The 72089-nt window shown below is 39.8% G+C and overlaps 2 protein-coding genes across 7 annotated transcripts; both read right to left on the bottom strand.

Annotated features, from left to right (window-relative positions):
* Nucleotides 1-27805: 27805 nt before the first annotated feature.
* On the bottom strand, nt 27806-30871 carry gp1bb.S (glycoprotein Ib platelet subunit beta S homeolog). Its single transcript, XM_018244124.2, has 2 exons — nt 30750-30871; nt 27806-28544 (listed from the first exon to the last, which is right to left on the bottom strand). The coding sequence occupies exon 2, from the start codon at nt 28540-28542 to the stop codon at nt 27916-27918; it is 627 nt and encodes a 208-aa protein (XP_018099613.1). The 5' UTR covers nt 28543-28544; nt 30750-30871; the 3' UTR covers nt 27806-27915.
* A 5102-nt stretch (nt 30872-35973) lies between these two features.
* Nucleotides 35974-71290, bottom strand: sept5in.S (septin 5 S homeolog). Of its 6 annotated transcripts, XM_018240123.2 has the most exons (14): nt 71104-71290; nt 70953-70963; nt 59833-59910; nt 53430-53526; nt 53254-53340; nt 52874-52997; nt 51593-51727; nt 49086-49203; nt 48684-48785; nt 48374-48470; nt 45802-45937; nt 44482-44511; nt 39676-39778; nt 35974-38384 (listed from the first exon to the last, which is right to left on the bottom strand). In XM_018240123.2, exons 1-14 carry the CDS (start codon nt 71144-71146, stop codon nt 38328-38330), a joined length of 1218 nt encoding a protein of 405 aa, XP_018095612.1. In that variant the 5' UTR covers nt 71147-71290; the 3' UTR covers nt 35974-38327.
* Between the last annotated feature and the right edge of the window lie 799 nt (nt 71291-72089).

Raw genomic sequence — 72089 nt, 5'->3', positions numbered from 1 at the left:
AGGCACTAAGTTTGCCCAGGAGCAGTAACCCATAGCAACCAATCGGCGCGTAGAATTTTCTGGTCAGATGTTTAAAACCAAGCGTCTTATTGGCTACTATGGGTTGCTGCCCTTGGGCAAACTTAGTGCCATTTATTATGTATAGGGGATGGTGTTTGTTTTAGGGATGCACAAATCCACTATTTGGATTCGGATTCATTTCAGTATTCAGCGAAGGATTCAAATTAATTTGCAAATTAGGATTCGGTTCGGCCGGGAAGTGCTCATTTTGGCCTGCCATTGTTACTTTTTTTTTTCTAAAAAAGATAAAAAGTGTTGAACTATGTTAATAAAGGAGCCTCCGTTTTTTCAGTTTTCAGTTTGTGGAAAACACTTAAAAGAGAGCTGGCTTTTATTTAAGTGTGCTATGATTTTGATTATTTTGATGACTGTAATATTTATTCAATTACATAACAGAAGTGTCTTCTGCCTCTTCGTTCCCTTTTTAACTTCACTCCTAGTACACCCCTACAGAGGGACCAGAACGTGATCATTAAGAAGATGTTAGAGGGCCACAGGATTATTTTATTACTTCTATATCATAATACCGTTTTATATGAATGTTCTGGGAAAATAAAAAGAGCCAGCAAACGTATATATATTTTCTGCTGACATTCCTTTTTGTAAAGTAAATGCAATATATATTCCAGAATTAGTTTTCATGTGGCTCCAATCAACCAATTGATTACCTCATGCATGTAAGCAAAAGGCAAGGTGCTCAAAAAAAAATACATTCACAATTCACATATTTATCAGTGCACCAGGAACAGCTTTATATATTATGTGTATGTGTATCTATATATATTTATTTATTTTTTATTTTTTTCTTTCTTTTTTTTTTCTTTAAAGAATTATTTTGAAGTGTTGCTTTTTACTCTTTGCTAGATGTAGGGGTAAACACTAGCTGCTCAAATATTTTACCTACATCGCCAAGGAAGGAGTTAATCAGTGGCTAGGAAAGTATTTCCAACAGGGGGTCTGAAATGTGTTGTTTTTCTGAACAATAACTTGATGCCCCATATTCAGTAAAAGGAATAGAGTTTGTTTATCCTCCTGTGTAAGGTATCGGAAGGGACATTAGGACTTGTTTTCTTTTCACACCCCCACAGCTCAGAGAAATGCTATAGTGAGGCGTGTGTATGATTCTTTTCTGATACAACATCCTGTTGGTGCCAAAGTGACTGATGGGCCCAGGCTGGCTGACTTACCATGTTGGCCTTACTGGCTCCTTTCATAGCAATTGACGACTCAGTAAAATACTTATTGCTGTAGGCTCCCCAGTGAAGTTCAGCTTTGTCCAACACACAACTCGAGGTCATAACTCATAAGTTAAAGTCAGACAGACCTTATCATTCATCACTTAAAAGCAACTCCTTTAGAACTGGTGGATGAATAATAGCATTAGAGGTGTTAAAATATAGTGCTTCAATCCTGAATTTGGTTTAGGAGTCAGGCAAATCTAAGCCTATGTCCCATGCAGTTCTTCATTATCCCTTGCCCACCCTTTAGCTTGTTTATGGCAGAAGTGGCTGGAGAGGGGGACTCAGCAGACCCCCACAGTCTATGAGATTGTGGGGTCTGCTGTGTGGTAGTTATGCCATTTATGGGCCATTTTTGAAGGATTAATATCCAGCCAAGTCTGAGTAGCTGACTAAACTGAATCCAAACAGTGTCGGACTGGCCCACACTGGGATACCAGGAAAACTCTCGGTGGGGCCAGGTGTCAGTGGGCCTTTGCTTCTAAAAATTAAGCCTATTTCATAGCCATTCCCTATTTCTTTATGGGAATAAAGAGGCTTAATAATGGAAGAATAGAATATATTATGTAGAGAAAATGAACTCGGAGTATAAAGAGGTTTAGTGAGGAGAGGAGGTATAATAGTTTGTAAAGTGGGCCCTCAGCCTAAGATTTTCTGGTGGCATCCCAGTCCGACAGTGAATCCAAATCACGTTAGACTGGAAGTTGACAATTTCGGGGGATGATTTTTATTTTAATTTCATCATTTGCATATGCAAATTAAGGTGTGGATTCAGTCCTATAATTGTGGGCTCAATGCATCCCTATTTCAGGTCCTAACTAACTAATTGCTTTGTGGAATTATAGGAAAATATACCATTGTGTGTCAGTGTTTAGGTTGGGTTCAATATGTCTTTCTCCTTTACACGAATGAAGCTAAAACCAGTCTAGAGCATAGCATCTACCTTTGTGTGGCCCATTAATAGAGTCTGTATATTTATGCAATTAAGTATATGGGCAGCAATCCCCTGAGACAGCTGGGGAATCCACTGGAAACATTCTCTTGTCAGTCCAAGTTAAAATACCAAACCGTTTTAGAGTTTTTTCAACTGTAATGAGATCAAGATAACCTTTGGCTTTTAAATGGTGGAGGTGAAACGTAGGCTGACCCCTGGCCTGTCCGTGTGACCTTGAGGCGGGCTGCAGCGCCACAGCAGGAAAGATCATTTCTAATACTTCTCCTGCACCCAGTTTGTGTTACCAAAGGAGCGTAAGGGAAAATGACAGACATCTCTCCTCTGTTTTTCCTGCATCAAATAATCAGACTTATTCTAAACAACAATGCTTTGCAAGTGAGAGCTGAGTGTAAGAGTCTCTGGCTCCCCCATGAGTCACATGATGCATACATAGCGAGGCTTCGCCCTAGTCATGAATTCGCAGTGAATTTCCGCAATTTCCCCGCCAGCGAATACATTTGTGAATCTCCCACAAAAATTCGATAGTGTCAATTTCGATTTTCAAAATTTTTCGCCGTTTCACGAATTTTGCGGGAAATTCGCACATTTTCGGCAAAGCGAAATCACTGTTTCGCACCCCTCCTTTCGTCCCTTAAAGGGGCTGTCCGTCCAATACGTTTTCTTGAGTTCAGTTGGTTTCAGATAGTTCACCAGAAATAAAGACTTTTTTCCAATGACTTTCTATTTTCTATGAGTGACCATTTTTCTAATATTGAAGTGTAAAGTTTCATTTTTTACCTTCTAAAGCAACTCTGGGAGAGGGGGGTCGCTAACTCTTTAACTGTTTTAAATTGATACATTTAATTTATAAATTTTCTAACTTTGTCCCTGCTGAGCAGAATCCCTGAGTTTCATTAAAGGCAGCTGTTAAAATTGACACAGTAGTTGTTAAAGGAACAGTAACATCAGAAAATTTAATTGTTTTAAAGTAATAAAAATATCATGTAGTGTTGCCCTGCACTGGCAAAACTGCTGTTTGCTTCAGAAACACTACTATTGTTTATATAAATAAGCTGCTGTGTAGCCATGGGGGCAGCCATTCAAAGAGGAAAGGCTCAGGTTACACAGCAGATAAACTCTGTAGAACATAATGGTGTTATCTGTTATCCACTATTTATCCTGTGCCATATAGCCTTTTTTCAATATCTGCCATTGCTACTCAGAAACTTGTTTATATGAACAATAGTAGCGTTTCTCAAGCAAACAGATCACTTTTACCAGTGCAGGGTAACAGTACATTTTATTTCCATTACTTTAAAACACTTTAATTTTTTGGTGTTACTGTTCCTTTAATACTCCAGAGATACTGCTGAGGAATTTATCATCTAAATTAAATGTATGAACTAAATGTAGCAAAATTGTAACAGCTTAGACTCTGCACCTGGATTGCTGAGCTGCCAGACAGCACCAGAAACAGGAACATTAAACTTTACACTTAGGGGGTTATTTATCAAAGGTCGAGTTTCGAATTTATGTGATTTTTTTTTTAACTTTAATAAATTTGAATATACTCACAACTCGAATGGGAGTTTATTTAAGAAAAAACACGAACGTCTAATACTTAATTGAATAGTCCCAAACCCGAAAATTGAAATCGAGTTTTCCTCTGACAAAAAACTTGAAGGTCAGGAAGGCAATTAACATATTCAAATGGTTCAACGGACCTCTGCTATTGACTCGTAAATTAACTCAGCAGGTTTTAGGTGGTGAATATTTGAATTAGTTCAACTATGGCTCTCGCACACCCTTAGTAAATTAGAGTAACGACACCTGGTGCACGAAGGTTGAGGATCGGCGGCCTCCCAAACAGTCCAGCAGAAAGAATCCCAAGGCACACAGGATAATTGCAAGCAAGCTGCCTTGCGTGTTTATTGCGAAGTGCAACATTTCGGGGTCACGCCCCTTTCTCATGCTAGAGAAAGGGGTGTGACCCCGAAACGTTGCACTTCGCAAAAAAACACGCAAGGCAGCTTGCTTGCAATTATCCTGTGTGCCTTGGGATTCTTTCTGCTGGAATATTAGAATTAGGACTGTTTCCATGGTCTTGATGTGATTAATGTCACATTCTAATTTACATTCGAGTTGGTGCTTTGAAATTCAAATCATTATGACACACACATAAATTTTAAAATTCTAATTTACTATTCAAACCTTAATAAATCTGCCCCTTACATTTTGTAAGGGAAGGAATTGAAAAAAAAATCTTTATTTCTGGTGAACAATCTGAAAATAACTCAACTGAAAAAAGTGTGGTTTTATTTTTACAGATAAAAAGGACGTCATTTTTAAAAATTTGGATTATTTGGATAAAATGGCATCTATGGGAGACGACCTTTCTGTAATTCGGAGCATTCTGGATAACGGGTTTCCGGATAACGGATCCCGTACCTGTACTATATTCTGATTCTTACCATACAGTTTCTAAGTACAGTCTGATGTTTACATACCAGAATAATAACACTTTGTGCTGTGCAATTAAATTGAGTAAACCAAAAATTATTTCGATAAAATAATATTTACCAAATGCACAAATACCATCACACAAAGACAAAATGCTGATGTAGAAATGAAATTCATATGGGACACGTGATTGTTTAGCAACTTTTTGTTCACGGATCCACACACACACATTTCTGCCGTGGGAAAATGCCCCCTCTTTATTTCCCCACTGCAGAAATTTGTGTGTGTGTCGAACAGTGAACAAAAAGTTGCTGTTGCTATGGGACCGACCCGGGTCAATGGAGAACCAGCACCACTACTGCAAAATGAGTAGATTCCGGGTGTGCAGTGTATCTATTACATTACACATGATTGTTTAAACATAAAAGTAAGTGACAAAGCTTCAGCCTAATAAGTTTGGCATCAGACTTCCAGATGTAACTTGATCACATAGATCCCTGTTTTGCACAATTAAAGAAAATGTAATTCTCAGCAACTTTTTGATATACATTCTTAACACATTGCTAATGGTTTTAAAGTTATTTGGAAAAGAAATAGTTTTTTCGAGCAGTTTCTGTTTTTATTTTCTGCCTTGCTGGTTCTGACTTCTGAAACAAAGTAGCGGAAGACAGCTAAGCCTGTATGAGTATGTATGTTGCACAAATTAGCACTTATTTAACAAACTTTGTAATGATGTCCCTGTTTCTTTAAAGGTATTCTGTCATGATTTTTATGATGCAGTTTTTATTTCTAAATTACACTTATAAATAAGTTATAATCTACAATATAAAATTCCATTCCTGAACCAGCAAGTGTGTTCAAGTGTATAGTTATAACATTGGTGTGTAGGCTCCATCTCAGGTCATTTTGCCTGGTCACATGCTTTCAGAAAGAGCCAGCACTTTAGGATGGAACTGCTTTCTGGCAGGCTGTTGTTTCTTCTACTCAAGGTAACTGAATGTGTCACAGTGGGACCTGGATTTTACTATTCAGTGCTGTTCTTAGATCTACCAGACAGCTGGTATCTTGTGTTAGGGAGCTGCTATCTGGTTACCTTCCCATTGTTATGTTGTTTGGCTGCTGGGGGGGAGGGGTGTATCACTCCAATTTGCAGTACAGCAGTAAAGAGTGACTGAAGTTTATCAGAGCACAAGTCACATGACTGGGTGCAGCTGAGAAACTGACAATATGTCTAGCCCCATGTCAGATTTCAAAATTAAATATAAAAAAAATCTGTTTGCTCTTTGAGCAATGGATTTCAATGCAGAATTCTGCTGAAGCAGCACTATTAACTGATGCCTTTTGAAAAAAAAAAAAATTCCCATGACAGTCTCCCTTTAACATTATTTTTAAATGCAGTGGCATTTTAAAAATCCTACAGGTAAGTGCCTTCTCTGACAAGAATTCCTGATAGTTAGACTTATGATGTATATTTCAATATTAGATGAATTCACTAGTGTATTCCATTTAATGTGCCAGGCTCAGATTATTTCCTTCTCTGAAATCGAAATCTCTGTCAAATCACTTATCAGGACTTGTGCTTAGTATACACTTAAGTGCAGGTGGCCATATTTTTATCCCTCCCTAACAACCAATTTTAGTGCGATCCAACAAATCCGTCAAATAATCGCAAGGTTAGTGGGCACCAAATGATCATGCATCTGATGATTTTTGTGCAACATCAGTCATAAAATCAATCGTTCAGGTGAGAAAATTTCGCAATGAAATGTTTCCATTGTTCAATTGTTTGCTGGGCCAACAGGCAGCTAGCCACAGTTTTCCTGGCTTCAACTAGACAAGATGTTTTTTTTTAGCTGATGGACAAATCGTATATTTAAATGATCGTTTCAAGATAAGCTTGGACTTACAATAATAAAAAGATCTTTTAATCATTTTACCTATGGCCACCTTTAGGGCAAAGACACACGATCAGATTCGGGAGATTTAGTCGCCCATCGATAAATCACCTCTTCTTCGGAGCAACTAATCTCCCTGAACTGCCTCCTGCTGGCTAGAATCTAAATCGCAGGCAGGATGGCACTCGGAGCATTTCATTTTCCAAAGTCGCCCGAAGTTTCCTTGTGAAAAGGCTCTGATTCGGGGAGATTAGTAGCCCCGAAGAAGAGGTGATTTGTCGCTGGGCGACTAATCTCCCCTAATCTGAGCATGTGTCTCTGCCCTTATTCTCAGTCCTAGTACAAATAGTAATACACTTATACATAGGGCACTGTATTCCTTTTCGGGACGTAATCTTAACATCCACTTTTGTTTAAGAGAAAAAGGGATATTTTACATTTTTACTGCTCTTTGGCATTCATTGCTTTCCAGACTCACATTATCTCTACTGACCTTGAGCTTACTCACATTAAGAAATGGAATTTGTGAAAAAAGGTAGATTTCAAATAACCTATGAATGATGTGTGGACCACAACAGTGTACATTACAGTGACCAAGTGAAACCTAGCCATTTATATTAATTTAAGCCATTTTGAATTAACCACCCCCCCCCCAATTATATTCACATTTTTTTAGGAACGCTAACTTGTACAGGGCCATTAGTATAGAGGACCTTTCAACTGCTGGAGGAGGTATGGGACGCCGGTGGGGTACTGATTGATGGACAATATATGTTTATAAAAAATGTTATACTTTCATACCAATGTTTAGTGGGTGGCCCAAAGAGAAAATGATTTTGCTGTGGGACTTATTTAAATCTGTTTATACCACTGCTTCTGTGGATGGGTACAGCACTTATGCACAGTAACTTTGTCTTAAAGCCAAACCATAGTGGCCAGGGTTGCAACGTTTTAAAAAAAGTATATCCACACATTTCCCTACATGAATTAGCAAATGATATATATCTTTATTTTATATTTTTATTTAGTGATCATTTACACTTCAATCTTATTGGTGCCACTAGTGCCCCAGATTTTTCTACTGTTTATTGAATAGAAAGCATGGACAATATTAGAGGGATTGTTTTAGAACCTGGAGAATAAATACAACAAGGTTTGTAGCCCTTCACATGGCACAACAAAAAACATTCGGACTGAAAATCTGTTCTATTTCTATATTATTGACACTAGTGTCCCAAAGCAGAGTCATTTAGGCCCCTGTGTACAAGCTTTTATAACAAATATGAAATATGAACCTGCACCTTTACTTTTATTATAGGTCTGTTTCATTTTATTTCTGGTTTTGTAAATCTAGTTCAGAAAAGCCACAGAAAAATATAAAAATGAAGACATCCAAAGATTTCTACAAATGTGTGACAGTTGGGGGCCGATTCACTAACTTCGAGTGAAGGATTTGAAGTAAAAAAACTTTGAATTTCGAAGTGTTTTTTGGGCTACTTCGACCATCGAATGGGCTACTACGACCTTCGACTACGACTACGACTTCGAATCGAACTATTTGAACTAAAAATCGTTCGACCATTCGATAGTCGAAGTACTGTCTCTTTAAGAAAAAACTTCGACCCCCTAGTTCGCCATCTAAAAGCTACCGAATTCAATGTTAGCCTATGGGGAAGGTCCCCATAGGCTTTCCTAAGTTTTTTTGATCGAAGGATATTCCTTCGATCGTTGGATTAAAATCGCTCGATTCGAAGGATTTTATCGCTCGATCGAAGGAATAATCCTTCGATCGTTCGATCGCACTATTTGCGCTTAAATCCTTCGACTTCAATATTCGAAGTCGAAGGATTTTAATTCCCAGTCAAATATCGAGGCTTAATTAACCCTCGATATTCGACCCTTTGTGAATCGGCCCCTTAAAATACACAGTCACCTATGCGCCTTGTTTATTTTAGAACACAGAATGTTGCTGGTTACTGCAATGCAAATATAATATTGTTGACATACGCAAGTATGAAATAATTTTTCATGTGTGCTTTACAACAGTCCTTATTTCTTTCATTATTTAAATTTCTTGTTTTTTTTTTTAATTTCCCTTAATTCACCCCATTATAAATTCTCTGTGAATAATGATTTTCTGAATGCTTTTGTCTCATTATGTAATAAGTCAGTCAGTAAAACCAGAATAACAAATCTTTATACATGATACACAGTATATATCAAGTTGTGACAGCTCATACATTCTTTCTCTTTTTACTCATTTTAAACTCAACGCTGCCCCCTGCTGCCCTTCCTTTTCTTTACAGGACCAGGATAGTTTTGGCTCAATTTATCATGTCAACTAGGAGATCTATATGGGCCAAGGCACATTTATCAATATTAAAATTTTGAATTTATGTGAGTTTTTTTTTAACTCACGTGAATTTGAATTTACTCAAAATTCGAATATTCGAATATTTATTATAAAAATCTAATATCTTAAACTCGGACGAATTTTACAGACTCGAAAACTCGAATCTAATTCGAATTTGAATGTCAGGAAGGCTACAGTCAACTCCAAATTGTTCACTGCACCTCTCTCATTGACTTATAATAATAATTTGGCAGGTTTTAGGTGGGGAACAGTCGAATTCCAATTCCAAGGGCCAGAGTATGATAAATCTCGAAAATCAAATAAATCTGCCCCCTATTGTAACACGCATTGGTAAACTTAGCCCACCAAATTCCCTAAATGCTCATAATTTGGTGGCTGTTCATTTCTCCCTGTGCTTTTTACGAGGCACTTGTATAGTGATAAGCAGGATGTTTTTTTTGTTTGTTTTTTTGGTCGCCATCAGAAATCACAGGGCTCAGTAAAACTAAATTTTCTGGGACTACTTAATTGTACTAAACAAAGCATCTGATGCTTCCTAAATGGGAACAAAACTTTGGAAGCACACAGTGACGCACAATAAATAAAAAAGTTACTCAGTGCTGGTCAGTGTTACATTATAGTATGTATATATCACTCTGATCCTTTACTATTTTCCCTTTTTGTCATTCAGACTTCTATCTGAGCTTATATTCACAGTACTACATCGCAAACAGTACACAGTCATTACCTACTGGCTGCAAATATTATTATGTAGTGATGTTTGCAAGGTTTTTGTGGTGTTTATACAAATGGCCTGTAGATGTCACTGTGCTCAGACATACTGTGCATACTTCCTGTCAGCTTAAAAAGTGAAAGTTACTGTTGTGTAATGCCTGCACGACTCTGCTAATTATTATATGTTATACTCTACTTATCCTCGGCTACCCAAAACATAACAGTTTTATACACAGAGCAACATTGCTCCCAGCTCTTTTTTTCCCAGCATAAGTGTACATGGAAAGAGATACTGTTTACTAAGCTGCTGCTGAGCATACACAAGGGTTTATATAGTTGCAATTTCCACCAGATCCTGTGTATTAGGTTATCAGCAACCGAAAAATGCACACAACAGTAACATCCAACATCAATTGGATCAGTGCTATCAGACAATCCACATGTGTTAACTTACTGACATAAATTATTTGCTGTTAAACCGTCCATAACCTACAACAAACACAAAACAGGGAAAATTAAATCATACTTTCCATTGGATTGATCATTGGTGCTTTCATGAGCTTCTTAAAATTATGTTATGGCACTCTTGTAAACGCTGCACATTTGCACCAGTGAGCACCTAGCAATTAGCTCTTACCAGTCTACTAAAGTTAAAAATAATAACAGCAAATCTCTGATTGGCTGCTTTAAACTAATGGACTGACAAATTTGCCCAGTGTCTTCATTCTTGCTGCAAGCACAGGAATGAGAATGAGAAGCAAGGTAGTCAAATGATCCTATGATTCCTGCTTTAAAAAAAACAATAAGAACCTGTGACTTTCTTTTAAAAATGAGGCCATTCAAAAAGCTTGTATTATATGTATTGCATAACTCTATAGCTTATGCCTTGCCATAGGCCCTTTTCAATTGGCATCAATAGGAAGCATTGTTAGAATTAGAATTATCATCCAAAAATGTGCTGGTGCCATACATCTTTGATTGAGGACAATAGAAAGCAATCCGTGGTGAATAGTGGGCCACATTAGCCTAACATTTGCTATATTCAGGTGACCACATGGTAAGTAGATGGTAATCAAACTGGTATATAACATTTGGTAACAGTGGAAGTATTCAAATGGCCAGACATGTGGATAGATTGTCCCTTGCAATTTGTCCTGGGTTGGCTTGCAGACCTGGATTGTTCCATCTTACATGATTGTAGACGCTTACCGTATGTCATTCAGCTTGACCTCATAATTAGCTTGTGCATTGTGCACAATTTTGTGCATTTTATTGTTCCAAGAAATGCAATACATGGACAAAGGCAGAATGCTTCCATTAAGCATTGTACCTGTTTGCAGACTTGTAATGGCCAATGGTGCACAATCCGAGAACTGAGATCCATGTCACAATTGGTTTCCTACTATCACATATTAAGTGCTTATGAACAATATTTGCTCAATATAACTTTTTTCATGTGAATTTATATTGTTCTTCCACAGTTGCTCTAGTCATTCAAAGACTGAATTATAGACTTTTATTTTTGCATAGTTTTTACATCCATTTATATCCTTGTTTAAAGTCCAAGGGCTAAGGGACTAATGTCAAAGCATAACTATGCACTGAAGGAAAACTCTATGTGCCCTGGTGATCAGTGTAAAGGACAGGACAGAGCCTGAGGCAAGAGAGTTGGTCTGTGCATTACTAGAAAGGGACCCACTTAGGGACTGGATAAAATGCAATCCCTGTTGATCAGCTGTTTACAAAGGACCCAACAGACTGCAAGAGAACCGGCTGAGCCTAAGGCACCTCTGTTTGTTCTGATGGGATTATCTGATGACACATCCCTAAGTGTCCCTGTCACCAAAAGTTCAAACCATGTGCGCCAAAGGTGAAAAGCAGTCACATTATTTGAACTATGATGAACTGTCTGATAAAAACAAGACAAGGACCTGATTAGAGCAAAGTGAGCAAAGAAAAGTTGGCTGTGCACAAGTTTGGAAAGGGAAGGGCTTATGTGTGTGATAAGAACCTGGATGACTTCCTTTTGCTGTCAGAACTTGATGTATTGAAATAGGATATTGAAATTCCTTATTTGTATCATATCAAGTCATCCAAATAAAAGGAAGCACAATGAAACCACTGACCGTACAACAAATGCGTGCTTCTTTATAGGCCTCACATCCCTTGTCCCATTAATCTTTCTGAGGCAGTACATATATTTTTTACGGTCTATGCAAGTTCCTCTATTAGGGGAATTCACTGCACATCCACAATAAGAGGATTCTGGTACCTTTTACAAAATGATAACATTTCCACCCAGCCATGTGCAGGAGTTCTAATATCAGTCAAGAGCAAAAAAAACATTGTTTAATAAGTGGGTCTATAGTAGGCCATGAAGTTAAAAGCAGGCAAGCAAAATGTGACTTTCCAGGGAATTGTATTGACCTAGGTAGCAAAAGAGTTCTATAGTCTCCTACTCTCCTTTATATGGCACCTTTATTTTATATTATATTAATATGTAATCTGGTCCCTGCAAAAAGTAGTAAGGGCAATAATCCAACATTCTAAAAAAAACCATAGACAGCACTGATCTAGGAGACACCTGGTTGCTTTCAGTTTTTAAAATATGTCTAAATTGCACAGCCCAAGCTCCCTTGCAGCATGATATCTTGTATTATACACAGCCATCTCAGTGTTACAGACAGCCTCCTAGTGTATATCATACAACTCCCCATGTCCTTGAAGCACATTGCATAACAATTTTTAATTTTAATTATTTACATTTTTTGTTAAGCTGTCAGGCTTGGAAGTATAACAGCTATTTAGTGTGATTCACCAACCACAGGACAATTGTGTGTGTTCCAGTAGGGTTGCCACCTGTTTGGTTTTGACCTGAACAGACCTGAACTTTCTGTTCGGTAATCAGCCTTGTGAAACAATAATCTGGCCAATAAATTAAAAATATTTAAATACCAAGCTACACCTCAACATGGCTTAGTTATTATCAAGTGCAGGTTTCTTATTATTACAGAAACAAAAAAAAGCAAATCCATTATAAAGAAAATTGTTTAGAAATAAGCATTGCTGTTTTCAGAGGTTTTTGGAAAACAGATTTCTGTATAATAAATCCCCAGCACCAGATTTGTAAATGAGGCGCCCCTAGGCTGGCTGCTTCCTGTGCCCCCCAATGCCCGCGCCCCCTACCCCCAATGTGAGCATGCACTTAATATCTCACCTATTGCAGTTGGCTCCGCTGCTCCATCTATAACTCTAATCTTGGTTCTCTCAGTGTCTGGACATATAGATACGGCTGGGCAGTATTCAACCACAAATCCGGACCTGTAAGGATCAGGGCACACACTTAGATTCTGGGAGATTAGTTGCCCGGTGACAAATCTCCTCTTGTTCGGGGCGACTAATCTCCCTGAACTGCCTCCTGCCGGCTAGAATGTAAATCGCCGGTGGTATCGCTTCATTTTCCGAAGTTGTCCGAAGTTGCCTCACAAAGGGTCCGGGGTCCCCTTGTATCCGTGCTCAATGTACTTTATACTTGCATGCAAGTCATTCTTACGATGTGTATCACCTTTTTGCCTACTGTTATGGTGGCAGTGACACTATTGCAAACTGACTGTAGAGTCCATTAATATGCATCCTGCTAAACACTGCAGTAGAAGTATTTTATATGTAATAGCCCTGTGTACTATAAACAATGACTGTATTCTGTACGTCAGCAGAGTCCCAGGCTACATAAAGTTAAAGAAAAAGTGGGTAAAAGTATCTGGACACATCTGTTAAAACTGCAAATCCTCAGTTGGAACGACTGCCGCATTCCAATTTGTCCCTGGATTTCTTGTAAATGAGAAGAAACCAGTGATGAGCAAATCTTTTTCGGTTCGCCGAAAAATTCACGTAACAGCAATTTTTTTCCAGTGCAACTTTTTTCTCACTCCAAATATATTAAAGTCCAAATGCATTTAAAGTCAATGGGCAATTTTCTTATGGCAACAATTTTGTCTCACTGACTTTTGTGTCTCAGTGACAATTTTTGCAGAAAAAATTTGTAGATGCTGAAATGCAGAATTTCTCTCCCTATTCCTGCCTGGCGAAAAAATTTGCTCATCACTAGAAGCCACACACACAAGCCTAGCATATCCTTGTGCAATATCAGGCGTCTGATGGAGTGCTGTATTGGTAGATACCACCAGAACTTGTGTCCCTCACTATCTGACACTTTTCTCATGCATGTAAAAGGGTTTTCTGGATACCAGAAGAATGTCTAATTGGAATAGTAATGTTTTACAGCATACTATTAATTTCTTGCCAAATCTGTGCTTCCTACTTTGTAACACTTTGGAGCACATTTACTAAGGGTTGAATTTCGAAGTGGTAAAACTTAAAAAATTCGACCATCGAATTGTAGATATTCGATAGTCTAAGGTTTTTTTGAGTGAATTTAGCCGTTTTTGATCTAATTCAAAGCGTTCGATCGATCTTAGGAATAGTTCAAATTGATCGATTCGAAACTATTTAATTAGTTGATGGAACTATTTTCAAAAAAAAAACTTTGACTTCTAAAAACTTAGCCAAATACTGGCTATGGGTTCTACGAGGTCCCCATAGGCTAACTTAGCAATTTCGGCAGGTTTAAGGTGGCGAAGTGTCAAAGTTTTTTAAAGAGACAGTACTTTGATTTTCGAATGGTCGAATATTCAAAGTTTTTTCAATTCAAATCGAATTTTGACCTATTCGATGGTCGAAGTACCCAAAATTACTTGGAAATTTGACGTTTTTGAATTCGAAAATTCACTTCAAATTCACTTCGACCCTAAGTAAATTGGTCCCTTAGAGTAGGACCATTTCTGTTCCAGCACAGTAATACTCCCACATGTAAAGTAAGGGCTATACAGCATTGGTTAGCTTAGATGGAAGTGGAAGCAACTGACTGGCCTGTACAGAGCCCTGACCTTATCCAATCAAACAGCTGTAGGAAGAACTGAAATGTAATTTGCAAACCTGGCCTTAATGACCAACCTCACTAATGCTGTTGTGGCTGAATGGCAGCAAATCCCACCAACAATATTTGAACTTCTGGAAATTCCTCCAAGAAGACTAGATACTGTTATAAAAGCAAAGGGAGGGCCAATTTGGTATCGATGCCAATGGTTTTGGAATGATGTAGGACAGGCAGATTATATCTATACTGATTGTGAGGTAGAGATTGTGGGTGATGAAACTACAATAAGAGTCAGATAATAACACAGCTTCTTTCAGGGAGGATGACCCCCCCCCCCATGTTTGAGGCTTTGCTTGAATCACTTGATTGTACCCCATGAACTCAAAAAGTCCTAGTCATTGTGCCCTGATGAATACTCTATTCTTGTTCCCACATTACAGTTTGTTATTTCCAATATAGCCTTCACAACTGTACAATTTGAAATATGTAAATGTCCATACTGCACAAAATTTGCATGAATGCAGGGCTGCAGACAGATATAATAATGTTATCTTCATAGTGCTTTTTTGTGGCCCCCCATGGACAGAATAATATAGGAATTTAAAAAAAAAAAATAAATAAATATATATACATATATATATCAAAACAGGGGGGTTGTGGGAGCACTCTAAAGGCTTTAAGATATATATATTAGTATAATAAATGCTATTGCATATGTACCCAAAACAGGGGTTATTTTGTTACAAAGTTATGATCATAAAATTGATAAGCCACCATACCACGTCAAGGTAAACCCCGAATGGCGGCCCCTAACTTGTTTTATTTTTTATGTGCATTTTAGCATTACCTGTAATCAATGTCCGTTGAACGCTGTTTTTTCACTTATATTTGAATACATAATGATGTATCTTACACAGCAAATTGTTGCACCGAATCCTAGGTAAGTTTGCAGTTAGTTCTTAATCTTATGCACTGATATATAAATTCAGTCATTTTTCATACTTGGAAGTTGTTTTCATTAATGGTGAGGGCCCGCATTTAGTTCTAAATTTTGACTGCAATCCCTATTATTTTGATTATGCAGTGCTCTGGATTATAACATAGTTATGTTAGAAACTATTGAGATCTGTAACAGTTTTCAGGTGTCCATCCTGGGTGGTAAGGAATAGGCATGCATCTTTGATGCTCTCATGGAATAGGACTCTACCTGCATAGTTCATCATTCTCATTACCATGACTCAAGCCTTCATTACTCAGATTCTTAAGTCAAATACTATCCCCTTCACTTTCATGAAGACCATTATACTATGTCAATAAATAAATAATGTTTTTCATGGGAGAAGCAGGTTGGACTGAAATGGGGGTCCCCACTGCCTAATTCCCCTTTCCCAGAGTCCCTCTTCTAACACCTCATTGACAGATTAGTCTCCCAGACAGGAGCAAGAAGGCCATTTTGCCAGGTATGACAATGACACATTGACAGACATGTTTCCATCAGCCTGGCCTCTGTTTGTGTGCCCCTGTATGCCGTGCCTTTATGCAAATTGCTGCTATTTGAAGTTGTTCCCCAGGTGCTGAAGTTAAAAGCAACAGAGGACCATGATCTAGGGACTGGCCCATCCTGGTGCTGAAAGCCCCCTTGTGTCAGGAGCTAATGGCTGGCCAAAGCAGGTCTGCATTAGATGAGGTGATGACAGTTTCAGCCAAAGAGCTGCCACACAGGTGACTGGGTTTCAGTGTAGATCCAGAAAAAAGGAACTCTGTATGGAATGCAAAGGGAAAAGCACCTTCCCTTAATTAGTCTCTGACATCTGACCCTGAAGTAACGCTGATGCCTTTCGTTACCCTGCAATGATGCAAATGGTGGAAGCTCCACAGACAAAAGCAATGGCAGTACACGTAGATTATGCATTGAACACAAATTCACTCAATTTCATTAATTATCGATCTATTCACTATTGATTTCTGCTTTTATAGACATAATTATATATATATATATATATATATATATATATATATATATATACACACAAATAATACACACTCACAGGTCTTTTTCTAGTGCAAAAACAATTTTCTAAGTTAGAAGCTGAAACGTTGAGATAAAAACTAAAATTGAAACCTTTATACCCTGTATTCATATTTTGGCAGCCATAGATGTGTTAAAATAATGCAATTCAATATGCAACAGAGTCTGTTTTCCTTTTATATTAAGATATTTGCACATTGGTTGGTGATTAATACTTCATATATTCAATTTTTTGGATAGTTATTTAGAAACCTGTACATGCATATATATGCTTACAGAAGTGACATTTGCTGGTTGGTTGTTACGGAATTTTAGTGTATTGTTTCGGCATCATGTTCTGGATCCTTATTCACTAGGTATTTAAGTATCGTAATCATTTAACAAATTTCCCAATGGAAACTGAACTGTCATTTGTGAATACAAACAAAGGCTGGGTCACAGCCGAAACGTTAGTTTCTAAATAAAAGCATTTATATTTTGGATAAGTCCTGTGAGTGCGGCTGCTTTTTGGGAGGTATATATATATATATATATATATATATATATATATATATATATATATATATATATATATATATATATATATATATATATATATATATATATATATATATATATATATATATATATATATATATATAAAAAAAATATATGAGTGTGTGTGTGTCTGTTTATATAATACATAGAAAATAAACCTAGCTGTATGTAGGGCATATCGTGTAGGCACATAATAAGACTCCCTTATTACTTTTGTTACATAGTAATTAGTAGATGAGTTTGAAAAAGTAACATCTATTAAGTTCAAAGTTTTAATCACATAAATCCTGCCATGTCTTTATTTCTCCAAAAGGGTCATGTGACATGGATTCTCCACAGACCGAGAATCCACTGCCCCACTGCTCCTCTTCTATTCTGCTGCTGTGCTCCAGGCACATCAGATTTCGGCTCAAAATGCAAAATCCCTGAAATCTGTCGCGCCTTCCTGAACCAGAGTATAAGTAATGATTCCGGGTGCAGGCAGTGCAGCAGAAGAGATGCAGTGGGGCAGTGAGTTCTCTGTCTTCTTTTTCTGGCTGAAATCTGTTTCATCTAGCTTTTGCCTTAGTTTATTTCGGTAACCTTGTACCATTCAGTTCAGTTGTTCTGTTGCTAAAAAGGGATCCTACCCTTTCTGGGCACTAAGCCTAATGATCTAATGCAGTGATCCCCAACCAGTAGCTCTTGAGCAACATGTTGCTCACCAACTCCTTGGATGTTGCTCCCATTGGCTTCAAAGCAGGAGCTTATTTTTGAATTCCAGGCTTGGAGGCAAGTTTTGGTTGTTTAAAAAACAGATTTACTGCCAAATAGAGTCTCCTGTAGGCTACCAGTTCATATAGAGGATACCAAACAGCCAATCACAGTCCTTATTTGACATCCCCATGGACTTTCTCATGCTTGTGTTGCTCTCCAAGCCTTTTTACATTTAAATGTGGCTCACGAGTAAAAAAGACCCCTGATCTAATGTATCTGCCACTATATAATGATATCCTGTAGTCTCAAGGGATGCACCTTTTACCCCGGAAGGATTTACTACTGAATAAGGCATAATAGAGTTTAGTATGTTGCCCATATATATATATATATATATATATATATATATCTATATATATATATATATATATATATATATATATATCTATATATATATATATATATTTACAAGTTGATTATTAAGCCCTCTTCTCTATTGTAAACAACAGGGCTGCCAGCAGAATCTTTGGGGCCCCATTAAAGTTATTTTTACGAGCCCCTATGAACACAAGTGTGCGGTACAAAAAATCAACTAGCAGGTAAGTAGATTTTGCTGGGACAAAAGGTTGAGCTTGTTAGATTTATTTTTTTTAACCACAGATACTATGAAACAAACCCACCAACATTTTTACTAAAAAGGTTATTATGGAGGAAACCCTAAAACTTCTGGTGGGGGGGGGGGCAGGAACGCAGCTGCAATATACTGTATGTTCATGGAAAATATATTGTTCCCAAACTTTAGGGGCCAAATTAAGTCGCTGTGGGAACCAATAACTAGTTATTCCACTGCTGAAAAGTTCACATAGGAGACACATATCATTCAGTAAATATATCCCAATATAAACTGCTGATGTTACTTTATAATCTGCAGTTCATAAAAAAGTTAAATTAATTAAATAATCGATTACAATAAAAGGTTGTTATGTCCTTGATGTGTCTGATCTGCTGAAAATGAAGGATCGAGCCTTCACAGGCATCACTGTGGCATTTTTCCTTCTCTCACTTTGCAGGTGTACTCTCATAACTGCCTGTCAATTAGTCTTCGTGGCCTCAGGCCATAAATCAAGACAATAAAAGGAGTGCAGTAAAATAAACACAAACTGTCCCTCCTTCTCCCATTCAGATGTAGTGAGCTGGGAAAGGTTCATTCTCTAAAAGTGGTTCAGCCATCTCTTGCTTCAGTGCTCTCTGAAGAGGAATCCACATTGAGCCTGGTATCAATACAGGTGAGCAGGTCACACAGAGAACCAGTGACTGCTCACAATGTGCACTGTATACAGGGGTCAGCACAAGGGCACGGCACCTTTTACTCAATGCACCCCTTTATTGGCAGCTAATTAAGGCTCATTAGTGCAATTACACTTATCCCACCCCATCAGATGTAACAATTATCCCATAAAATTGAATCGTTTTACAGCTCTTTACTAATATACCAAACATCTCTCTACTAATAGACCACATCATATTAGCCACTTGTAGTTTAGCACTCCAATCTTATTCGAAGATTTCCAAAGAGAAGAAGATGGAATCTGTGAACTCCGATGCCTGATGGTTTTTTAACTTTAGGGTTGAATTCTCCTTTAACGGTCAAATCTTGAATGCTGTTTGGGAAGCATAAGGCAAAATGTTTGCCCACAGGGGACCCCTCGTCTTTTTTAACAATTACTCTTATATGCTACCTTATCCTTTCCTTTAAACAACAGGTCGTGTGGCCCACATATTGCTTCTCACAGCATTTACATTCCAGCAGGTATACAACCCTTGTAGTATTACAGTTATAAAACCTGTATGACCTGTAATGCTAGATCTGAAGCTGGGCCCTGTGGAATGACTTTACAAGTCTTGAAGTGGTGGCTCCACATCTGTAAGTACCTTTCAGTGATAACCAACTTTTTGTAGCTGAAGTGACTAAACTAGGTGCCAGACTCTTACCTAAAGTAGGAGCTTTTTTGGAGACAACTTTTATGTCGGCAAGTGACAATACCTCTGTTATTATTATATAGCACTGGAAGGTGCCTTCAATTAATACCACAAATCTTTCCATATTCCTCACTATACTCAGTAGTAAAATAAATTTGATCCTTCTCCTTTGTCTCTAGTTTCATTTTATTATTATTATTAGCGGTATGGCTCATACCTTTGGTGTGACACCTACATGCTTTATCACATGATGTTCTGACTATCTCTTTTGAGTAGCCCCGCCTCTGTATTCTATAACCCAAAAGTCTTGATGTTTTTTTAAAGGTGTCATCTAGACTACAATTCCTCCAGTATCTAACAAATTGACTATATTGGATGCTCCATATAATGTGCTTCAGAGGACAACTGTGACCTGCTGTGGGTTTCCTAAAAATTTTGGATTCAAATTTCCCCGTGTTACTATCATCTTATAAGTTAAGATCCAAGGAAATTGGCCTCCAATTTATTGTGATCTAATGAAAAACTTGGGTTGAACTGATTATCATTTAAATAGATATTTTATAGATAACTATATACTTGTACGGCCAACCTTATTCTGTTGAGATGCAGTCAACATATTACTTGAATTACCATTAGTGGCACAATGACTAAATACACATAGCCACAATGCTCCCTATGACTATAAGGTCAGAGACACACGGTCAGATTCGGGGAGATTAGTCACCCGGCAACAAATCTCCTCTTCTTCGGGGCGACTCATCTTCCCGAACTGCCTTCCTGTCGGCTGGCGATTTGTTTTCCGAAGTCACCCAAAGTTTCCTTGTGTGGCAACTTCAGACGACTTCGGAAAACGTATCGCTCCGAGGGCCATCCCCGAACTGACCGTGTGTTTCTGCCCTAAAGCAATTAATAATTTGCATACCACTGTGCTGGGTGACCCCATGTGCACCTATACCATGGACAATGGGTTGATAATGGCCATAGAGGAGGAGGATAGGAAGGAAAGTGGGATAAAGAGCTTGTCACTGTGTCATCCCCCCATACATGCAGAGCAAGTGTACCAATGCACTTGGGCTTTTGTCCATTCTAAGGTTTTGATAGATTGTTGATATACAAGATGAGAGCTTGATTAGGATAAGAATAGAGGGGCCCTTACATGACACATTCTGAATAGCCTCCTGACTTGTGTTATTTGCTTAGAGATAAAGGCAGAATACTGTGGTTATCAGCTAACTGGCTCAGCCCCACCCTCTTAGGTCCCAGGTATGACACACCGGCTGGAGGCCTCTGCAGGTAAAATGGCAGTCAGTGCTCATGGGGCAGATAGGAATCTGTGAAGTAAGTGCCACAGCCCAGGGGACAATGGGCAGAGCTAGGCTGGGAAGCCATTCATCACCAGGGGACAAAGTAGCTGTCAGAGGGGACAGGAGCATCCTGCAGGCATGTCATCTGTGGAGTGGACTAGCTGACACAACAAGCAGGAACACCAGGGCAAGGAGCGTGCAAGGGTGGCAGGAAAAAAGCAACTACCCAATGTACACACAGATATGTATCGTATTCAAACACTTACCCCTTCTGTGATATACACAAACATATTGTATGCAAACACTCACACATGCACTGATACACACAAACATATTGTGCGCAAACACTCATACATGTGTACTGATGCTGTTAAAATAGGGAGCAAATGTATTAATGTCAACATCTTGCCCTTCTCATATTTGCTATCTATCATTCTTGCCACCTACAGCTGCTCCTCTTAGGGAAGTCCAGGCCATTCTTGCCATGAGGCAAGGTGATGAACCTAGCCTCAGATGGCAACAAACGGGCAGTTGCAAGGGGAACCAAAAAAGCCTCCTCTTGCAACTTTAAGAGCCAAAGTTACAGCTTTTAACCCAGAAATTTTCTTCCACTAGTGCAAAGAGCGATATTGCATTCATTGCACTAATGATGTGGCCCCCCTTTGGCCCGCTCTGACACTCGTGTTTTAAGTGCAGAGTGGGAGATTGCCCCTGGGAAAGTCACCCCTCTTTACACCAGTACACAACAGTACAGACCTGTGAAATTATGTCACAAATGTTTAACTTGTGGTCCTGCAGCAATTTTCTACCACAACATCCAACATTCCTCAAAAGCTAAAGGTTAGGCTTGAGTCGTGCAGGTTGGAATTTTTGAGCTAGAATGTATTCCCAATTAATCAATGCAGAACATAAAGCATGAATACAGTTTGTATATTCATATTTTCCATTTATTTGGAGATACATTTGCCTGGAGATCAGATTTTCTCCCAAGGTGTAGTGGTAAGAGGATGAGAACTTAACTGACTATGCACAAGAACATGAATTTGTTTGGCAAAAGATGCCAAATGAGTGGGTCTTTTTCCCAATTTATCAAGGTTGATCTGATATATGGCCCCCAATCTAATTACTGCATCAAGGGGCTCTGTGGACTACGATCAGGAGAGAACTGTATGATCAGGCCATTCCTCACCTTTTTCCAAGCTTCACAGTTAAGGTGGCCATACACGGGCCGATAAAATCTGCTGACAGACTAAAAATCCAGTCGGATCGCGGCCGCATCTGTTCGTTGATGCGGTCGCGCGATCCGACCACCCGTTAGCCATCGTTAGGATCCGATATTTCCCACCTCAAGGTGGGCATATCAGGCAGAAATCTGCTCATTTGCGACATTGCCAAACGAGCGGATCTCTCCGTGTATGGCTACCTTTAGTTTGGAAAAATATTGTTTTGGCTGCAGGTACATGCCAGCAGGGCCGGATTTACATAGCGGGCGCCCCTAGGCACACTGCCTTATGTCACCCCTGCCTCCTCCCCTTTATTCATGCACATTTTCATCATTGGGACTGGAGCAATGGGGAAATTTAAAAAATATTGCATCTCCTGCACATCCCCAGTGCTTTTGAACCAATGTGGGTGTGTTTGGGCAGCATGCTGCCCCCTAAAATCCTGCCACCCTAGGCCCGGGCCTAAGTGGCCTTTCCACAAATCCGGGCCTGCATGACAGTGAGCTACTGATGCAGTCAGGAGTGGTCAAGTTAGTAGCCAATATCTACCAGCTGCCCTTAATGCCTTTAGTGACATCAGCAGAAAAGGGACTACAGATTTTTTAACACAGCAGCATAACTACCCTGTCAGTTATATTCCTAAAATATATATTCATGTTTGCAAAGATAGAGTCGCACGAAAAATAATTTTGTACAATTTCCAGACCACTAATGGATTGTCTCAGCGTTTTTTGTGTCATGACGATCAGACGTTTAGTCGATGAGACTGGTTAGAAGATTTCTGTCAGCTAATGATAATTTTTCTGCATGTATTGCCTGTCTGACGATATCAATGGGTGACTGTCATTACTATTTCTCAGACGAAACTATACAATTGCTGTCACGGGGAGAACATCCTGATTTGTTCTTTTACTACTGTATTTAATGTGAATAGTTAGTTGCAGGCAGGGTTGGAAGTATCGGTAGGCAGAAGAGGCGCATGCCTAGGGCGCAAAGGTAAAGGGGCACCAAGCCTGTACCTCTTCTTGGCTGCTCCCAGTTTTTGAAGAAGTCATCTGTACAGAACTCCTTCCTGGCCCACATGCAACTTCTGCCTCCCCCCTCCTGGCGCGCATTATATGAAGAGGCTAAGTGCGTCAGCGCCAACTCGAACATGCACATGTGAGGGGGCTTGGAAACAGTGCACTGCCAGGGTAAAACTGCTATCTTGGCCCTGCCCTGGTATCAGATCGGAAGATAGGACCCTATGATCGTTTGTACAATTAGAGGCTAAAATCTGCATGGCCTTGTGTCACATCATAGGCAGCATGACCTCCCTTTCAATCAACGGAAATGCCTAGAGTTCAGCTCTTCGGGGGATGTCATAGGATGTTGTAGATTGGTAAAATATATATATATTTAATATTTTATACACATATATTAGTGATGTCCAACTGGCATCTTAGGTCGGATATGCCTGATTTATACAATTCTTCTCCCTTAGGGGCAAATTCACTAACCTCCGAAAATTCAGAGCACAACAGTTCACCAGGCATAGATTCACCAGGACAACGCTAATTCACTAAAATCCGAAGTTGCATTCAGGGCGCCGAACACTGGCGGAGTTGTGCTAGCGTTACTGCGCCAAAGCGAAGCAAACGGCGGGAAGTTAAAGTTCAATGGACGTATATGTTGCAGCAAATACATTACACTACACAAGCCGGATAAAGTTGTTATATAGCCCTACACATGGGCCCAGTGTATAGTTTATGTGCCATATGTTAGGAAATTTAGGGGGGAAGCCAGTTACCCCCAAAAAAATTATGCTCTTTTTCAGACTATCACCCTGAAAAAAGAAGAAGAAGACACTAGCGTTTTTTGGGACTTAGAAAATTTTTTGAGGAACACCTATCTACTCTATTGCACTTCGCCTGGTCTGAGGTGGCGAAGGCAAGTCTGGCGCAAGAAATAACGTTCAAGTAATATCCGCATCTTAGTGAATTTGTGTAGTTACGTCCATTCGCCAGAGCGCAAATACGATAGGCGTTAGGGAGCGAAGTCTACCGCTAGAGGGAGCGAAGTTACGCCAGCGACCGTTAGTAAATCGTCAAAGTACCGAAATGATGTCATGCTGGCGAATTTTCGCCTGCTTTAGTCGCTTCGCCCTTTAATTAATTAGACTTCTCAAAGCTCTACTTTTCTCTAACTTTAGCCCAAGTTAGAGTGGACTAACTTACCAGATGATCACAATGTAAAATTGCTGTTGATTGTTGCCCTCTGGTGGCTGCTTGTTTAATCTCACAGTCCCCAGCTATAGTGGTTAACTATACCCACAAATTAACAAAATATACAGACTTTTCCCATTGGCCATAATACAAGATATGCAGCCGGTTTAAAGAAGTCCCTAGGGGCTAAAATCAATGAGGCAAAATGAATAAGACTAATAAAACTGGCAAGGCGAAAATGTAAATCCCCAGTTAGCTTGCAAGTGCTGCTTGTGTGCGTGCTGTTTTGGCCACGCCTCAAGAAAATGCAACATTTAGCCACAAAAGTATTCATACTATGTACTACTTTATTTTTGCTTGAAGAGTAATTTATAGACAATTCACAGATGTGACTGTGGGTGGAGACACACAGATACATTCATGTAAGCCAGAATTCCTTGTCATTTTTTGTAGGCTGGGTGCAAAAAAAACCCCAATATATTTTACATTGAGTGTTGTGTTAGGTGGAACTATTAAATAAAATGAAGATATGCGATATTTATAAAATAAAAACGTTTATATTCATATTCGGTTTAGTAACTAAAGGGGGCGAGTGGAAATAATCTTGCTTAAACAAGTGCGATTTGTTTTTGTTCCTAAAAGCAAAACAACAGTAAGTATTTGTATACAGGTATGTATACTTTTTAGCCATATATATCTTTAAAAACATTTAGTTGCTTACCATGGGCACTTTTGCTCACTTTTTGTCTGTAATGTCACCATTTCAAGTGTTTCAGCTCCCACTGGATTTGGTGCAAGAGCAAAGGAAGAATCTGCAATTTAGATCCTATGGGCTGAACAAACAGATCAATCGGTGCATCCTCTCATGTGTATGTTTGTACACCCTACTTGCTGTAATCCTTTGAACAATTGGTATACATGCGAATAGCCAGGAAAACATTAAAACATTAATCAACCAGACTGCACAGACAAACACCAGGTAAGTGCTTGGCTACTTTAAAGGAGAACGAAAGTCTAAAAATTAATATGGCTAAAAATGCCAAGTTTTATATACTGAACTTATTGCACCAGCCTGAAGTTTCAGCTTGATCCAGGACTTCAAACTTGTCACAAGGGGTCACCATCTTGGAAAGTGTCTGTGACACTCACATGCTCAGTGGGCTGTGAGCAGCTGTTGAGAAGCTAAGCTTAGGGGTCGTCACAAATTATCAAGCACAAGATAAGGTGACAACTGTAAAATGGCTATAGCCTATGACTAAGTGTTTGTAACACTAAACGCGTAAGGCTGTGGACACAATAAACTATTTTCACTTTGATTAAAATGCCAGGTGGAAGGTTGCCTTTATTGAGTGCCTGCTGCAAAGAATTTTTGGTTTGTCCGCTCACCGTGCTGAGGGCTCAGGGTGGTGCACCTGGGCCTCTTCCCTGACGTCGTGAGTTACTATTTACTATTGGCAGACCCCTCCTTTAGATTTATTATGTCCTGTAATATAAGCTGATGCTATGAGGCTGATTATTAAATTCTGATTCTAGTTGCACTAGTTTCTGTGCTGCCATGCAGTAATTATCTGTATTAATTACTAATCAGCCTTATATTGTGACATTTCTATTCTATATATACAATACAATGTATATAATATATATTGTGAGTGGGTCCCTAAAATCAGTTGACAGTGACAGCAGCACAGAGCATGTGCAGTCAATCAGCAGAAAAGAAGATGGGGAGCTACTGGGGCATCTTTGGAGACACAGATCTTTACCGCTAAAGGGCTGTGGTTGCCTTGGGCTAGTACAGAATCCCAGATGTAATGTACAAAATTTCTAGTCTACTTCTTTAGTTAAGCTTTAGTTCTCCTTTAAAGGAATTGTTCAGTATAAAAACTTGGTAAATAGATAGACTTTGCAAAATAATAAAAGGAGAATCCAACCCTAACGAATAGATAGTGATGGGCGAATTTGGGGCGTTTTGCTTTGCCGAAAAACTCAACAAATTTTCTTGCGAAATTCACGAAACGGCGGTAATCTTCAGAATGACTCCGGCGCTTCGACAATTTTCGTAAGTTTTGTTGCATGCGCAGGAAGTTGCTCCAACTGCCCATACACCGCCATGCCAGTCTCATTCTGAAGATTTCCAAAGAGAAGAAGATGGCACCCGTAAACTTTGACGCCTGAATCTGCACCGAGGGGGAAGTAAAACGTTAGGGGCATTTGCCCGGGGTACCTCCTAGGCTGACGGAAGGAGAGAGGGGTGCTATATAGGGTAGGGGTTTTTTAACTTTAGGGTTTAGTTCTCCTTTAAGTTATTGTTTGCTATAATCTGTGTACTCCTGTGGTTGCATACAAACTGTGTGACAGAAAACTAGATGCAGGGCTGGATTTACATAGCAGGCACCCCTAGACCCACTGCTGTTCATCCCCAATGTCTCCTCTCCTTCCTTTGTGCTGTGCACACGCACAAATTTTCAGCGTCAGGTTCAGAGTACTCGGGATTGGTGCACAGAAATTTTAAAAACTATTGTATCTCCTGCGAATCCCCAGTGCTTCCTAAGCAATGCGGGTGTGGCTGCACATGCCGCCCCCCTTAAATTCTGCTGCCCTAGGGCCGGGCCTTTTTGGCCTTTCCACAAATCTGGGCCTGACTGGATGGATTGTTGGAAGTAGTGCAGTGTTGGGCTGGCCCACCGGGATACCAGGAAAACTCCCGGTGGGCCAAGGTGTCAGTGGGACCTCCTGCTTCTAACTTTTTGGCCTATTTCATGGTCATTCTCTATTTCTTTATGGGAATAAAGAGGCTTAATAATGGAATAATAGAGTATAGTATGTAGAGAAAGGAGACTTGGAGAATAAAGAGGTCGAGTGAGGAGAGGATGTATAGTAGTCTACATCCAAACAAAGCTCTGGCAGATCTTTTTGTGTTCATGGGAACTTGAAGTTATATCTATTGTTCACTTGGGTCAGAAGGCCTTGAATAATGAAAACGGAGTTGATGATTATGTCAATATAATATGTAAATGCATATGCATAATAACCAATGGGGAAATGTAATAAAAGGTACAACATTTGTTACTAGTCTAGTCACCTATAGCAAGTAGATTTTTTGGTCACCTGTTTAAAAGATAACATCTTATTAGTTGCTATGGGTTACTGCACCTTATGCCTTTTATTACAAATGGAGGCATGTCTTGACTTACAGGATATGATATGGGCTCCTTAGACCTGTGTATTATATAACATTTCTTTATTAGGACACCTTGAAGAGTCTGCATACAGTATATATATACATATATATAAATGTTTGTTTGTGTGATTATATAAGTAATACAGTATCACATTATGTCCTCTCATAGTTATGCAGTGGCACATTATCATACACATAGGATTCTGAGTTGTATTGCATTTCCTTGGCAGTGCGCCGGGCTTCCCTGGCAATGGTTTGGAAGCGGCGAAGGGAGAGAATGATAAAAATGAGCAGAATGCCCTGTATGGTAATTAGAATAAAGAGGCAGATTTGGGAGACCAGTGCCAGATTGCAGTACCAGTACTGACAGGTGGTCACTAGTTCTTCCTCTGTCAGGTACATGATGACCCTGCCCTTCAGTGGCTCTGGGGACGCACAGGTGACATCACGGTATAGAGGTTTGTTCTGTTGTCCTTGCAGCCAGCCACGCAGATAAAGAATGTCACAGTCACAGTGCCATGGGTTCTGCTGCAAGTTAACCTGTCTGAGTTGTGGAAGGCGGTCCAGGAGTCCATTAGGGATGGACGCTAAGTTGTTCTGGTTGAGGTGGACCACTTCTGTGAATGAAGGGAATGAAGCAGGCAATGACTCTGTACTGAGACCCATTTGGCTACAATCTACAATTCCAGATCCACAGCGACATGGAGAAGGGCAGCCGGACATCCCTGGTAACACTGTGAGTAGCAAAAGCAGTCGGGCAGACCAACATTCCATCTTCATTCCTGAAAGCAGACATACTTCTAAATGGAATTGTTTAGGGGATCGTACAAACATAATAAACAAACTATACGTGTTAGGTCACATGATCCAATTAACAGACAGAGTTCTGTCTTTTGCTTCCACACTTGTCAGGGGATCTCTGAGGCAGCACATTGACCATCAAGAAATGGTGGTTCAAGGCAAGAGATTTCAAAGGGCAATATTTATTTAAATATATATATCAGTTTGGTAGGATGCTTTAATATACCACTTAATTTGATATAAATTATCTGTTAAGTATTTATTTGGGGGGGTATAGTTTTCCTATAAGCTGAGTATGGCACTAAAACTGGCTAAAGCATCTGCAGACAGCAGACATAATCTAGCAAAAGTTTAAGGCTAGGGCCACATGACAGATTTTCCACAGGCTGAAAATCCTTTGCTCCTCTTCTCTTCTTCTGCTGCCCTCAGTGTCGGACTGGGCCGGCGGGACACCGGGAAAAAACCCGGTGGGCCCCGGGCTCTTGTGGGCCCCGCCGGCCCAGATCCGCTACTTAATTTGGCTGCGCGACCCCACTTTGTCGGGGGTCGCGGTAGAAAAGAGGATCTGCGCATGCGCACAAAGGTATTGCTGCGCGTGCGCACAAATGCGGCGCCGCGCGCATGCGCACTGCATCCGATGAAGCACGCCGGAGCAGCAGCAGGGGCCGGAGCGGGGCCCTGGGGCAATAGCCCCGGTGGGCCCAAAGCCCCCCAGTCCGACCCTGGCTGCCCTGCAGAGGTGGCAGATTTCGGCATGAAATTTTGTGATGTCAAAATCTGCCACGTCTGCCTTTAGTGTACCCGAGTGTAAGAAATGATTACGGGTGCAGACATCACAGCAGATGGGGAGCTGTAAGGCTGCAGATTCCAGGTATTCGTGGCCGAGATGCATATTGTGTGGCTCTAGCCTAGCTGCCTTGTAAGGGCTATGGCACGTGGGTATAACTGTCACCTGATGAAATCTGGACTATTAATTTCCTTTCCCTTTACTAACATGTATCACCACACTTTAGGGCAGAGGCACTTGAGGAGATGTGCAGATGACAAATTACCAAAAATGCCTTTACATTACTAATGCAGCATGCGCCATTATCAGTGGAAAATGCTTTCTTATGTATTTTTCAGCAATTAAGCCGGATTTAGTGATCTACAGGTTGTTAAGGGGAAAGGCATCTTCAGGAGATTTGCCACCCGCAGGTACCATAGATTTAACCTGTCAAAGTGCCCATTATCTAAGCTACGCTGCTAACCTTCCCAGTCTTTAAAGCATGTCAACTGCAGAATATTCTCATATTCATATATTCATAATTAAGATTACTATACACAGATGTCCAGTTCTACGTCTATGCTGGCTACAACAAAATAATGCTAAGAAATATGAGTCCCTTACTGAACAGAGTTTGGCCTTAGCTTACAAAGTCTTTCCCCTGTAATTGTCTTTGTCTCAAATGTATGTTTGTCAGAAGGTGCATCTCATTTTCCAGCTGTGTTCACATTCTCTTTGCCATTTAGTCAGGGACCTTATACTCCCTTGCAATATCTACAAATCACACTGCTGTGCCAGAGAAGCCCCTCTATTTTCAAAGTCCTAGGAAAGAAGAAACTATAAAAATAAATATTGTCAGTTGAAAAAAAATCTCAGTATATCTGCTTTTAACTGGATCAGTCCCACAACACCTGCAGAACAATTAAAAAGAAAAACATCCAATCCAGTAGCATCTGGGGGGCCAGGAATACTAAGGGCCCATGTGAGTTCATCACCAATGCAAAAATTAAATTTCTGTGTTCAAAACCCTGTTCTTCCTCAAGGTTTGGTGGATAGGGCCTAACAGGGGTTTGCTGCAGGCACAGTGATTCCACGCTATGTCCCGGGCAACAATGATACTCCCCTGCCAATATTAGCTGCCTCTTGAAAGCTAGCAACACTGCCACTTGCCCTTCAATCCTTTAGCAGGGATAGGAAAGCTTTGCCACTCACAGCAAAGCAGAACTATATTTCATGAGTATGTTATCTACATGCATCCTCCTGCTGGCTCCTTTGTTACCAGATCACATTGTCCTCCAACACATAATACAGACTATACTGCTATAGTGACATTCAGTCCTTCAGCCATCGCTAAACTACAATTCTCAGCCTCGTATCAATAACGCTACCCACTATAGACATTGTTATGTTAGAAACTTACCTTGTATAATGCAGACTTGCCAGTGTCACCAGTAACTCTGGTAGAGAAGATCCCTCTGCCTGTATTGACTCTGCTGAAGCAAATGTGAATGATAAGGGTAGAGAGTGTCTTGAGCAGATAAGATGGAAATGGCACAAGTCCCACCCACCATACACACAACAGGATCTCACAAAACCACACTGTTGTCTTTTCTTTAAAGCTGTAGGCCAATTATACATTCTGTGTTTTACAGTTAAAAAGTGTCGGACCGGGACAACAGGGGCCCACCCAACAACCTTAGACCAGGGGCCCACAAAAAAACCTTAGATCAGGGGCCCACCAAAAAACCTTAGATCAGGGGCCCACAGTCCGTAATATTTTCTTCCTCTCCTCACTCAGCCTCTATTCTCTTAGTCTTAGCTGTTTGCATCTTTTAGAGTTGACTATGACAGTTTAAGGGATCTGGATTGATTTGATCAACCTTGTTGTGGGCTAAGTTGGGCTTGTTAGCAGTCCCTGGCCATCACAATGTGGGTCTGTGCAAACATTGATGTCTGTGGATGATCATTACTGCTTAGAAGCGTAAGTAATGTGATAATTCCTACACCTATTTAAAAGTTATAAAGGAGTGGTGCTTATCTCTTCAACTGCAAATTCTGTTTTGCTCAAACTTTTAGACTTAAAAAATGATGTTCTAATTGCTCCAAAGGGGTGGTCTCCTTTAGATGGCATAAGTTCAGTAGTTTAGTAGAAACAATTCCTTTTGGAAAGGGATGTTTTGAAAAGGAAGGGAAGTAAAGCAGGTGATCAAGGATAGGTATATTATATTAAATGATTTGCATTAGTTTCAAAGTAAGGCTTGATTATTTAACTGCTATGGTTGACGGCTTTAAAAAGTGCTACTCTCTTGAGATAAAAATGTTATAAATTACTCTATTTTTTCCCTTTTTTCTTTGCATCAGTTTTCTGTAACTGGCATAATGAGTGGCAGCAAGATTGGAGGTCTGACTCAGCACAATCTATCATATGTTTGCAGATTTAGAACAAGATTTCTATAGTGCTTAACTCTGTGGTGGATGTGAGCAAATTGCTACTTAGAAGCCCAAGTTATAGAGATCTAAAGCAACAATTTGCAAATTGTGTTAAACTGACAATCTTGTGAGGAGTCTCTTTCTCACTGAGCAAGGCCTAGCAGGGTCAAATAGTTTGGGGGGAGGAGAGCAAGCAGCAGGATGATGAGGCAGACAGTTTGGAAAACCTAGTTTAGGCAAAAGGGAAGCTGATCCAAGGTTTGTGCATCCCAACAGCTGGGAGTATTAACTCTGGAATGGCAGATCTAAATGAGACTCTAACAGCTGAAAGACCAGTCTTTCTAGTGGTGAAGAGAAGAGCAGGGTGAAACCTAAACTGTGGTTATATGGAATTCAATTATTGGATAGGGTAAGCTGTTGTCTGAATTGCTGCAACCAAACAGTTTGTTGTCGCCATGGGCCTGTTAGTCTGACATCAGTGGAAAGAAAGCTTTTGGAACACAGTAGTTAATAAGGAATAAGATACTTAAATAACCAGAATATATTGCAAATCACAACAATAAGTTTATATTTCCATGATTTTATGCATAATCTATCTTGCCAGACTAATTTAATTGCCTCTTATGAAGAGCTGAGCAAGAACCTAGACTCCAGAATGGCAGTGGATGTGATCTACGTAGCCTTTGCTAAAGCATTTGATGAAGCAGTGCCATACAGAAGGTTATTTGTTAAATAAAAAAAACATAATATTTTTAAGAGAACTGGCTCCCTCCAGTTAAAGAGAACGGAACATTAAGGGTAAGGCCAGACGAGGAGATTCGGGGAGGTTTTGTCGCCTGGCGACTAATCGCCACATCTTTTGCGCGACTATCTCTCCGAACTGCCTCATCGTTTTTTCCCCATAGGCTACAGAAGTTGCCGTGCTTTGGGCGACTATTAAAAACGCATCGCCGCATGTGCATTAGCGCAGGCGATTTTGCGCTGTAGCCTATGGGGAAAAAACGCTGAGACAGTTCGGGGAGATAGTCGCGCAAAAGACGTGGCGATTAGTCGCCAGGTGACAAAACCTCCCCGAATCTCCTCGTCTGGCCTTACCCTTAAACTATGAAGGTAGATTGAAATGTGTTTTCCCTGGAGAAAAGTCACCTACAAGGAGACAGAAAGCTGGGGATTTTTTTAACATAGAAAAGATCAACACACCAGAGGCCATTACTTTAGGCTTGAGGAATTGAGTTTTCATTTGAAGCAGCATAGGCTCACTGTGATATATTGGTATATATATATCATTTTTTTATTTGTAAGTGTTTAGATAGATCTGCAAAAGTATGTGTGTATATATACACAGTACATACATTTTTACAGTACATAAAGCTGATTCATGTGCTTGTCCCACACGTGCTTAGTTTGCTTGCCAGACTATAACCGTGGTTTGTGGTATGGAGTCAAAGGAAGATCTGGCTCTTGCTGATTGGATCACAGTACTAGGAGCTGTCATGTCTATTTATTGACCACATCCGGCCATGTACAACATCATACATAGCCTAAAATACATCAGGTTTCACTGCACATAGAGAGACCATAGATTGGTGTGCCTTGTATACAGAGAAATGTATTTATGCTATATATACATAAAAGCAGGGCCACCTTCAGCAATTATGGGGATCCATATCACTAAGTTACCATAGCCACCCCCCCCCAAATATAAACCCATGATCACCTGGGTGGTGGGCTTTGCCAACAAGTAAAATGGGGCCCCAATGGAAAAAATGTCCTTTATGCACAGCCACACCCTGATCTGACCAGATCATTACCCAATTATGCCAAAACCATGCCTAACAACCATATATTTTATACAGGCCATGTTTTTGTTTTTTTTTAACCCACATTGTAGTATTTCCCCTAAGATTCGAAAGGAGGGGAGATGTTACATAGTAAGTTAGGTTGAAAAAAGACACACGTCCAGCAAGTTCAACCTTTTAACCTGCTCAACTGCTAGTTGATCCAGGGGAAGGCAAAAAACCCCATCTGAAGCCTCGCCAATTTGTCTCAGAGGGGGAAAAAATTCCTTCCTGACTAGTCCCTGGATCAACTTGTACTATGATCTATCTTCCATAACCCTTTATTCGCTCACTTGCTAAAAAGCCATCCAACTTCTTCTTAAAGCTATTTTATGTATCAGCCTGTACAACTGATTCAGAGAGAGAATTCCACATCTTCACAGCTCTCACTGTAAAAAACCCCTTCCGAATATTTAGGTGGAATCTCTTTTCTTCTAATCGGAATGGGTGACCTCGTGTCAGCTGGAAGGACCTACTGGTAAATAAAGCATTAGAGAGATTATTATATGATCCCCTTATATATTTATACATAGTTATCATATCATCCCTTAAGCGCCTCTTCTCCAGCGTGAACATCTCCAATTTGGCCAGTCTTTCCTCATAGCTAAGATTTTCCATACCTTTTACCAGTTCAGTTGCCCTTCTCTGGACCTTCTCTAATTCAATAATGTCCTATTTGAACACCGGAGACCAAAACTGTTTTAGCACATTTGCCTTGTCTGTATCTGTTACAGCCATACTAGTAATATTAAGGAGCAACACTCTCAACATGCATCTTTTTACTATTAATATACTTGAAAAACGTTTTGGGGTTAGTATTCGCCTCAGCCGCAATGCGCTCCTTAGTACCTTTCTTTGCCTTCCAGATTGCTGTTTTACAACATTTATTACAGTGTTTATATTCATTAAATGCGGCTTCTGTCCCAACAGACTTTTAGTTTCCAAATGCCTTTGTCTTCTTTCCTATTAACTCCTTTACTTCTGTATTAAGCCACAACAGTAATGATTTAATATCATTTTAAATGACAACCATTTCTGTTCTGTGTTTGTAGCTGAAAACTTAATGCCCCAATCAGTTCTCTGTAGGGCAGCCCTCAAGGCACTAAAATTAGCTTTTCTGAAATTCATGGTTTTTGTTGTCCCAGTGTATATTTGTTTTTTTACACCAGACATTAAAAGATATCACATTATGGTCACTATTACCCAGGGGTTCAATAACTTGCACATTTGCTATACGTTCTGGGTCATTAGAGATCACTAGATCCAGTATAGCATAATTGTGCCTGACATAATTATGTTCTATGTGTAAAAACACAAATTAAATGCAACTTCACCAAAAATTCTCATTTGGGGTTGTGTCCTTGCACTCCCAGCTGAAATGACATCTGAACACGATTATTTAGGTGCAAGTATATTAAGTTAATTGACACCGGCAAAATTCACACATAATTGCAACAGTTGAGGCAGAAATTGTGGTGTCAAGCAAAATATGCAGAAGTTCAATGAGGAGCTTTGGACTGCACTATGGGAAATGTACTTAAACCTGGAAGTGTAGGTACTACATGGATGGCAGTATATCACTTTCCCTGCTGACTGTTGCCAAGAGAAGGGTTAAAGGGATACTGTCATGGGAAAAAAAAATTTTTTCAAAATGAATCAGTTAATAGTGCTGTTCCAGCAGAATTCTGCACTGAAATCCATTTCTCAAAAGAGCAAACAGATTTTTTTATATTCAATTTTGAAATCTGACATGGGGCTAGACATTTTGCCAATTTCCTAGCTGCCCCTGGTCATATGACTTGTGCCTGCACTTTAGGAGAGAAATGCTTTCTGGCAGGCTGCTGTTTTTCCTTCTCAATATAACTGAATGTGTCTCAGTGGGACATGGGTTTTTACTATTGAGTGCTTTTCTTAGATCTACCAGGCAGCTGTTATCTTGTGTTAGGGAGCTGTTATCTGGTTACCTTCCCATTGTTCTTTTGTTTGGCTGCTGGGGGGGGGGAAGGGAGGGGTGATATCACTCCAACTTGCAGTACAGCAGTAAAGAGTGATTCAAGTTTATCAGAGCACATGTCACATGACTTGGGGCAGCTGGGAAATTGACAAAATGTCTAGCCCCATGTCAGATTTCAAAATTGAATATAAAAAAATTTGTTTGCTCTTTTGAGAAACGGATTTCAGTGCAGAATTCTGCTGGAGCAGCACTATTAACTGATTCATTTTGAAAAAAATGTTTTTTCCCATGACAGTATCCCTTTAAGCAAAGCTGTATTTGTATATACACAAAAAGTAGATTAGACAGTGTGCATTTTATTAGGTAGATTGCATGTCTCATTTATGTGTGTGTTATTCACAGAAAAGCATGTGGTCAGGAACTTTGCATTTTAAAGGTTTATTAAGATTCTCAGGTTGTAAACATTAATTACAGCAACAATCAATATAAGAAATATCTGTACGCAGGATATGCACTGTTCAAGGTGGGCTACTACAGGTCAGAGGATCACACAGATACTTCAAATGGGAACAAAGGAGCAGGGTTACCAGGCACACGTGTGTTTAATCCATAGGGAAACAGCCTGCAGCCCTCTGCTTTAAACTGTCTGGCACTGGCTTGCCCAGGATGATGGGAGGTGTAGAGAAATAAACCGGAGTGCTGCAGGTTGCCAAACCATGGATTTTTAACTCAATTCCCATTACACACAAACAAATAAATGGAATGTCCCCTTCAATTGCTCTCTAAGTTCAGAAATATTACCAGCCTTAAAATGTTTCCTTATCCATTCAGTGTCTTTTGTCACCCATTTATCTTGATGCTGACAGTGGATCCTGCAACCCATGTTTGGTGGAGGCCAATCAAAATGTGAGAGATAGCAAACAAAATCCAGACCCTGTGAATTATGTTACAGAAAAAAAGCCATTGGGAGACAAAAAGAACTGAACTGGAAATTAACCAATACCTTGTATAGCTCTTTCTGGTCCATACGAAGTTAAATCTTCTCAGCACCAAACATTTTCCAAACTGTAGAAGATCAATCACACATGTTTATCATACCCGTGGTCCTCCAGCTGTCTTGAATTTATTTTTCTCAGACAGGGCTGAGATCCTTAATAAACACTCACAAAATGCAGGGGAATATCAGTTATTTTACTATAGTATAAAACAATTTCTGAGTAAAATATAGCAGGGCAAAAACACACTAGGGGTCATATAATATGACCCCAGACAAATGGCAAAAGGACTAAAGGGTGCAAAGGAATGTCCCATAGTAGTTCTCATTTAAAAAAAAACCTTGCATCAGGCGTTTGGCTGCACTCTACAAGCCACTGCTTCCTAAATGAATGACAGCTATAGTGTATAGCTATCACCAGAAATACATTTAATTAAGGGTCATTAAAGTCGTACTTCATTTAGGCTTATTCTCCGCAATCTGATTTTTTTTACCTACTGATTTCGCTTCAAATAATGCAGTGTCTGTTTTAATTAGTTGGTTTCAATTTGAAGCCCTGTGTCCTTTCTGGATAAACCAGAAGCTCATTTTGGTCCTACCCTGACAATATTTCATTGTGAAAATGCTGCTTAAAGTAAGAACAGACTGCTATTTGGGAGGTAGCTAAAGTCCATACACTAACTGGCTTCCACTCAAACAAAAAACGAATTATTTTACAGAAAGCATACTAAAGCTCTCTTACTGAGACACTAATGGCACAGTAGTTAGCATTGCTGCCTTGTAGTGCTGTGGGACAGAGGTTCAATTCCAGTCAGGACACTATGCATAGAGCATGTATGTTCTTCCTCTGCTACCTAGGCTCAACAGGTACTCCATTTTCCTCCTACATTCCATTAATTACAGTGTGAAAAAAATTAACCATAGTGTTAAATGCCATTGGGACTTGTAAGTTCTCCAGGGCAGGGATTGATGTAAATGATATTGGGATCAGCCAAGATTTAGAGGTTTATCATATATATTATTATAGGTTTGGTGTGTGTTCGTGTGTGATACTTGGGCCTGCTCTTAAAAGACAAAAATAAAAGGCAAAATAAATGGCAGCATTGTGCAACACTCACTGCTTTGGAAAGAAGTACCACCGTTCTGGGTTCTGCAATAATTAGTCAGTCACCTGCTGCGTAAACATTGATACAGAAAAATAATAATAATAATAATACAAATTTAAAAAAAAAAAGGAAGTCCTGAGTCCAATAAACGTCAACACTGTACAAATAAAAAAAGAACACAAGCTTGTCTCAGAGTGGCAGCGGGAGTTGGCGGAAGATTCCTTTCTCCAAGAAACATCCCTCTTTCTGCATTAGGATCAGAGACAGTGGAAGAAACAGGATAGGTGTCTAAATGTGATGCAGTATTTCCCAGAGTGCTCTGGGTAACTTGCTTACTTTTCTCATAAGGCCGTGCAGTTATCCTGCGCAATTCCCAGAATGCTTTGCAATTACGGTTATTTTCTCCTAGCGACGTGAAAGATGCTTGACTGTGATTAAGCTTATTTTTTGACAAAAGATTAGCCTTTATGTGAAGTGCTTGGTTCCGTTATTAGGATGTTGTGGAGGAATAGGACAGGTCATTAAACAGAGAGATGGACGTTCATATAGGACGGGTGATTATAACAATAAATAAGATTCTGTCCACGGATACCACATCCAACTCTGTACTCATTTTAGAGGTGCTGCGTTAGGTGTGTCGAACATGTGAAAGATAAGTGCCATTCTGACGGGATGTTCACTGTTCCTGTATTTGCTGTTGCATTTTCTGCAACATTTCCTGCATCCGTCGCAACTATTTAACAAAGAGGATAAGATCAGTGTTTAAGAAGACATCACAAAACAAATACTAAATCTTCTAGTGTATTGCAAAATATAATCCCTCCAAATATGATTCCAAGGCACCTCACTCAACAACAAACATTTCTAGAGATTTTATGTTGTATTTCTACAAATATTCTACAAATATTCATTCTCATCATGAGACAAGCCTTAATTAAGTTACAAGTACACTGCATGTCTATGGCATGACAATGAAGGGCACATGTACGTCTGCAAATGCAGTGAGCAAATTGCAATTTTGAGCACAAATGGCGTGTTTTTTTCTTACAATGCAGCGCCTCAAAGGGGCAATGCTCTTGACACAAGAGTGCTGCCAGTTCACAGTTGCGCAATGCTTCAGCACAAACTGGGTGCAGTTGTGCCAAATATTTTCAAAGTCTGTCTGGAGTAATTTCCAAAGTTCACTGGTGTAATTTCTATAAATGTACTGAATCTAGGATTCAGCCAAGATTCTGCTTTTTGCAGCAGGGTTCAGCCAAATCCAAGTTCCTTGACCAAACCAAATTCAAAAAAAATCACGTGACTTTTCATCACACAAACAACAAAGTCAATTTTGTAACCACACACACAGCACATTTTTCTGTTTCCCCTTTGTTTCTCTAATTTATATATGGAAATTAGAGTCCAGATTTGGTTCGGGATTCAGCCGAATCATTCATAAAGGATTCGGGATTCAGCCAGTGAATTTTGTGCTCCCTAGTAATTTTTCTAAACTTTTGCCTATTTTTCCAGCACAAATTAACTGTGGCAGTTAACACAAGACGTTGAAGAAACTTTGGAGCTACCACCTGGTCTGGAGGTGGTTGTAGCTCCAGGGTTCCCCAACGTCAATAGCCACAGCAGTGCATTAACTAAAGTGAAAGCCAGGAAGGACTGAGGGCACAGAGCGCAACTCTACGGCAAAATACAAAGAGCACATTTTGAAGCAGTGCCTTAATTTAAATTGGTGTTATGTGGCGAAAAATGCATGTACCACAACTGTACTTGCACACGCACATGTGCCCTTTTGACTGTAAGCATATAGGAGGGTTCATTTATTTGGGACAAACCAAAAATTAGAAAACTATCAACAGTCAAGCAAATGAAGACCTTGCTCTGTAGTGCAATTTGGAAAAGTGCTGGGTACCTTTGTCACAGCAATTACAATACATCCAACACTGCCTTACCCCAGTGTACAATCCATAATACTCATAATTTAATAAAGATAAAGAGAATTTAAAGATATGTGGGCAAATAGGACTTACCTCCTCGTCTTTCATTTTAATCAGTTTTTCTGTCTCAGCATCTGGGGTTGGCAGTGACAGGATGGGTATAGGACTTTCTATCCTATTATCTTGAGTCAATTTGCTGTGAGACAAAGAAAGGAACGTGAGTAAATGGAACTGCAATGGAAGAAAAACAAACGTGTGAGTAAAAATTCCTGTTTTTTTAACATAAGTATGTGTAAGCCCTTGCAAAAACGTTCTAATAAAGTTAAGAACCTGTAATTTTTTTTAAATACTTGTGTGCAACCCATAAATATTCTTTAAACTTGGATTAGTCAATGGCCTCCAGTACTCCAGCAGAGAGCAGTGCTGAGCTGCTGATAAAGTTGTTTTTTCTGTAACTGCTCAATTCTATTAAACACACAAATATATGATTGTGAGGTTCAGCTCAGTGCCCAGTTCGAATAACCCATATCAATGTATAAGTAGGCAGCATTTATAGGTCTGCTTGTTAAAAAAAACATCTTGGTTTGGGCTTTTTCTCCATCAGAAACCACTGTAGGGATCATTTATGTAAATGAAAGAGTACTAAGGGGCTGCTTAGTTCTCATTCAAAGTCCACTTCTGTCAGGATCTGACTGCACTGTGCACCAAAAAATAAATTCTGACGTAAGGTGCAAAGAGCAGCACCAGCAGGTGCAAGGCAGCCCTATCCTTCCAGTCTTCCATAAGGACATAGTAGAGTGATTTCTGCTTGTCCCTTGTCATGTTAAGGCCCATGGCACAAATAAGGGGTCATTTGCTGTGTGTAAGGCAAGGTGCAAAAGGCAAAACATGGGCCCAAGCACATAAGTCACCTCCTTCCATCCCCCTCCCTGCCACCTCACATCAGAGGTGCAGAGTTCAGCACCAATAGGCTCAATGCAGCCTTGTACTTACCATCTGCTATCAGGTATATGGTAAGTACAGGGACTTGATGCAAGCTGCACCCAGTCTGGTGGGCTCAGTTTGGTTAGGGGACATAAAGAGGGACACCTAAGTGTCTGCTTGCCAGACCCTCATCAGAGATTTGTGTTAATAACTTGTGCACAACAAATAGAAAATGCAAAAAGTCCAAGGCAGATTTTTATTTGCACTTTGCACCTTGCGCTGTACGCAGTGAATGACCCCTTATGTGTGCGATGGGACATAACCTTAACACTAAAACACAGTGCTGGTCAGTCGCCTTCCTATACTGTATGTTATTGAAAGAATACATTTGGCTGCAGATAAATAATGCAAAGGATATGTGTGCTGTTAAGTCCTTTCCACATATGTTATTAGAGGGACCTGGCAGGCCTCCCCTGTCTGAGCTGGAATGGTGGCTGTAGATAAGGCAGAAGGAAACGTTCTAGGGAACTGCTCATTGTCTTTACTGTCACACAAAGAGAGGCTAGGGAGCATTTTTGACTTTAGCTATTGCTGGACTCCCAGAACACCTGACAGAGGATGCTGGGTGTTCAAATTCAGCAGATTTTAGCAGAAGATAATAAGCCACTGCATTTTACCTCACGTCCCCATCTACAATAATAGAACCCCCTCCAGGAAATTCACAACTCTGCATAATTATAGTAATTATTTAATATTGGATGTGGACTTTTATCACACCCAAGTCTGTATTTGGCACATCATAATAGTGTAGCCTCTTGAAAATCCATTGTAACAAAAGGGCCAACCAGCACATGTATAACTATGATGCAATTTCCTTTCCTACTGCCCAACTTTATATCATCATAGCTAAAGAGAACCTGAAGGGGCACAATTGTGTCATCTTGGAATCCTGAGAAGAATGAGGCCGCAGAATGATTTATAGAAACGGAATCCATTTTATACAGCAATGACTAATGCTAGCTATAGCTGGTAAGAACCATTAATCTGGCAATGTCACCAAATCGCCATTCATTTGGTGCTCATGTTTTACAACAATCACATCTACCTTCCAGATATAATGCATACAATACAAACTGTTGGGAAATTTCATACAATGCATTTCCAGGTTAAAAGCACCATATTTGTACAGAGCTGTCACTTAAACTGAAAGACTTATACATTGACACTGTGACAATTTATAAGAAATGAAAGGTCACATGAGGGCAGGACAAGGGCAGTCAGAAGGCAAATTAGGGGGAGATTTGGGACGAACCAATATTTGACTAGCTACTCTTGGAACAGTAACACCATGATCATTATTACAATGTAGTAATATTTAAGACAATTTTTGGTTGGCCTTTATATATTTTTATGGGTTTGCATTATTTTTTATATACTTCTCTCAGCTGTCATCTGGTTGCTAGGGTCACATTTAACCTAGCAACCAGGCACCTTGATCATCATAATATTTTAAACTGAAAGCTGGAATTAGGCCAAAAATGAAGCACATGAGTCAAAAATTATAAAAAATGACGACTCATTTAAAATTTGTTAAAAGTAGACCCCTCTATAACATATTAAAAATTTAATTAAACATGACTTTCTTGAAAGCCTTATAAAAATATTTTTATCCTGATAGTGTTACCATCACAAAACACTCATCACTTGTACATAATAATTTATGATGTACAGGTGATGAGTGTTTTGTGATGGTAACACCATCAGGATAAAAAAATGTATATGACACTAAGGTCAAGAAGGTCACAATGGGTTAAATCACGTAACTAATAAAGTTTGGATAACAAACACTGATTGGAGCATTTGAATTTGTAAGGCTATTTATGATTGGCCAAAATATTTTTGTATCATCCTTGAGAAAGGTCGTAGCAAGGACCGAAACGTTGGACATTGATGCAACAGAAATAAATGAGAATATTTTATACATGGGAGTGCTGGTTCTCTTGAATATCACGTTATATATATATATATATATATATATATATATATATATATATATATATATATATATATATATATATATATATATATATATATATATAAATACACAAAAGCCATGAATATCTTTTAAATGATATCCTTATAAACTGTGAGTACTGATGTCATCAGTTATAAACGGTGAGTAGTGATGTCATTTCTGTCACATGACTCACTGACACTTATTATAATAAAGAAACTACCCCCTGTTGCAAAATATGAGGGTATTAGAGTTCCATGACCTGTATAAAAATTATATATATATATCTATGTATTTATAGTAATTGTATGTTACTTGCCCCTAAAGCGTCTCTTGGTCTACCCTAAAAGATTCCTAACACATCTTCCAGTGTTAATTACAAGGCCTGGATATCACAGGTCTTTGTGCCCTGAAAATGTTTTGGGGGATTATTTACTAGAATCCGAAGATTTCTCACTATTTTCTTAAAATCTCTTTGACCAAACTCGCATCCACATTTTTACCGTATTTATCAATACATTTACTCAGAGAAATCTGGTGTGGGAAAAGACTTAATAAAATTGTGAAAAAATCCAAAAAAAAGTTTAAAAATCACCCGAAAACCTCAAATTAATCGGATTATTATACAAAACCCAGTGCAGTTCATGATATCTTCCAATTGTAAACGGGACATTTGCCATTGATTTCTACATGACCTCTGCAGGTTTGAGATGGAGTATTTTTTTTTTTGGACTTTTAGCAACCTTCGAGTTTTTTTTCTCCTAAAAAATGGTTTTCCCCTTGCAAACTCATACTGGACTTTAATATATAACCCCCTTAATGCATGTGCAAGAATGCAAGGAAAGTGCGTGTCTTTAGTTTTCATATTTCAGCCTGGGATCCAGCTGTGTTTACAGTTGCTTGTAAATATATGATTCTTCATCTAGTTTACAGGGCATGCCAAGACAGCAATTTCATTATGTAATCAGGATAGTTTTGGTGCATTTCTATTCACACTCAAACTTGCATCATATTACAAATAAAGTATTTTATATTTAACCTATAATATTAATTGTCTGAATTGCAAGCTATATAACCCACCGCAATAGCTTATACTAGTGATGAGTGAACTTTTTTGCCAGGCATGGATTTGCGGCAAAATTTCGGATTTCGCTATCTGCAAAATTTTTCATGAAACTGTGGCAGTGAAAATTTTGCCGGCACACAAAAAAAGAAAAAACGCCCATTGACTTTAATGCATTTGGACAAAAAAGTTGCGAGACAAAATAGTCACCGCAAGAAAAACGCCCATTGTCTTTAAAGCATTTGGAGTGAGAAAAAATTGTCACGCATATAAAAAATTATCATGTGGAAAAACATTTTGCTGCTATTTGGATTTTTAGGAGTTTTACAAATTTATCGGCGAAACAGGACAGATTCGCTCATCACTAATATACACAGTAAGGCAGAGGGCACATGGAGCATTTTTTTTAAATTTTCTTTTGCAGTCAGAGAGAAATGGATCTGCTCCCTTCCCCGGCACCATTTATCTTTACATGGAGTGGAGGTTGGCATAAAAATGCAAAAGCAGCATTTTCTTGCTGATCTCCATGTGCCCCACACAAATGGAAGCTGCATTTTACAGTACAGATCAATGAGGCTGAGAAAGGAGTGGATCCAAAAAATGCAGACTGACAGCAGCAGAGCCAACAATTCATGTGCTCTGGCCCTAAAGCTAGTGAAAGTAAAATTCTTCTTGGTTACTACCGCTGTAAAATTACACCTCTTTTGTATTTCCTTTATATCTACCAGCCATTCTTTTCCTCTGATTATTACCTTCCATGTTTATTTGTTCCATATTAAAGGTCCCATAAGACCAATGAGATAAAAGGCAATAAAACCTTTAATGTCTAGCTGCTACCAAAACAGTAAATGTACATACTATTAAATGGGGAGAATAGGTTGACTGAGATAACCCTAACCTTGATGCAGTGTTGTGTCTTTCGTCGTTCCTTGAAAAGACAAAAAGCGATAGAAATATCATTTGATTATCAACTGTATGAGGATCATTCAGGACATTGTGGGGTTAGTATAATAGGAGGTGAGGAATTAATTACTCTGCAAATATGGTAGTTCTGTGAGAGGCAGTGCAGCTAGGATAGTACAAAAAAGGGTTTTAAGCATCTTCAAGCATCTTGTCAGAAAGGACAATCAATTGGCACAGACATACCAATGGCATACCAAGGACTAAGCAACTTTCCTTAATGCTACTGGTTAGTGCTTTCAGCATTGCAGACAAAATTGTACCATGCAAAATAAAAAGTGTACAAACAACAAGGGAAAGCCTTCAAGCAAACCCTGCAAAATCGGAAGCAGGGCAAGGTTTATAGGCAGCCATGCTTGTACCCAACAGACCCCCAGATGTGCCATTTTCAAGTGCAAGATACTGTTATTATTTTTAATCATTTTTAAAAACTAGAAGTGTTTTTCAAAAATGGACAGTATGGGAGATGGTCTTCCTGTAATTCAGCGCTTCGCTTTCTGGATAACGGGTTTTCTGGATAAGGGATCCCATACCTACATAAGTCACTCTGTACCTGTATAAAAGCACTAGGTCTGTGGCTTGTGCATTTACATGGTCATGGAACTAAGGTTTAATATCCGTATATTTTACAATAAAAGTGTAAATGTCTAAAACTATAAATATTAAAAGCCAGTGAGCTACAAATGAGTTCACACTGTTATACAATGTACCGTATACACAGAACAGTAATTCTATAATTTGTTACTGATGAATAGGATGCTTACAGCCTTCCGTGCCTTGCAGAGTGTCCATTTTTTATTTTAAAACAAATGAAGTTGCAGATCACAGATTAGAATTGCTGTGCAACTGGCAGTACTAGTTATTGGTCGGCCTGCACAACAGTGAAATTGGTTTTTAACCTACGAATTAGTAAGTGAGCAGGGCCAGGTTGTTTATAAACCTAAGTTATTGTTAAGTTAACTTCTGTGTTTAGGTACAAAAGTGAAAGCTCCAAAATCAGATGAAGTAAGCGATATACAAAGATTAGTTCTACTGTTCATTAGATAGCAGCATGCTATAGTGTATACAGAACAGTTCAGGCATATGCAATCTGTGGCATGTCAGCTAATGCAGAACTACAACATCCACATCCTTCCTCTTCTTCTGTAGGTGCAGTGTGTGTATGTTGTGATAAGGGTCTGATGTGATCAGTAGTTCTGCAACTGCTGAAAAGACCAATATTGCCGATCCCTGAAACAGGATATCTCATCAGACATACCTTGTCATCTGTTGGATGCACTGGGCTCGGTAGTTCTCATAGTGCACATCACAAGTGACATCTTTCAGGTCATGCATGTGTGTGCGGATTAGCATATTCCTCAACTTCACAAAGTCACAATGTGCCTGGTTCTCCACTGCAAAACAACAGGGGCCATGGGCTGATTAAATAGAATACATGCATTTATAGTCAGCTAACATGATAATATTGGAAACCATATGTAGCAGGTAATTTTTCTTTTTAAAGCTTCTCTGGGCTCTCATCTGCCATGCTTTTTAGTGATGGGCGAATTTATTCGCCAGGCGCGAATTCGCGAAAATTTGCGGCAAAAATTTGCGGCAAAAATTCGCCGGCTTCAAATATGTTTTTTTCGAAAAAACGGACGCCAGCGTCAAAAAAACGGGCACCGGCGTCAAAAACGAGACGCCGGCGCCGTTTCGTGAAATTTTCGCCGTTTCGCGAATTTCGCGAATTTTTCGGCGAAACGTCGCAAATTCGCCCATCACTAATGCTTTTCACTGTTTTATTCAATAATAGGCCAACTACACTGTACAGCACTCATATTTATAGATCATAGATAACTATACGGCAGCAATGGCTAAACTATTGACTGGTAAGGCCCAACCTTAAAATTAAGGTAAGATAATTACAGTATTATTTGCTGCTTTGTACTCCTCTGAACCTATAGCAGGGTGTCTGATATAGTAAACACTCTGATATGTGTAACCCTGAAAGGGTTGAACTTAGAGGCCAGTTAGGAGGAGATTTGGAGTGAGTGTTTATATGCTGCCTGGATATTCCCTGAAGCAGGGATCCCCAACCTTTACAAGCCGTGAGCAACATTCAGAAGTAAAAGGAGTTGGGGAGCAACACTAGCATGAAAAATGTTCCTGGGTGCCAAATAAGTGCTGTTAATGACCATTTAGTAGCCCCTTTGTGGATTGTCAACCTACATTAAGGCTCTGTTTGAGAGTACACCTGGTTTTTATGCAACCAAAACTTGCCTCCAAGCCTGGAATTCAAAAATAAGCACCTGCTTTGAGGCCACTGAGAGCAACATCCAAGGGGCTGGAGAGCAACATGTTGCTCGCGAGCTACTGGTTGGGGATCACTGCCCTGAAGTATAGTTGGCTGACTATTATGCATCTGTAACATGGACCACAAGGGTTAGGAAAACATTGTGTAGAAGTTGCCCTAGAACCACACCAGTGTGTGACCAAACTGGCCAGTTTATTCAGTTATGAGGCCTCTAGTTATAAACGTTCTATTTGACTATCAGTTCAAACAATAAAATTTTATGCATTATGCGCCTAATGCTAATTTAGCAACAAAAGACTATGACCTTCCCTGATCCACAAATAGAACTGTCTGTTTATTGAATGAAACCCATTATCTAAATAAATCCTCATGTTTGTACAGAGTATTCTTCTGAAATAAGGTTTGTCTACCATCAGCTGCTAGAGACACTTGAGACAAAAAGAAACAAGAATAAAAACCGAGGTGTTTTAGGGCACAGAAACCAGTAAAACAAGCACAATGAAAGTACATAGTTACGCTGACTGACTAAGCTACACACAGACAGTGAAATGGACTGAACATCTAAATATTGTGTGAACAATAGAAGCAGTAATAAATGCAATGTAGCAGCTGCAGTGCCAGTGTTAATAAGGGCAAACATTTCCAGAGCACCTTAATATAATGTCAAGTAATTGGCTACATTCAATTTGATGCAAAACAAACGTATCTTGTAATTCGAATTTCCCCATAGACTTCCATTGCATTTTCACATTTGCATCTACCCATGCAATACGTTTTTCTCATCAAACTGAATCTGTCTCAGTACCACCGTGCTGTCTTCCACTGACTTTATTGGAAACCCCATGACACTGTTGGTACAGATGATTTTAAGAAGTTTCCATTAAAGTTAATGGGAGACACTTCTATGCCAGTAGAGGAATCACTTCGTTTGACATTAACCTTGAAGTATACTGTTATATTTTTATATTAGTACAGTAGCATGAAATGAAACAAAAAATTATTATTTACAGTTTACTAATGGCAGCATAAGAAGTCATCAACATCAATAAGTGCCCACAAAGCTCAGTGAGTGATCAACAGCTCTACAAGAAAGTAGCAGTGTGGTGGCAATAAACATAAATATATATAACAAACAATAAAGTTAGATTATTTAAGCAAACATCAAACTGAATCTGAACCCTAACTTGCATATATGCATTTGAGATAAATCATAAAATGTAATCACAAGCTTTAAAGGAACAGTTCAGTGTACAAATAAAAACTGGGTAAATAGATAGGCTGTGCAAAATAAAAAAATTCTAATATAGTTAGTTAGCCAAATGTGTAATCTATAAAGGCTGGAGTGACTGGATGTGTAACATAACATAACAGAACACTACTTCCTGCTTTTCATATAATGGGAACTGTAACAGAACCCTAAAGATATGGCCAAATCTGCATCTTGCATATAGAGTCAGCTGAATCCCAAATTAAATCCTACAGTTTGTTTAAGGGTTCTATGCATTGTAGCAATGTGCTTCTGTTTGACACTCACCTTCTACAATGCCCCAAGGGTACAGACGACCTCTCACTCTCTGGCCTTTGGCCTCTACCACAGTGTTGCTGCCAATGACTGCAAAAGGTGCACTTTCCTGAACAGAAAGCAAAGGTTAAGCTACCTGAATACAACAGCAAATCGAGAGAGACTGAGACAAGACACAAAATGAGGAGAGATCTGGGTCAAAGGAAGAGAGTGGGGAGTCAGGTCATAGAAGCAAGACAGAGAATGGGGACAGAGATCTCAGAACCTGGAAGAGGGAACAGATAGGAAGAGGGGAGACATATGCACAATTTCCTTATTTTACCTTCAATTCTCTGTCTTGTTGTTTAAAGTCATCATCCTCATCAGAGTCACATTCTGGGAACTGATAAACCTTAATTCCAAATTTCTCTATCTCCTCCCTAATCTGGAGATGGGCATGGTCATTGGCAAATAGAAAGGAAGAAACAATGTATGAGTCAGTGGGAATGAAATTATATTGGCTTTCAGCTATAGCACAGTTATAATACAACTCTAAGTATCCGTGTTACACTCAGCGACACCAGGCTGAAGGTCCCTAATATAAATTATGGAGATTTAAGACATGAGATATGAAGTCTATGTGGCTTTGAAAGTTCTTTAAATAACAGTGGATAGCACACATTTATCTGTTTATAGTCTAAGGATCAAAGTCCCCTAAAAACTGGCAACATTTTGGGAATCTCACCCGGTCCTTGAGCTTGCGGATCTCGCTAGGAATCAGGCAGTCAGCCTTAGCGATCAAAGGAACAATGTTCACCTTCTCATGCAGAGCTTTCATGACAGCGACATCCACTGGTCGCAGCCTAAAAAAAGATGGGACTGAAAACATCAACACTTTCCCATCCCATTAACCTGCATCACCCCCATTTTAAGCATTGAAATTTTAGCTACAGCCGGCCAAAGAAATTATATGGAAGGTGGTAAAAGAGGGCTACAGGTTGTACAGTGTAGGGAATACTACAGATAGATTGCTGATAAAAGTTTTTTCTCAACTAATGTGGTGAGCCCAAACGGTGCACACAACAGCTGCAACTGTATCAACAAAAAATTAACATGTATCAAAGTAATTAAAATGTACTGCTGTCCTGCACTGGTAAAAGTTCTGTGTTTGCTTCAAAAGCAAATCAAGCTGAAAAAAGGAGAAAAGGGACAGGTTAAATAGTAGAAAACAGATAAGCCTGGTAAAACACCATTCTATTCTATGGAGCTATCTGTTATGTGCTATGTAACCTGTACCCTTTTACCTTGTGCCCACAGTATCTTGCTAATGAGTGTTGCACCAACATGTTGGATCCAGTTACCCGAGTATCCCCTGTGCCCCTGGGCAAAAACATGTGCACTAAAGTACTTCTTTCAAGTTTATTATACCATGCATGCACATGCCAAGTTGGGTGTAGGGTATATCACTTTGTCAGCTTTAGGAGATAGGGAATTGGTGCCTGAAGTACAGACACACTATCATGATATCCTTTCAGTCTGTGGAATCGGGTATGTCGGTGTAAAAAATCATTTATATTTGCTCTTGGAAGTTCACACAGTGATTTTGCACCTTTTTTTCTAATTTCATCCATGCCTGATATAAAGCAGAATGGAAATTAATTTTCATTTAGTTGTATTTTCCATTTCACAAATTACTAAATTACTAAAATGTATTTTTCAAACATTAAGGTATAATGTCACTAACATTTTTGTGTAAGAACTACATCCATTGTATTCTACAGACCTTATCTGCTTTCTGCAATTTAACCTGTGCCATTTAGCCCCAATTCGATTTGAATGACTCATAGTTTATTTATATAAATCTAGTATTGTTTCTGAAGCAAAAGCACCAGTGTTACCAGTGCAGAGCAACAGAGGGAAACAGTACATTATATTCTAACTACTTTAAAACACTTTCATTATTTCATGTTATTGTTCATTTATTGAGGAAAAACTGTTTGGTCAATTCTGGGCTCACTGGAATCCGCAGCCTGGCATTAGGGCTCGTCCACTGAATAACCTGAACATTGGTTTGGTAACCTCAACTGAACACAAAAAAAGAGAAAGGTGCTACAGAATACCAAGGTAGATAACTCACCACTTGGGGCAGATTTATCAAGGGTCGAATTTCGAAGTTGAAAATACTTCGAAATTCGACCATCGAATTTAAATACTACGAATTTGAATTTCTAATTCAAAGTTTTTTCAGCCAATTTGGCAATCGTTTGATCGAATTAAAATCGTTCGATCGAACAATGAAATCCTTCGAATCGAACGATTCGAAGGATTTCAGCGATCAATCAAAGGATTTTAATTCGATGTGTAAAGAGTTGGAAAAAGTTTGTAGAAGGTCCCCATAGGCTAACATAGCAATTCAGCAGGTTTAATTTGGCGAAGTATTGAAGTCGCAGTTTTTTTAAAGAGACAGCACTTCAGTACTGATTATCGAATGGTCGAATTTTCAAATTATTTTTACTTTGAATCGAATTCTAAGTAAATTCGAAGTGGTAGTATCCTATTCGATGGTCGAAGTACCCAAAAAATTACTTCGAATTTCGAATTTTTTTACTTCGAAAATTCCCTCGAATTCACTTCGACCCTTGATAAACCTGCCCCTTAGAGTCAGTGGTCCAGGTGCACCAGCCCCAAACCCCATCACCAGCTTATGAACACTGCTGGGCTCTACATTAGATAAGGTCACAATGGCCTTTACTTTATTTTACAAACAATTGACAAGAATAGGTAATAAACAACGGTTTAAACACTAAGGGGCCTATTTATTATGCCGTGTAAAACTAAAATTTGCCGAAAAATAAAATTAATGGCGAATTTATCAAGGCGTGTGTTTTTTTACGCCATCCAAACCCCAGATTTGCCATCATTATTTTACACTGCTTCAGACCTACGTAAATTCAGGGGAAGTTGCTCAAAGAAAAAGTGTATAAAAAATGACGCCGTTTTTACTCTGTTTTTTACACAGCGATGCCTGACAAATTACAGTGCCATTTTTTACAACACATAATAAATCTGCCCCTATGGGTCTGGCACATCAGTTAATACTGCAGGCCTTACTAATTCTTTGGCAAATGTAAGAGCCATACAAAATATCACCCACAGTTTGTCAGAGTAGAACTGTGCAATATCTGTTTCTATGTCTGGGTACAGAGCTCCCCAATAGTGTGTCACACCTTCACAATTCTGTGCAAAACTCACCCATGTCCAAAAGGTGAGATGAAGTACAGGCAGCAGTGCACTCTGTTATCCTGAATGTTCTTCCTGTTCAGACCACTCTCATCCCGAAAATACTGTTCAAACTGCTGGTCTATGTAGTCTGTGATGGGCTTCCAGCTGTGAGAATGATACATTATTCCATATCATCAGCTTACTATTGTTCTAGCAAAAATGTCAAAAACAATGTACAGGTATAGGCAAAAAAAAACCCAATAGGACTGGTTTGCTAACAATATGGATTCATGCACCTTTGTTTGGATCAAGTACAAGGTATTGTTTTATTGCTAAAGAGAAAAGTTAGAATGATTTGCTTAAAATGCACTCTATGAGATATGGCCTTCCTGTAATTGGGAGCTTTCTATTTAGCTGGTTTCTGGATAATGGATCATATATCTGTTGTGACAAGCTGGCTAGCTGTACACATAATGTTTGGGGGCATTTAGCTATGGTAGGCAGGTAAGCAGAGGATCAGGAGCTTAAAGACAGGGACACAGCGTCTTCAGGCAAAAAGCACAGATTAATTCAGGACTTTTTCAAACATAAAGTCACTGGAATACAGTTCATCAGCGTTTTAACAGCACGCATTCAAACTTTTCCCCAAACTGGGGGTCTCACTATACAGGTTGGTTTCCACACTCTGGACTATTCAGTCTTCTCACTAAGCCCCTTCTTAACACTGACAGGTAACCTTCCTATTCTGTGCCCTGCTCTGAGAGACGTTACTAACACCTAACTATGATTAAATACCTTTCCACAGGACAGCCTTCCTGTGGAAAGTGAGCTCCAAGTTACGAACTGGACTACTGGAATGGATTGCCTGTTCTCAGAGCCGGGCCATGCTGGGCAGGCCCGGCAGTCGCAGTGCCTATTTAGTGTGAGCACATGCGCTAATTTGCGCACGCGCGAATTTGCGCTCGCGTACGCATGCGCATAAAGCACGAACAGTACGTAAAGTCGGCCAGAGAAGGGAACCGGACTTGGGGTAGGCGACAGAGGAGGTACGTGCCTGGCGCCCTCCCAACTTTGCGCCCTAGGCACTTGCCTACTCTGCCTACCCCTAGTTCCGGCCCTGCCTGTTCTCTCCCGAACATTATAGCTTCCAGGGCCAGCCAGCAAAATTAAACAGAGTGGCCATTCTCTGTTTATACACATCTCTCTTACACTTCCAACTTCTACAGGGGAGAAATTAAAGGCAAAACACACCTTTTTACAATTCTCTGTGGTCATTCTACCACACTGTACTATATGGGTCATCCTCCTTACCTTTCATTGTTATTGACAGCATCCCCAAAGCCAGGCGTGTCCACTATGGTTAATTTCAGTTTCACTCCCTTTTCCTCAATGTCCACTGTATGCTTAAGAATCTCCACTGTCTGGCTAATTCGCTCTATTATATGGCAAACAGAAAAACACAATTGGTTTTGGTGCTCGATCATCAACTTATAAACTGTGCATATTAGTGTTTGTGTGTGTGTGTGTCACAGTAGGTTTGCATTGGAATACAAAACAATAAGTGAGATACAAAATAATCTCAAGGTGTTATAAGCAAATCAATATAAAGTATAAACAGTGGACAAGACCTCATTACACCATGTGTGTGATGTCACATCCTGCTTGCTAAGAAGTATAGTAGAGCGGCCTACCTTCTGCATTGAGCAATTTCCTGTCCTTATAGAGATCTGTCAGAAACAGACTATTCACCAAGGTAGACTTTCCGAGGCCCGACTCCCCTGGATGTACACAAAGAAGACTGAGATTAGTCATAGCTGCCATTTAGTACGGAATAACAGTTTTGGAATTGTCATGCTAGTGAACCTACCAGCCACCATGAGTGTGAAGTCAAAGCCTTTCTTCACAGACTTCCTGTGAACTTGATTGGGCAGAGTAGCAAACCCAACATACTGCTTCTCTTGGTCCTACAAGGAAAGGTACACAGTGACGAGCGAACCGATACACATACTGACTGCCTACCTACCGTATACATTCTTCAACTGCATGTCTTTTGCCTTTTCAGAAGAAACCTCACCTATTTCCCAGCACCACCTTTCATTCATAAGACTGTCCCTTTATGTACAACTATGGAAAGGCAAAAAATGGGAAATGCGACACTACCTCCTATCAACTAATAGATACAGAAGCTGAAAGCCCATAGACACCTGACAAGAGTCCTATGTAAAAACGGAGCATCCCTTTGGGACCCTTAACCCAATTTATGCTGTTTGGATTTACCAAAAGATTGTTATGTACTATGATCAGCAGGTGATTTGAAGACCAAAAATGACTCCAAGATATGCAAAGAGCTGCAAGTAGACAAATGTATATAGGAGCTTTTGGAAATGTAGCACATGCCCAGGAGATTACCAGCCATGTTATATGATCCAAAATGGCAGGGTTTCTAACAAGTTTTCACTGTGGACAGTACATCACAATGTGCCCCCTCTATTTATGTTCAGGGTTTTTAGACTTATGGAATATGAAAGTGTGACAGATGACCACTGGAATCTGTTGACTGTAGCAGTTTTTGGTCCTGGTACTAGTGATCAAAATGTGCCGTAGCCCTTCCAGCAATATTTGGCAACAGAGAATTGTCTGTTTGCCCTTTCATATATGTGCCCTGTAGTAGTAGTAGTAGTAGTAGTAGTAGTAGTAGTAGTAGTAGTAGTAGTAGTAGTAGTAGTAGTAGTAGTAGCAGGATGAATGTTTGAGCAACCACTGTGTGTTGCATGGAAGATAAGTCAAGAATTGTCCAAAAATTTTAAGTGGCCACTAGCCTATGTTATAGGACACAGTCATAATGTGGTCATTACTTCTGTGATGTAATCTACTTAGTCATTAAATTTAAGAGAGGACGAAGAGCCCAATATTATTAAACTGGTTCCTCCATTTTGCTAGTTATAGTACATAACACTGTCTATCTAAAACAAAGAAACACAATTTTATTGGTTTCATCTATGAAACTACATGTTATTAGCAAGAACAGCCAGTTGGTTGCAAACACACAAAAAATGACTGCTGCACATTCCCTGGGTCAAGGCAGTATATTAGTATTAGGCAGTAACCACACTATCACGCTATTCCAAGTGATTAGGCAGTGAGACAATCCACATCCAATCTCTGCTGTTCTTGCTGAGATTTCTCCCAATAACATTTTCAAAGTCAAAATGCAGATAAATGGGGCCATTAATAGGGGGCATTACCCTTATACTCATACTATATTCATAGATACCTGGATAGTACACAGGGTGAAAAAGGTTGTGTATACTCTGAACACTGTTCCGCAGAGCTAAGATGTTATTTCCTCAATAAAAAAATGTGTTTAGTCTATGAGCTGCAAGCAGCAGGATTCCCACCCCAGGGCTCTACATTTCCCAGAGCACGGAGAGCAAGCTTCTCTGAAACACCGATACCCATGTTGTAGGAAAACAAGGTTTTATTTCCCAGCACCTCCATGAGCATTTGAAGCTATTTGAGCATAGATTTGCCACCTTGCCAGTAAAAATTATGGTTGATCCCAATGTTTTTAATATGGAAAAAAGATAAATCTATAGGAAGGCCGGTATTTTTTTCTGGAAAAGGTGGCAACCCTATTTGAGCACCAAAGACAGACAACATGGCACTGTGTACTAAGCTGTGTTAAAACTTAGTGTTTCCATTGCTCAGCCTGTGAAAGCTGGAATGACACATGCATTTGGGAAGCATGGTCTCTCCATAGTAGGCACAGGCCCTTGAGAGTTGTCATACATATATCCACAGGAACAGTGACATGCTGAGGTCCAGCTTATAACTGTCTATTGAAAGCTAGATACAGCACATCCACATGTTATTGGGGAATGTGGGAGTTGTGGCCCTTACTTTTCTACATTCTCCCTTCTTAGGTCATGTTATAAAAACGAGTACATTTTATACTGGCACTCCCGTCTCCTTCCCACTCTCCCTGAACTCCATTCTCTATTAAAGAAAAAACGACTTCCTCTCTCTCTCGCTCTCTTTCTGTGAGTTACTTATTAAACCCACACAGTTCTGAGCTCCAAGTTCTCCACTTTTGAAGTCAATGGGAGTTTCTTTGTGGCCGACACTCGTCAATCCCAATTAACCCATTCAGTGCTGCCAGGAAAAGGGCAGCATTAAACTACTGTAGTTTGTGGGGTGATAGCTATGTCTTTGAAAATAACCAGAGGGATCCCATCCTCTCCCTGCTTGTCTTACAAAACCCCTGTTTATTACCTTTAGCTTCAATGGGTAGGTTCTCTGTGTGAACGTAGAGGGAGACAATAATCTCTCAGCCAGGAGTTCCTGAATGATAATGGCATCCATACCCACGAACAACAGCACAGGCACCAGTCACCCCTTAGACACACACACACACGAGTCCCCTCCCACCGCTGACAACATCCATATGTGTGTGTGCAAGCGACTGCCCTCCCAAGCCACTACCCTGGAATTTCCTGTAGCTGCCATTGGAAAGATGATAAAGTTTAGGAACGGCATATGGGATGAGAACCATGAAATTCTTCCCAGTAAGATCTGTAGGCAGTGCTAGCTGAAAGGGAAGGCTGGGTATGTGTGTGCTCGGCTCTCTAGGGGAAACATTACTTAAGAGTTCTCATGTATTTTGGACAAAAGCTCAGAACGGGCTGCTTCCAGTCCAATCTGTTTCACTACCTATTGTGGGGAGGAGTATTCTGTAGTTCTCTAACTGTCCCTAAACTACAACTCCCAGCATCCTTCAAGAGCCAGTACCATTAATTTCTCTAAACTAGAAATGGGTAAAAAAAATCAGCATTTTACTAATGCGGCTCTATTACATCTAAGATGAGTTTGTGAAGATTCTCATTCATTCGGGTCATGGTATATATACACTTGCTGTGTTTTTTCTTGGACACCTTTTGCCAGTCATCCAAATAAGAAAGCCAGTCGAATGACTGGCGAAACGTCTTCAAGGAAAAACACAGCAAGTTCAGTTGTCAAAGTCAAAGTAAACTTTATTGTCATCTCAGCAGTATACGAATACACAGTGAGACAAGACAAAGTTGATTTGACTTATTAGTACAGATAGCTAGTAGTAAATGACTTAAAGGAGAACTAATTAACATTACCATTAGTCTCAAGCACCCTGGATGGAGGGTAAAATGCTTTAACTTGCCCCAATATCTTTTTATGGGAACTGTTTTTAAGCAATGATCTCCTATTCTTTGTGAAAGAATCAGCTGTTTGTCTGTGACTCCTATACATTGAATGGAGAGTAATTTCAAGTGTTTTTGTCCATGCTCCATGGAGTAAAACTCTCAGAATTGTCCTGTTTGCCATTACCCAATTATAGGGTTATCAGCTTTTCTGAACAGAAATACCAACCTTCCTATATTTTTATGGTTCTTCTATTAATAGCATTGGTATCAAGTATAATATTTAATGGACATGTACCTGGCAGTACACTTGTATGGTGGCAACCTGCTGACCTACAACTCCCAACAATCTCAGGCAAAGGGCTGTCATGAGCTTCTGGGAGTCTGTGCTTGAACAGGTCGTACACACCTACACACATAATCTCAGCAATCTTACAGTTGTATAAAAATTCCACTCCTTTTGGGCTTCAGAAACTAGTTCTCTCAGCTGCCTTGCACAATGTACAACTATGGTGCAACCATGAGAAATTCTGTAACAAGGACATGAATCTTATATTTGGCAAACCTGCAACATCCCTCTAGAGCCAATTGGGTGCAAGCACAATAACCACAGTGATGTCATTCTTTCTCTCACTTATTCTGTGGCAAATATAACACTATGGGAGCAACAGAATTCCCAGTAATAAAGATTAGTATTGTGTGTCCTACATATGCAGGTCTCCAATAATGCAGTGCATTGAAGCACCAGGCTTCCTATCTACAGAGTGAGATTTTTAAATGAGCTGTTGGCAGCTGAGGATGCTGGGAGTTGTGATGTGCATGGGCCACACACAGCCATGGTCTAATGAAAAAAATGTTTTTCTTTTACAGTGAAATTACAGAAATGTATCAGCCACGTATCGGGGAGTGCATCTCGCTCATCAGTGAATGGCATGCAAGTGGGTGCATACTGTGCCCATCATGTAAACGGTAACATGTGTGTAAGGCCCATCAGACACACCCCACATTATGTTGCTATTCATTATGGTGGAACACATACAGGCAAAAGGTGCTTTGGAAGCCCTGTACATACAAGCTACAGCAAAGTAAGCATTAAACCTCTTGCACTCCAGAGCTCTGCTCATTGCTCTAATTGTGTTGGAATAATCAACACAAGGCTGCAAAACACTTCTGCCAATGCACCAGGGGATGGAACATCTTGCAAGGTGTAGTAATAGTACATTTATGTCCATTAGCAAGTTAATTCCTCAATCTACCCCTAAATAAATAGATCCTAGTATATGACATGCCATATAGAACGTTCATCACAATCTATGGCTGCAATAGACAACACAAGGGGTTGACTAATGTTTCATTATATATTTCATCAAAGTTGTGTGTTCTAGAATCCTGGTGCATTCAATAAAAGAAAAAAGGTGTGCAGGCAGCAGACAAATGTTTCTTGGCAGGTCCTCTAGCACATGCTCTGAACACAGAGACCACATGTGGCCAAAAACAAGCATGTTGGGCACCACTGGCCTATTGAATAGTTTAATGACTAACAGCCAAAACAGTGATGACAGAATTGCTTCCCATGTGTGTTGCAGTATTTAAGATATGCACCAGAGGGCAGCATCAGCCTGTAAACTGAACTTACAATGATTCTCACTACATGTACGTGTGTGTTACATACAGTATGATGTTGTTACCCGCAAACAGGGCTGGTCCTATCAAATGTGGGGCCCAATTGGGACCATGTTGGCGGGGCCCCTAGACAAAGTGTTGCTGGCTACTGACACACCAAGTATTTAGGAAAATAAGGGCATACAGGCACAAAATAGAAAGGAAAGGGGCAGACAAGGTAACATAATAGGGGCACACAGGGTAAGAGAGAGAGGGAGGAAATAGGAGAGTGGACTGGGCCAATTAGTTTGGGGCTGGGCCGATTCAGCTTGGGAGCAGGCTTGGTTGGATTGGGGGCAGGCAGGGCCTATCAAGGTTGGAGGAAAGCTGGGCCTATGAGAGTTGGGGGCAGGCTAGACCTATGGATTTGGGGATGGGCTGGACTCTCAAAGTTGGGGGCAGGCAAGGCAGCATCATGTGCTGAGGGAAATATTATCTGTGCTGCCCTGTGGTGCGGGGCCCCCCAAAGGTGCGGGGCCCAATTGGGCCCAATTGGTCCAATTGGCCTAAGGCCGGCCCTGCCCGCAAATATTACAGTTAATAAACACAAATATAAGAACATGTAAAAACTTCCGAACTGTACCCAGGTTTAACCTTCTGGGTCATATTTCACCATGGTGTTTACCTGTTGGATTAATTATAATTTATAGGTGGCTAAGGGGGTAGCACTGTAGCTATGCATCGCTCTGAGTCACTATTTGCCAGGAGTTTGTATGTTCACCCTGTGTCTGCATGGATTTCCTCCCACACTGCAGAAACATGCAGGCAGGTTAATTGACTCCTGATAAAACTGGCTTTAGTGTGTGTGAATGTAATACGGTCCTTAGATTGTAAGCTCCATTGGTGAATGATGTATAATCTCTGTAAAGCTCTGCAGAAATGTGTTGTTGTTATATAAATTACAGAATATAAATACATTTATAAAACATTGAGGAGCTGATGCCAGAAAAATAATTCAGTCATTGGACCCCACCCTCAGAAGACATTCCTTGCCAGCTCCCTGTTTCTTATAATATATATAGTACAAAACATAAATAACATACATATTTGGTTTTTTTAACATCATGTGCATCTTCCACATAAAAATGTTATGCTCCTTGTACGTGATAGTGATCTTTCCATGCTCTAACAGTGAAATCATCAAAACCAGATAAAGAAGCAAAAACAGAAAAAGCAGCAGCTGATATTAAGGAGGCGCTACTAAGCAAAAAGTTAAAATATTAGGAGGGGGTGATAGCCATAGCTTGGGCACATTGTGCAGTCAGGAGGGAAAGGTTTTGTGCAGGATTGTACTGATGCAGTTTATAGAACAGCGCTACTATCCAGGAGGGAGTGGGAGACAAGCACAGCACAGTGGTAAGTATTGCCAAAAGGAAGAGGTTCAGATGGGTCCATACACTGCCCAGAGGTAAAGCACCAGAAGGAGGGTCTTCTTACCATTGGTAGGGTCTGGGGCCGACCCTCATGGGAGCCCACTGTATAACCACTCCTCAAACCATCATATAATGCTGTTGTCTGCAAAAGATTAAAACGACATAGGCTTCAAGGGCTTTGTGATAATGGGTCACTTCAGGTAACAGCCATGCTGCTGCTCGGCATAAGCGGTGACACAGGTACAGAGCCATAAACCCACTGCTTTCTGTGTCATAGGCCTGTAAATTACGAAATCTATTTTCCTATCTACCCTACATTATATCTTTCATTGTGGTGCAGCACACCCTGTATCTGGCAGTTATGAAATTATGTGTATTATTATATGTATGGGATCCATTATCCAGAAACTTGACTCTTTTTTATCTAAATAATCCAAAATTTTAAAAATGATTTCCTTTTTCTCTGTAATTATAAAACAATACCTTGTACTTGATCCAAACTAAGATATAATTAATTCTTATTGGAAACAAAGGCGGCATATTGGGTTTATTTAATGTTTACATGATTTTCTTGTAGACTTAAGGTATGAAGACCCAAATTACAGAAAGATCTGTTATCCAGATAACCCCGGGCATTCTGTATAACAGGCCCCATACCTGTACAGTACATAGGATTTTGTGGGCACAGTTATTCTGCTTTTGCTATGATCAGGGTTTGCGTTTTATTCATTTATGTACAGCAAGTACAACTATGGCACTTTAGGTCTCTGACCTTGTGTACTTTTATCACATGACTAAATACTGTTCCTCCCTAAATATTTATATATACAGTATATTATTTCCCAAAACAGAAAAACATAGCTGAAAAAGAATGGGTTTTCAAACAGTTCTGAGCAACATCTAGAGACATGGAAGCCAGGGTGCCAGGCACTGTGTGTGACAAGGCGCAGCTGCAGCTACTGGTGCCCAGAAGCATCACACAATGGCTTCTCTGAGCAGGACCCAGGTGCACGAGGACAGCCGAATATATGCACAGTTTTGCTAGACATGGCCAGAATGATGTATAAAGCCACCTCCTGGCCAAGCATCTGGCAGCAGAATACTGCTTAATCTCAAAGGAAAAAGACTGTCATGTGCCTGAGATTTCAATAATATTCAGGATAGGGGAGTCAAAAGGGGGTGGAAAAAAGCCAAAGCAAGCATATAAATGCTGTATCCTTTGAATAACATGTACTAGATGGGATCTTTTTCATTTATACCAATAGCAAGACTTATTTCTGTATCTGTTGCAGCTCAAAAAACTGCAGAGCTTCTGCCTGAACACAAAACTCTTTTTGTACCAAACGGACAGCGACAGCAGCCTACACCAATTCTTTTTCTAACATTAACCTTGTTTCCATAGTAACACATTCTATTACTTCCACATGGGTTGTGCTGCAATGTGTTGATGGAAATAGTTACATGTGCTGTATAGGATGCATGAAGGCCCAGCGACACTCTAATCTATAATCTGCATGTTTGGTCTAAGCAGAGCGCATGCCAACACATTAGGCCAAGTGCCACTAGCATCATCTCTATAGCACATTTAACTCTTTCATGCTGGCCCCACTGGCTGCCTTGGAGTTCCTTGTTACTTCTTAGAATAAACAGAGAGAGACCCTTTCAAGTGACTGAGCAAACATGCCCCATCTGGTTCTCCTTGGCGCCTCATTTTTGTCCACCATTACTGCCTTCCCGATGAATGCCATTAACCATTATTTTGCCAGACGTTCATAAGCTTATATAGGGTCACCTGAGTCCAGAGTTGTCTTTATTGACAATTGCCCAGGGAAACATCTTTACTGTTGTAACGCTATAATAAATTGCGTGCACCTTTCTCTACTAAGAGCTTCATCCAAAATATTGTGCTCTGGATAAGACCTTAATTATTCAGGGGTAAGCCCTCGCAAACGGTGAGGAGGCAGGGTGTAGTAGAACTGTAACCTGATCCAGGGTACAATAATTGGGCGCCAGTGGTTCTTATAACTTAACCAAAAAAACAATACATTTATTGAACAGGAGCATCCACAATATAGTATACATATAGAGCAAACAGGATCATACAGCAACAGTGGATAGGCATATACTCACAGCACCTTTGGTCAGTATCAGTCCCTGCAGGAAAGAGAAAATGTACAGGAAAGAGGAGGTATCCCAGCTTACAGCCTTTTCCCTAAGTGGAACATGAGGGGAATTTCTACATCCCTAGGCCTGTACATTTGGAATTTACTTCTGGGCAATTAGTACCCGTGATTATAATGCCACTCAACTCCTCAGAGGAGCCTCAAACTGCTCAGCTAAATATCCTGACTATCTGTCACTCCTAGAGTAGCTTATCCTTACTAGACCTGACCTGTCTAGGTTCCACTGGAGCCCTGCCTGCCTACTCAGGCCAGGGCTTACACAAAATGGACCCTGAGCACATGGCTGACCAGGACTTTATACTTTAGCACAGTGTCATCTACTGGGCACTGGTTGAACACCAAGGGGCATAGCTTTAAGCAGGATAAGGAAACAGGTCCCCCTCCTAACTGTATTTTAGAACCCAGTTAGGCATCTATAACACTAGGGGACTGCCTGCTAAATAATACTGCGAGACTTATTTACCAGTCCCCTACACTATCTTGCCCTAGAAAGAGAAGGTTAAGAAGTTCCATTGTGCATCTAGATAACCTGGCATGGCCTGGCTGTGTCAGTCAGCTTTCAGCTAAAGATGTTGGAAGCTATAGTTCAAGAATAGGTGAAGGCCTGCAGATTGGACCTCCCTGCACAAAACTATAGTGTATGCTGATATACAGTACATGTACATAATTTTTTTGTTTCTTTCAAATCAAGATTTTTGTTGAGATTGAAATGGTTTCAGCATGCTTTGTACTGCAAACAACCCATGATTGTGTTTGTTGAAGCTAAACATGATAGGCTGAGCAGCTCACACATACATATATAAACAAAGTTAAGAAACACATTAAAGGTGTAAGCCCATTTTATATAAGAGGGCTCATGTTTAGGCTACTCTGTACCTGTGCCCAAAATTCAAAGTGGTACAGCAGGGTTGGTAGCCACTATGTTTGTCATCGACACAATCTGTCAGAGGCTTTCTGTGTGCAAGTTCCAGGGCATTAATCACTACCATTAAGCCTCTGATAGAATGGGACTTTACATAGCACCACCAAGCCTGCTGCACAAATGTGCATTTAAGCAACAGACACAAGAGATTGGGGTTCCCTTGCAATGTGATTAGGGAGGTGGCCTGAAAGGGACTCTCTGTATTTGTTTACTTTATCTTTAAACATCCACTACAGTTTAGATTTGTACAATAGTGACAGATCACCTTTAAAAAGGAATCACAATGTATGATATACGTAATGAACAGGACCCATATTTATCCAGATACGGGCACCATGCTATTAGGCTGCATAGGATCACCATTATGCCTGTGCCTAACTGAAAGTGGTGACTGTAAATTAGGCCTTTTGTGTTCAAGTTATTGCTTGGTATAATACTGTGAACATTTCCGATAATATTGGGCAACCAGAATGCCCTGTTTCAGGTTCTGTATGAGGGTTCAATGTTGGCCACATAATATTATTTTAATATATAAAGCTCTAGGCTGCATATATGAAGCTCCTACTTCATTAGGCCAAACGGTAAGGGCTCAAGGAAGGACCTGTTAGGCTAAATGATCTAGCCAGAAGGATTCACCTCTAGCACTAGGCACATCCACATCCTTCTTAACTTTAAGATGGGCCCCCTTAATATGCATCTGGTGCAAGTCTTCATGCACAGGGACTGAAAACATTCCTTAGGGTGAAACCAGTGGCCAGGAAATCCATAGAATAGGCTGTAGTATGTGCTACAGATGACAAGTAAGGGGATCCAACTTAAAGCAGGAAGGGAGGATAAAGAAAAAAACTTGAAATGGGAAAATCCTGCAGGCTGAAAGTCCGACTGGAGCAGACTTGTATGTGCAAACTGGAATTGGAAGGGGCTTGAAACTGGTCCATGGACAGACTAAATTATTAAGCAGACTAAATCATGAAGTGAAGCATGATAATGAATCAGGAATCTGTGGTCACTACAAAAATTGAAAGACTGGTATGGAAAAAAACAGGGCAAACTACAGAAAACACAAAGCTGGATAGATAAAGAATAAGCTGGGTGCAAGGATGGAACAGAGCACAGCATCAGAAATGGCAAGGTTTTGGAGCAATCCCAAAATTAAAGCAAAATGATCAGCAAAGCAAGGAAAAACCAGAAAAGCAAAGTCTATGACTTTGTAACAACTGTATTTAAAGCATTTGAAAAAATAAAACCAGGACCCAGTTATTATATCATGACATCAATGTGGCCTACCAAGAGAGACCGCAATTCACATCTAACTGTCAGTTCTTGAATAGAATCTCATGTACATGTACAAAAACAGCATTCATATGAGGAAATGCTGGGATCCCTTACACTAACATGGTGTGAATAATAATACTAATCCACTCAAAGGTGTAATTGATGTCATGAGTTTCTAAAGGAGTTTGCTCTGTACTGAGGAGCAGCTATCTGTCGCAAGTTCACTAAGGGGACAGCAGTACTTATAAGCTATTCTGCCAACTTCATCTTCTCAAAAGAATTTTAATCATTTTTAAACATCAGCAATATCATGGTAGGGTAGAAAGCCAAAAATTCTAGCATCCCCATAAGCACAGATGTTCTCTGGAACTGGATGGAAAGAGAAGATTTATGTATAAAAGTAATAGGTACCCAGTTTTGCTCATTCTATTGCATTGTCTCTTGCCAGCAGTTCAGCAATACAAAGAGTCATGTAGCATCATTATTATTATTATTATAACAGGACCTGATCATCACATACATCAGTAATGAATATATGTCTATATTCAGCATTTTTTAAACTCTGTGACTGCTATTTTATGTTACCCAGAGTCCCTTTATTGGTCAGCAGCTACATCTATGTAGTATAGGTGCATAGTCCTGCACAGTAATGCTACCTAATTTAAAACCATTTGATTTGGTATAATGGAGCCAGTGGCAGAACTACCGGGGGAGCAGGGGGTGCGAGCGGGCCAGGGCCCGCACCCCCTCAGGGCCCCCCGGCAGCCCGTCCGCGCCCGTGCGCCACTGACAAAAAAGTACGGAGGGGGGCGGGCCCGGCTGCGCGCCACGCACCAGGGCCCACCCCCCTCCAGTTACGCTACTGAATGGAGCACTGTAATTGATTCAAATCCTGCCTTATCATCCTTTGGAACTTTTGAATTTAGTACCGTAGTTAAACTGTGCTTAGGTTATATCTCATTACTTATCACTACTAATTAGTAGCACATTGTTAATAGTGGAGAATAGCCCCTACCTCTATCCTCCTGTTCATGTTTTTATGTGAAAGGGAAGTACTTTTTTAAAGATGTTTATTTAAACAAAATATGATATGTGGTTGTATCTAAAGGATTATTTAATGTAATGTTTGATAGTGGCCTTACAACTACCGGACGAATGGCTTAAGGGAACAGTAACACCGAAAAATTTAAATGCTTTAAAGTAATGAAAATACAATGTATTGTTGCCCTGCATTGATTAAAGCTGTGTGTTAGCTTCAGAAATTCTACTATAGTTTATATAAACAAGCTGCTTTGAAGCCATGGGGGCAGCCATTCCAAGCTGAAAAAGGAGAAAAGGCCCAGGTTAAATAGCAGATAACAGATAAGCTCTATAATAAACCGGGGGATTCTACAGGGTTTATCTATTATCTACTTTGTATCCTGCGGCTTGAATTGCTGCCCCCATGCCTAGACAGCTTGTTTATATAAGCGATAGTAGCATTTCTGTAGCAAACACACCAGTTTTACCAGTGCGGGGCAACAGTACATTGCTTTAAAACATTTTCTTTCTTTGGCATTAATGTTTTTTTTAATTGGTTTCATAAATGTTATACAATTAGGGTCACCAGTGTATGCACTTATACTTCCCTTTTTTTCTTGCATTGTAAATGGTGCTATCGGTTTTACACATATTTACTCAACCTCTGTATGTGAGATTCTTGTTCTGAATTAGACATAGGAAGAAAAATAGAAATATCAAATCATGACACTTCTCTTACACTGCAATCAGCCCTGGATGGCTGGCAGCCATGAGATTTGAATGGGTCTTTTGTGCCCTTGCACCTTCATTACTCCAAAAACTGGCAAATCTTGTAATATTCTGTAGTAGCAAATTAAGGAATGACATGCTCAGTTCTAGCTCTAGGTACCAAGATCAAGCAGCAGAGTAATGTTTGGAACCAGCCCTTATTGCATAAGTGTCTGGGACTCTCCTATATTATTTATTTATTCATCTTTAAATGCTGTATTGATTATGTTTTATTTCATCCTGACAGAATAAGAGGATTACTACTAACAGTGCTGCCAAGAACATAAAGGTTTCAGAATTTCCAGTAAAAGGATTTCCTAAATACACAAAGGGGCACATTTACTATTGGTTGAATATCGAGGGTTAATTAACCCTCGATATTCGACCATCTAAGTAAAATAGAATGTAGGAATTGAGGCATAGAGCTGCTGTACAATTCAGATTATTCATGTGATATAAATATGAGTGCCAAACGCCTTACTTGGTAAAACTTATACTGCACCTCCCTCTGTCTACAAGGATGCAGCTATACAATCAACAATGCATGTATGAGTGGTGTACTTCAATCTCTGCATATTTGTGTAAGAAAGGTACAGAAAGCACATTATAAGCATGTGTGATTACATTATATAGAAGAGAATGATCAGATGCCTTCCTTTATATTTGTTGGCCAAACTGAGACATAGTCAAGAGGGACATACTGTAATAACCCAATCCTGCCCTTTGCAACAGATCTATGATGGCATGAAATATAGTTCCTGGTGTTTATACAATGAACCCTTTTTACCAATATTCAAAAATATGTCTGCACTTCCTCAAATTTCCCCATCCTTTCTGTATCCAAGCCTGTGCATATTTATAATGTACAATACATGACTGTTCTTTACAGTAAGATATTAATAGTGCATTGCTGCTTAATGCAACACTTTTTTCAGTTCAGTTGTTTTCATATTGTTTACTATAAACAAATATTTTCCAATTGATTTCCATATTTTATTTTTTACCATTTTCCCAAAATGTAAGTTTAAAGTTTAATGTTCCTGTCTCTAGTGTTTTCCGTCTGGCAGCTCAATGATCCAGGAGAATTCCAAACAGTTACAATTTTATACATTTAGTTGATACAATTAGTTGATACATTTCTCAGCAGTATCTGTGGAATATTGGCAGCTATTGTATCAATTCTAACAGCTACCTGTAATGAAACTAATGGATTCTGCTCAGCAGGGCCAAAAATAACAAATGTATCAACTAAATGTATCAATTTAGAACAGATTAAGTGTCGCTACCCCTCCTTCCACAGCTGCTTTGGAAGGTGAAAACTTCAATATTAGAAAAACAAATAGAAAAAGGAAAATAACTGGAAAACGCCTTTATGATATGATCTGGTATGATCAGGGTGGCTTTTGACAAATGCCCAAGATGTGGCTCCTGCATCAACCTCTCATGGCAGAGGGGCAAGTTATTCTGGGTAACTATTACTGTTGGGGAGGAAACTAAAGAAGCAGTGAAATGTGTAATTGTGTGACTAAAAAACCAACAATGTCACAGCACCAGGAGGGTCAAGGGGAGGAAGTGTAATCATAATATACATTTTAACAATACTCGGCACTGCTAGCTCCATTCACAAGCAATAAACAGTGTTCCTTCCTTTCCTCTCCCAGAAACCATGCTGTCAGAATCTACATGTCTCATCCCTTCAGACTAGGTGTTGCCAGCTGCATACAAGGTGTCACGACAAGACAACAGGAGGAGCAATGCCGTCCTGCCGGATAGACAGCATGCACTGGCTGGATAATCAGGAATGGTTGCTCTGAGGGAGCTCACTCATATATTACACCGCTTATATTTGATTTCAGAACCGCCCAAATACCTTATCTGATTTATGTACTTTAATATTCAAGGGGAAAAAATCATGTCAGTCACAAGTTTAATATACCAGTATCTTCTCAGAATCCATATTGGCCCTGAGCACTGCAGCCTCCAGGTGAGGAGCATGACCTTTCCCTCTGCTCCAACTATTTTATGTATGTGAAGATTTCTATCATGTCACTTTGACATTTCTTTCTCCCAGGCAGGATCAGATCATGCTATTAACCCCTCTCCTGCCAAATATACCTAGAAGCAAGAAAAGAATGTTTGAACAGCAATAAAAAGTAAACGTATGTCATAAAGCAGGTTCCCACTGGGGAAGGGACATACCTTGGACTCAGCACTTCCTGCTGGGTATTGCCAAGGGAATTATCTTCCCCCATTCTACAGTGAAAATGTGCAGTGAGCTATAATGGCACAATGGCAGCAATACACTGCACACAATGCAATTGGTGCCAAAAGCTTATATAGTGGGAGGTTGACAAACAATCCCTCATGCCTCATTGCTTGATTGTTATAGGTAACTGAACTGCATTTACTGCTAAAAGGTTGGTAAGAGTAAAATGATGGCAGTATGATTGACATGAAAACATTTTGCTTGGTACAACTTAAACCTCAGCTGATGTCATACAGTGGCATTGCCCAGCACCTCCCTGAGACAGGCACATCCAGCACAGATACAATCTTTCCAAATGAGCTGAGCATCATCCAAATGCAAAAAGGAACCTGAATAATTAGATTTACTTATACAGATAAGAAGATTTAAGTACTTCATGTTCAACCTTTTAGTAAAGCCTATCTATGTTGGTTGTAATGAAGTCAGACCAACCAGTATCATCTCTGCCTGTTCTAAACTAAGAAAAACGATTAACCCAGAACTGCATGAGAACCCCCCCTGTGAATATATCCCTTTCTCTGTGATCATAACAACATACTTCCCTTACTAGCGTCTCTTGAGGAGGCAGATAAAAATACACTTCATTATTAGTCTCAGTGGCAGACTGCACAAGGCACCACCTAGAAGGTATCAATAACCATGAGGTTAAATCCATTTATATAATATAATTTTCCTGTGCACTGCTCCCTATGCTTTAGTCACTATGCAGTAATCCCCACTGATACACCACTATACAATAATCAGTGATCATTTTACATTGCTATTAGTTGGAGCAAACAGAGTCTACTGCCCCGAGACCCAAAACAGATTTATACTGTGGTTATTGGCAAGAGTATACTAAGGCAGTGTCAATAAAGCCATCATCATACTGTCTCTAGTTGTTCGCCTACATTACCCAGAATCCCCTAAAACACTGGAGTTGCAGCTGAAAAGCTTCAGGTGTGTTTATAGAGCCCCAAACATAGGTAAGAAAATGGGTTAGTCACTTACATTTTGGATGTCCCAGGTGCAAGCAGTGCAAAGCAGACAAAAGACTGCACACATTCACAAATGATGACACATGGCATCTAAGACCAATACTTTGTTTAAAAAAAAAAGTAGTTTTGCTCTTGTCTGCCAGCTACCTCTTTCTCTATACAACTGGGTGGGAAGACCTGATAGGTGCAGGCTAAGGGTAGCATGTTACTAGGGGCAGCAGAACTGCTGCTGCTGCACAAGGGATGCCTTTCAAAGATGAGAGAGGGCACGCGTCACCAGCCATGGAAACCTCCTTCTACAACATTAGTATTACATGGGGGAAGCAAAGAGCATATCAGCATGCTTCCCCTGACCTCTCGCCTGTGTTACTTATGCCTAAGTGCAAAACAAGTGCATTTTTCAAAGGTGCTGAAAGTTTGTAAATAATAAGCAGAATTCTAAAAATATTAAGCCCCACTAATATATGAATATATGTATGTGTATGTATGTATATATATATAGATATATATATATGTATATATATATATATATATATATATATATATATATATATATATATATATATATATTGGTTTTTTTTTTTTAAATAAATCTATTGTCATATCATGGTACTCATCTTAATGCTTGCTACTGGTTCCCAGTTTCACCCTTGGTTACAGACTAAGATCCTACAGCAAAAGCTTTCACAAATGAGCTTCTTAATTTTACAGCAGTCTGCAATTGAAGCCAGGCAGCAGCAGCCACACATAGGTGAGCAGACCTGCTAAAGAATGGTTTGGCCAAAGCTGTTCAGTCCTTTTACATTCCAAAACGACCGCCTTGCTCAGCATCCATCCATTATACTGGGCAGCATAGCTTAAGGGCCCACATTCCAAGCTCACTGCTCTGGTATTTTCCCCCAAAGCATACAGCACAAGAAAACAGAGCAAGGGACATAAACACAGCAACCAGCAGCTTATATATTTATATATATGTATATATATATGTATACACCAGCTTTACCACTGTGAATATCATTGTGCCTATGAAACAACTGCAATGTATTAATATACAGTAGATGTGTGTGTACATTCCACTGTGAATATCATTGTGCCTATGAATTACAACTGCAATGTATTAACAAACACTAAATGTGTGTGTGTACATTATATATATATATATATATATATATATATATATATATATATATATCTCTATATATATATATATAGATATATATATATATATAGATATATATATCCATGCTGTGTTGTGCATATTATAACAGGAATGGCTTGGTGAATCCATATACACTTCGCCAGGACAGAATTAAAGCTCTGCTTGCTGATTTCTATTCCTCCATCTGTGGATAATGGTAAATATCCTTTATATTGATGCTGGTGGTACATGCCCCAGATGTATGGGATGCCAGAAGAGCCATGGTTATATTTTCAGTTCCAAACATGGAATTATGCATTGTTGCTGCTGTTGCTCGAGGTGTTACAGCCCAAATGAGGATTCATTGCCTATGATTATGTAGAAAAGCAATGAATAGGAATAGGGCTGTACCTGCTAACTGGTGTCCCCTATACATGCAATGGCACGGTCAGTGCTCTCACTCTACAATAGAGGCTACAGACACAAGCAATGAATGTGCACTGGAAGCTCAGGTACCATCCATCACTGAATCATTAGAGTAAGAGCAGGGAATATTGGTTACTGCTCCCCATCCTCCAGATCCTTAGTGAGCCTTTCCCCTCCCGGCCAATAAGAAATCGGAGATGGGCGCTTACCTCCTTCTCATCTGTATGGGGTCCCGGGAGGCCACACAGGGTACAGCAAAGGAGAGAGAGAGAGAGAGAGAGAGAGGAAACAGACAGGTCAGGGACAAGAGCTCATCACACCGGTTTCCCCCTTTACCCCCCGGGCTGCCATGCTGCTCACCTGTTTTCAGCAGCTTGCTCTTGTAGCGGATACTGGTGCTCATGGTGCCTGCTGCTTGGGTCCAGTGTGTGGTGCAGTCTGCTCTTTGTGCTGTTTTTGCCGCTGCTCCCCTTACAATAGACACAGAGCTAGGGAGAGCAGCTCCTGCTGCATACTGAGCCCACAGCCGCCTACCATTGGTTTCGCCCGGCCTAGCCCTTAGCCTTTAACCAATAGGGAAGCACTGGTACAGCCCGCCCCTTGTCTGCTCCTGTTTTGTGTTTCTGTGTCAGTGTGTGACTGCCAGTGCTAACATAGTGACACACAGCTGCACTTGGCACGCCCACTAACAGCACACAAAGTCGACTTAGCTGTGACAGCGATGACTCTGATCGATACTGAGTATCTAGTACCTCACAATCACACACCACAGGCACTGCCACTAGTAATTGTCTATTAGGAGGAGATATTGAAAATATATTACATTTGTCAAACACACAGTGCAGAATTCAGTAACACATTGGCACCATGCAGCGCACATTGTGTTACACCCACAATGACTTTAGTGCAGACCTGAGCTTTATTTTCTACTTCACAGGCAAAGGGAAAATATCCTCTTTCCCCATTCAAACCCCACAACATCCTAAAAGTGTTTAGCACAGTCAAAACCTCCATTATCACTCCATTTCCCCAGGCCTGGTGTCTGGAGTTACTGATTCTGCCTTGTCCTTAACTCCTCAGTCATAACCAATCATTAATAAAAATCATGTCACTTTGACCTCAAAATATGATCATTTAACATCCAATGTGGCAAAAAAGTTCTGATTGACTCTTGTATCATGCATTGTATACTGTAACTCTGTATTAATTGGTCCTCCCCTCCAGAGAATGTCACCTCTCCAATCCATAATGAATGTGTAATAAATGCTACCGCTAGGTTCATAAATAGGTTCATACATCTCTGCAGCTGTTCTTCCTCTGACATACCACTTGGCCAGTATCTATGT

This window comes from Xenopus laevis, chromosome 1S (assembly GCF_017654675.1).
Source record: "Xenopus laevis strain J_2021 chromosome 1S, Xenopus_laevis_v10.1, whole genome shotgun sequence".
Lineage (NCBI taxonomy): Eukaryota > Metazoa > Chordata > Amphibia > Anura > Pipidae > Xenopus > Xenopus laevis.
The sequence above is the reverse complement of the archived record's forward strand: the minus strand, read 5'-3'. Positions and strand labels throughout refer to the sequence as shown.

What these genes read in the sequence shown, in the direction of transcription:
- gp1bb.S (XM_018244124.2), bottom strand. Translation starts at nt 28,542, where the DNA reads ATGAAGATGGAATGTTGGTCTGCCCGACTGCTTTTGCTACTCACAGTG.
- sept5in.S (XM_018240123.2), bottom strand. Translation starts at nt 71,146, where the DNA reads ATGAGCACCAGTATCCGCTACAAGAGCAAGCTGCTGAAAACAG. An exon ending in GGCCCCAGACCCTACCAATG is followed by an intron (nt 53,527 to 59,832) that starts GTAAGAAGACCC and finishes CTTTCCTTGTAG; the next exon opens with GACCAAGAGAAGCAGTATGT. An exon ending in ATCTCACCTTTTGGACATGG is followed by an intron (nt 49,204 to 51,592) that starts GTGAGTTTTGCA and finishes ATCTTTTTTTAG; the next exon opens with GCTGCGACCAGTGGATGTCG.